The sequence below is a fragment of the Electrophorus electricus genome, chromosome 9, assembly GCF_041902795.1.
Source record: "Electrophorus electricus isolate QZ-2024a chromosome 9, ASM4190279v1, whole genome shotgun sequence".
Lineage (NCBI taxonomy): Eukaryota > Metazoa > Chordata > Actinopteri > Gymnotiformes > Gymnotidae > Electrophorus > Electrophorus electricus.
The window spans coordinates 10,737,982-10,810,070 of NC_137505.1; the positions used below are offsets into that span (position 1 = coordinate 10,737,982).

General features: G+C 41.3%; 3 long non-coding RNA genes and 1 pseudogene across 4 annotated transcripts; 3 read left to right on the forward strand and 1 right to left on the reverse strand.

Moving 5' to 3' along the window:
- Positions 1–44,271: 44,271 nt before the first annotated feature.
- On the forward strand, positions 44,272–45,470 carry LOC145659295 (uncharacterized). 2 transcript variants are annotated; one of them, XR_014125362.1, is made up of 4 exons: positions 44,272–44,609; positions 44,701–44,740; positions 44,962–45,132; positions 45,380–45,470. It is a non-coding gene; the product is annotated as an uncharacterized LOC145659295 (long non-coding RNA). The 2 variants fall into 2 exon arrangements; XR_014125361.1 differs by lacking the exon at positions 44,272–44,609 and having other exon boundaries at positions 44,641–44,740.
- Positions 45,471–45,489: 19 nt separating this feature from the next.
- Positions 45,490–46,579, forward strand: LOC145659296 (uncharacterized). Its single transcript, XR_014125363.1, has 3 exons — positions 45,490–45,511; positions 45,634–46,055; positions 46,486–46,579. It is a non-coding gene; the product is annotated as an uncharacterized LOC145659296 (long non-coding RNA).
- Positions 46,580–46,913: 334 nt separating this feature from the next.
- Positions 46,914–49,245, forward strand: LOC145659280 (uncharacterized). Its single transcript, XR_014125322.1, has 2 exons — positions 46,914–47,802; positions 48,669–49,245. It is a non-coding gene; the product is annotated as an uncharacterized LOC145659280 (long non-coding RNA).
- Positions 49,246–50,598: 1,353 nt separating this feature from the next.
- Positions 50,599–57,727, reverse strand: LOC145659172 (homeodomain-interacting protein kinase 1-like; annotated as a pseudogene).
- Between the last annotated feature and the right edge of the window lie 14,362 nt (positions 57,728–72,089).

The following is a 72,089-nucleotide window of genomic DNA, read 5'->3' on the forward strand; positions in this document are numbered from 1 at the left end:
ACGATTTTATTTTATTCATTTACTACTTTCGACTACGATTTCCAGAAAGGTTGACCGACGATCCTCACGAAAATGAATCCAAGTGCTCCAAGTTCGCCGATGACTTCGTTGTACGTGGGTGACCTTCATCCAGACGTTACCGAGGCCATGCTATACGAGAAATTCAGTCCTGCTGGCGCAATAGTCTCCGTACGGATTTGCAGGGACGCGATGACCCTCCGCTCACTTGGATACGCATACGTGAACTTTCAGCAGCAGGCAGATGCTGAGCGTGCTTTGGACACTATGAACTTTAACATCATCAAAGGCAGACCTGTGCGAATTATGTGGTCCCAGAGAGACCCCTCTCTGAGGAAGAGTGGAGTTGGCAACATCTTCATCAAGAACCTTGACAAGTCTATTGACAGCGAAGCTCTTTACGACACATTCTCTGCCTTTGGGAACATCCTTTCCAGCAAGGTGGTGTGTGACGAGAATGGCTCTAAGGGCTACGGCTTTGTACACTTTGAGACCCGTGAGGCTGCGGAGAGAGCAATTGAGAGACTTAATGGCATGTTGCTCAATGACCGCAAAGTGTTCATTGGCCACTTCAAGTCTCGCAAGGAGCGAGAGGCTGAGATGGGGGCCAGGGCCAAAAAGTTCACCAATGTGTACGTCAAGAACTTTGGAGAGGACATGGACGACGACAAGCTGAAGGAGATCTTCAGCAAGTTTGGCCAAACGCTGAGCACTCGCGTCATGACCGACGAGAGCGGCAAGTCCAAGGGCTTTGGCTTTGTGAACTTCGAGAGGCACGAGGATGCCCAGAGGGCTGTGGATGAGATAAATGGGAAGGAGCTGAATGGGAAGAAGGTGTATGTGGGTTATGCCCAGAAGAAAGGCGAGAGGCAGACAGGGCTGAAACGAAAGTTTGAGCAGATGAAGCAGGACGGTATGACTCACTACCAGGGAGACAACCTGTACGTCAAGAACCTAGACGACGGTCTGGACGACGCGCGTCTACGTAAGGAGTTCTCTCCGTTCGGGACCATCACAAGTGCCAAGGTGATGATGGAGGGCGGCCGCTCCAAAGGGTTCGGCTTCGTGTGTTTCTCCTCGCCGGAGGAGGCCGCCACGGCCATGACGGAGATGAATGGGCGCGTTGTAGGCACCAAGCCGCTGTACGTGGCTCTGGCGCAGCGCAAGGAGGAGCGGCAGGCCCACCTCTCCAACAAGTACATGAAGCGCACGGCCAGCGTGAGTGCCTTGCCCAACCTCGTGCTCAACCCCTACCAGCCTGCCCCGCCCTCCGGCTACAACATGGAAGCCATTCCACAAGCTCAGAACTGGCCTGCCTACTGCGCAAGCAGCAAGCTGGCACAACTCCTCCCCAGCCCTTGCTGGGCCATGCAGTGCGTCCACCCACAGCAAGTCCAGGATATGCCGAGTGCCATCGGTCCAGCCGCATCCTGCCCGCAGGCCTTCAGCGCCATCCGACCAACCACCGCCTGCCAGGTCCCACGCACGATGGCCTATCAGACCATGGCATCTGAGGCTCCGGGGACAGGGATGGCCAGCGCGGAAGCTGCCAACAAGGCGTCGCTGGTGAGAGCAGTACCACAGTACAAAACCACCTCAGGCGTTCACAGCCCACAGCAACACCTGGGCACACAGCCCTTAGATATAAATGTCGAACTTACCATTTATCAGTCAAATCAATTATAAAACATTTATGTTTCTCAACCCACAGCAGCACCTGGGGGCAGAGCTCCAGGTGCCCGTGCAGCTGGCTGCGGTCCATGTGCAGGGTCAGGAACCTCTCAGTGCCTCCATGCTGGCTGCTGCACCTCCACAGGAGCAGAAGCAGATACTGGGTGAGCGTCTGTTTCCCCTGATCCAGAACATGCAGCCCACCCTTGCAGGGAAGATCACGTGTATGTTCCTGGAACTGGACAACTCGAAGCTACTGCATATGCTGGAGTCTCCTGAGTCTCTGCACCCTAAGGTGGATGAGGCAGTCGCTGTGCTCCAGGACCAGTGCGCGCAGGAAGCCGCTCAAAAACTTTAACCAGTGCTGCGCTTCTGGCTGTCTAATGGAAGAATAAGCAGTAAAAAAAATTAACATTTTAACTGAAAAAAATAAACATTGAAACTGAAATGCATTGAACATTGAAATATTTTTGCCATGTCTGTAGACATCAAGCCTGTAAGGGTTGGCACCAGGCCGAGGCCCCCTCGACCAGAGGGAGGCGTCGAGTCAACCACGCCACTGATCAGGATCAACACCCAACAGCTGGGCTAGACCTTATATAAGCCCAGTGACCCGGTCATTCAGTGCTGGGTTTTTGATAAAGTTTTGAGCCAAGCTCCTAGCCGGTAACTCTGGGTATTGAGGTCTGTGAGCCCTTGTGCTATGCCTCTTTTCTGTTCTGCGAGGGTGTCAGTGTTTTTACACGTCCCCTCCCTTCTCCAGTTTTCCCCTCTCGAGTCTGTCTCTCTCCTGAGGCTTCCCTTAGCCATTCAAGTTTCTCCCCGTTTTCTGGTTTTGTTTGGGAACTTTTAGTTCGAGTTTTCCCCAGTGCATCGGGGTTGCCATTTCTTTCCGTGGCGTTCTTTGTTCTCCCCTTTTCCACGCTCACCGAGGTGTTTCGTTTTTTCCTCTTGTTTTGCTTGATCCAAGCTCTAACTGTTCTGCACACGAGCCCACCATTGTTAGAGTGTGGCTGCTTACCCAGTAAGCTATTGGTGTCCTCACCTAGCTGACCTGGATTCAAAACCACCTTACAAAGTCCAGGCCTTGGTTATTCTAAGCTTAAAATGAAAACGACAGAAAAAGGTAAAATCATTTCAAGTTTGGTTTATTTGTCGCATACATAGTCATACACAGTATAACTCACAGTGAAATGGTTGAGTGCTCTGTCCAATCTGAGGAAAAAGAAAAACAGGGGTGCATAGAGAAATATATTCTATATATATACAAAAATATATTAATAGTGCATGTACAATATATATATATATATATATATATATATATATATATATATATATATATATATATATATATATATATATATTATGTTTATATGTACAATGTATATATGGATATTTATATATGTATGTACAGAATGTACAGTCCCATCTTGCAATTGGCATATTTACAGTTATATGTTACATGGTGGTAATTGAACATATTACAGTTATATTGAACATATTACAGTTATTTCTATTACATATTACAGATTTTGACATGAACAGCTGATCATTTTTTTGTTTTTATTCCTCTTAAAGTTTGAATGTTCAGATTGTCAGTTCTTACAGGTCATAGCTGATCATTAGATAAGTGTATTGGGTTGCATTAATATAAATGTAAAGATCAAAAAAACAAAACCCCACAGTGTAGCTTAAAATAGAGAATAATTCTGTAATATTCCTTTATGTACAACACAATTTCAAATGACCTTATTAACAAACCAGTAAAGACAGGACGAGAAGCAAAGGTCACTTACACGTATTAAATCTTGAAGCAAACAAACTGCAGCTGCAAGTGCCACACTGCCATCCAGTTCCACTCTCTGGTCTGGCGACGGTCATATTACAGGAGCAATGAGAGGCTGCCAACAGTTTCTTTTAGCTTGTCTACTGAGACGGTGAAACTGGCCAACCAGGTGAAAAGCATTGTGAAGGAGAAACGACTTCGACTGCCGACGTGGGAAAGTAGCAGTCAGAGCAGGTCTATTGGAGCAGTGCGATGGACTCTGCCCAACAATGGGCTGCAAGCCCACATCTCTGCACATAGCAACAGTATGTGGTTCCTAGGTGCCCAGTCGGCTAGTTTTAAAGTTCAATTCAAATATTAAATAAAAATGCAGACTTCAGAATTGGTTAAAGAGCATAACTGTGCACGTACTTTATTGTAGGTTAACATTAACACGCATTATTGAGGCACCCTCTGGAGAATGTCTAAAAATCAGAGAACCCACATTTTCATACATTTTTCAGTAGTGGTTATGTATTCACCCCACATTCCTTTACATATTTGCGTTTGTCTTCACGTCCATTGCATCCAAACCATACATTTGTCAATATATGCAAAGTAATATAAAACACCCACACCAGTTGGAACCTGTTAACACCACATTCCAAGAGATTTCTCTTGACCTTATCCTAAAGAGATGGTCCTGAGCCTGATGGAAATAATATCTCATACTTGTAAGTGTGCTGGAGCCTATCCACCATCCTTTGCAGAAGCCTGCAGAGGCCTTTACAGAGGCCTCTGCCCTGTACACAAATCATTCTGAAAGGACACATACCATTCTGTGATTATGTTATTAATATGTCTAATTCAATGTTAAACCTCTGTTCTCTTTTTATTACCTCAAGCACCAGACCTGAGGAATTTGCACGGTCTCAAGGAGTGCGTGAAGTTTATCGCTCAGTGGAAACAAGAGGTGGAGCGTGTCTGTAAGCCTGACGAGGGCGCTGCAGCTGCATCCAGTAGCAGTAATGACTGCGGTGGAACCGTACACCCCCACACTGTTGCCAGCACATTTTTCAGTGGGCCAGCCGTCTCAAAGCTGTTGATACATTGTTCAGTCCACGTGAAGGGCAGCAGGAGAGAGGAAGTGAAGAGAGGACCTAGGCAGTGAAGGAGACCAAGCAGAGAAACACTGAATGGGCTAAAGAACTCCAGACAGTCTCAGAGCGGTGCGGCATGATGAGGGCAGAGTTGGCACAGAATTTCAGGCAGCTGGAGCTTAAGAAGAAGCTGGAACCCATGCTGCCTGTCCTGGACTTCATCGCATGGTCTCTACTCAAACATAACCAGGATGTAGTTTCACAGCTTTGGGTCCTCAGTAAACAGCGATCCTGGAGAACTTCAAAATCCATTCCAAATTCATTGTGGAACTGGATCTGCAGTGCTGTGGATGAGGTCACATTGGACCCCATGACCAAACATGCGTGGCTGCTGCTGTCTGATGACTGTAAGAGGGTTCAGGAGTACCTGACTAAGATGAAAGTTCAGTTCACCTCCCAGCGCTTTGACACTTGGCCCTGTGTGCTGGGCTGGGAGGACTTCTCTTCCAGCTGTCTTTCTATAACTCACAAATCTAGACATTTATTGGAAACGTCCGGGAGAAGCTGTAACCCCTCTTTGTACTGCTAGATGGCCGCACTCTCATGACACTGCACTCATCAAAAGCAGCACCAGAGACGCACTGAGTCATATTCCCGAACGCACCTCTCAGGCCAGCTTATTTGCACATTTTGTCGTAAAACTTAAGATGTCTGTTTTATTAAATTACCAAAAACTTTTTTTCAAAATCAAAGTATTTGTAGCTACAGAAAAACATGGCTAATCACAAAAATGAGAAATAACGTCACTGATATTTGCAACATGTGTTTCTAACATGCACAGGCTCTTGAGGAGCACCTAAACCCTCACACAGGGGTGTCTGCTTGTCATAGTACTGTAAGGAAGGGATTTGGCGAAACAGGCCACAGAAAGCAGCATATGAGAATCCACACAGGTGAAGAACCCTTTAGCTGCCCAGTATTTCAGAAGCAGTTTGTGCAGGCGGGTAATGAGCCGCATTCGTACCCATTCATATAGGATGTTGGGAGCAAAACGGTTAAAGACTTGAAAAGTATGTTAACAATCAGTTAACAATCAGATTACTGTTGTTAGGTTGTTAACAATAGAGTAATAAATGGCTAATATGCTTCTTCCCAGTTATGCCTTTGCTTGATCTATTTTGGTCTGATTTGGTGCTTGTCTGGGCAAGTGTGATAAAAAGTATTTTTTCGTTTGTTTTTCATTTAGTTCCTTTTTATATCGTGTTCTGTTCCATTTTATATGTTGTCTATTATCCCTTTAAAGTCTGTCAAATTAATCAAATGTGAAGATTTCACTCTGTTCAGATTTGATTGAAAAAGAGACCAACCACTCCCTGCATCTTTCATTTTGCATATACAGTGCATTTGCAGTTAACCGTTTCTTGTTTGTATTAATCGCGTGTGATTCTTGTGAGTGCCGTTAGTGTTCTGTGTTAAATGTTAATAAATGTACGTCCCAGACGTTGGAGTCTGTGCGTCCTGCCCCTCACCCTGCGGCACTCGGGCCACCCCTCGTTACGCTACTGTTGTAACTCAAGAGCGAAGCACCATTTTAAAGTCTGGTTTCCTTTCTCTGTCTCACTTTCTGAAATTTTTATGTCTGTGTTTTTTTAAACTTAAAAATAGAAAGGATATTAAAACTCCCTTTCACTTAATGGCCTCTCATCCAATGAGCTGTTAGAGAAAGTAATGATAGTTAGATGAATATGTTTATAGATTTCACTCCGAGAACGTTGTCTGAGGTTAATATTGTACAGTTCATGATGCCCAGGGTTGCAATCAGCATGTTTAACAGTGATGTGCCACACAGTTGTCTGTGGTGTTCTCTATGACCATCACAGAGCATCACACATAACTGGTAAAATTGTATCTCAATTAGTATATTTGTATATTATACTATTGCAGCAGCATAACTTTATGATGCAATTAAAAAACATTCCCCATCCCTCTGAATGCCAATCACATTACATATCTGGGTATTAGATTCTCTCTGCAGTTGTCAGTTATTCAAATTTAATATCATTCCAGTTTTTAAAACAATAAGTGACAAACTTCATTGATGGACAAATTTGCCCCTTATACTCTTTGGAAGAATTGCAACAATTAAAGTGATAATGCCTAAGATAAACGATTTGTTTTCAATTATTGCTATCCAGCTCCAGCAACCTGGTTTAAACCTTTGGACACCATCATAACTGGAAAAATAAATCACAAAGAATCAAACTCACAATGATACAGAACTGTAGTTGATTATTGCAAATAAACTACAATATGTAATACAATGGATTAAACCCAGTATATCAGACAGAATATGGATAGACATAGAACAAACATTATGCAGAGATATAAAAGTCAGACTTACCATCAAGCAAATCAATTCAAAACATCCATGTTTCAACTGTTTGACAGAGGCCATAACTCTAACAGCCTGGTGGAAATTCCACAAGATAACAAAGAACTATTCATTCTCGTATTTGGAACAATCAAGACTTTACCTTCAACAACAACAAAAATTATTAAACTTTACACCTTGGATAGAAAAAGGCAAACATATTCCTCATAACACTACTTTCATGTCACTTCCACAAGTATCCCAAAAGTATGATATAGTAAGCACCCAAATGACCAGCAACACTAATCTACAATGCATTCACTACAAAATAATGCATGGAGTACATTATACTACACATAAGATGTTTAAAATTGGTTTCATGGACCAGCCCCTTCATACATGAGGTCAATGGTCAAAGCCCGATCTGTACCTCGAGTACTTCGAACCTCAAGTACGGCTCGGCTTGAAATACCTTGCTTCGGGTCTCATGGACGACAAGCATCGAGACTATTTTCTGTCCTGGCTCCAAGATTGTGGAATGAACTCCCGCTTGCTGTCCGGACAGCAGAGTCCTTTGCAGTCTTCAAACCCAGACTGAAGACCCATTTATTTGCAGAATATTTAAAGGACAACTGACACTGCTCCCTTATTGACTGACCAATTTAATACTTATTGTAGGGCATTTATGCTTTTTAACAAACTCTAGCACTTATTGTTTATAGCATTTATCATTGTTTAAGACAGACCTTATGTATTTTGCACTTCTAAGTATTAGCATTTATCCCTGTATTCTACAGTATTCTTGTTCATTGGTATGTTTAATTCTAACCTACTATACTGTACTTGGACATATTCTATGAGTAAATGACAAAGCACTTTTGTAAGTCGCTCTGGATAAGAGCGTCTGCTAAATGCCGTAAATGTAAATGTAATTGTTTCACAAGCTCAGCAATCCTACTTACATACTGTCACGATACGGCCCCTGCTTCCAAACGTCTCCTTGCTTGTATGTGTGTGTGTCAGTTAGGTGAGTAAGCGACTGCAGTGTCCTGGACCTGAATGCCTTTGAGAGGCAGGTGGAGCTGGTCCTCCATGGGGATTCTCCCTTGGGGGGGCTTTCAGAGAAGCGTCGTTGTCCTATGAGGACACTCCCTCCGTGAAGTCTCGCAGCCCCAGAACTTAAAGCGCCTACGCCTAAGCCTCGTAAAGACAAGGAGGCAACGTCACCAGTGCCCACCCCTGAAACGGACAAATCAGCTGGTGCGCTTCCGGACCTGCGGGCGACAAATCGTGAGCAGCCGCCTCCACCCAAGCCATCGAGGGAAGATCCCGCCCAGCCGGTCCAACCCAGCCGAAGATAGGAAGACTGGCTGGAGCTCCTGATGATAACTTCCCTGGACTGTTTAGTAATTCTTTATGTAGTCCTGATCACATACCTATCCTGATCACCGCACCTATCCCTGTCTCAAATATTGCCCACACCTGAGTCCTATTCCCCTCTTTACCAACCCCTTTAATAAGCTTCTCCTCATCGCATACTAGTCGCGAAGTATTGCTTTCCTATACGGCGTACGAGCGTTTCCTCATCCTGTGTGGTTTCCCGGTTATTGACTCCTGCCTGCTTTCTAGACCTCGTCTCCTGCCTGACCCTCCGTCACCTCCTGAACGCCACCCCGTGTACGACCCCGGACCGACTCGACCACGCTTACCTGTCTTACTACACGTATTAGTACGGCTGCTAAAAAAAGACCTCTGCAACCGGACCTATATTTAACAGCATATCAGTAGGATAGTAGTAATACTGTAGTAATAGGTTTCTAAAAATGTATTATATGCACTATTTTTACAGCCTCTGAAAAAACATTTGAGGGTTAAGCTGAAATGTTAACACTTTCCTATTTATGTTCGCTGTATAAAATAAAATAAGTGCATGTGACTGCAGTGAACAAGGAATATGTTGTCAATATTTAGATAGATGACAGCATGTTCTTTATTTTTGCATCATATTAATTGTTAATAATTTGCTAATGATAAAAAAAGTTTCTGCGTTTTCATTACGAAATAATGTCATTTGGTCATATTTATAGTGCCTTAAGGCCATTTCAAATTTAACAGTAATGGATTTTCAGCGTAAATTTGCATTCCTGCAAAAATAAAGGTCTGTATTTTCAATGTTTAAACATATGAGCTCCGAATGGTCAAATTACGGAGCAGTAGAGTTTGTTTCCGTTCTTTTATTGGACTGGTTCATTGTCGCGAGAGCGACCGTTTAGGCGAAGTCGGTGAGTGCGCGGCCGAGCTGCTCGCGCTTGAAGATACGGTAGACTCACCGCATGCAGCACTTGTACGCTAGCAATTTAATTTCTTCAGACTGGAAATACGATAATGCTAACGTTTGTTGTCAGAAATATACTAGCTTCTCCTTTCGATCGAGGGTATATTTTTCAGTCATAGTTATAACGCCGAAAGGTGGGTTTCGTGTTAAAACTTTTCAGTTCGTTTTTTTTTCATACTGTTGTGCTGCGGTAGTTTTGTAGTATCAGTCGAGGAGGCTAAAACCCTAACGGGTTGTTTTGTTAGTTTGTTTGCCAAACAATGATTACCTGCCGTTTTTGTAGCAAAGAACTTGATGCTTTGAAGGGTTGTGTGCTGCACTGTAAAGTTCATAGAAACGAAGCCACTTGTTTTTTCAAATGTGTTAGCATTGACTGCAAGCAGACGTTTTGTACTTATGCAGCTTTTAAAGCTCATTTCTATTGTGTTCACAGTGTGCCTGCACCCTCTGTTACTGCTAGAGCCGTTGTTACAGATTTGAAATGTGCAATTTCGCTGTGAGCGTCAAATTCACACAGCGAAGAACTTGTGACTTAAAAGAACATATAGTGGAGGGACGACCTGTGGCATGTCCAGTAACTGGTTGTAAAAATACGTTCACCGTGAAATCATCATTTACTGCTCATATGTCTAGGAAACATCAAGAATGTTCGACTGCTAGCATAACCTATGTGACATGTACAAGAAAACAATTTCTCTCATTTGTACTTGAGGATGCTTCCCAGAGCTCAAATGATGCAACAACAAATGAAAGCATTCAGTTGCCACCGAATTTGAAGGAGACCTTTCTTGGGAATGTACGTCTATTCTACCTACAGTTAGAAGGGCATCACCTTCTTCCAGCTTCAACAATACAGACTGTTGTTGAAGAGATGTAAAATGTGCATAAGTAGAGACAGGAATATACTTTGGGTAAACTACATTCACTTTTAAAAAACATGTTTTGACATGTGTCTGACAGATAATGCTATTGCTAAAATCTGTGATTGTGTTAAGGATTCAGATCTGTTCTCTGTCTGTCATCCGGGACCACTAAGGACAACATATTCAAGAGCTCAAGTATTCAAAAAGATGTTCAAATACATACCTGTGTTACAAACATGAAGTAGTTTATTAGAATCAGAATTATGGACGAATTCAGTGTCTTGTGTCTTCAGTCTTGTGAAGTCCAACCAGTTCTTCATTGAAAATCCATGATGCCTGATGCTAATTCTGTACCAGAATGCTTTTGAAATTGTAAATCCCTTCAGCTCTGCTAAGAAAAAAGACAACGTTGTCGCAGTCTGTCTTTTTTTGGCAAATTTACCTGTTCGTGTACGGTCCGATATCGATCACGTCCCTTGTCTTACTGTGTGGAGAAAATGACTTAATTGGAAAATTAAATGACTTAATTGGAAAATTGGAAGTGCTAAGGTTTTCTCAGAGATGTTAGTGGATTTAAAAGATTTGGATGTAAATGGAATTATTGTAGGTGGTGAAACGATCCACGGGGCTCTTTGTTGTATTGCTGGTTATAATTTGGGATACACAGCATTGGTGGGTTTACTGAAAACTTACTTTAATTTTGCAGGTACTGTGAAATCATACGAAGTGAGTTTCAGAGTGATGATCCAAATGTACGTGGTCCCCAGGGCACCCCTGAAAGTTCTAATTATGCTGTTGGTGATCTAGACATTGAAGCTGTGGACAGTCGAGATATCAAAGGCATAAAGGTAAACTGTTTTCAATACTCTGATATCTTTTCATGTTTGTCAGCCTGGTCTCCCACCTTGTTTAGGCCTTGACATATTTGAGTGTGTGTTGTTCTATGACGTTGCACTGTACTTGAAGCATTTCATTAAGAAAAAAAAATGCCTTACATATTCATTATTGAACTGGCACATCAAGCAGTTCAAGTGCAAAGGATCTGATGCTTTTACAAAGCTATGTTCTGTTAACTCTGGGGTGTCCAAGCTTTCAGGTCAAGCTATCCAGAATTGGAATTTCCTAATGTTGCTGCCTTTATTAATTGGTGACAAAGTGCAAAATCCAGATGATGATGTGTGTAAATTAACTCTCCAGCTTAAAAATATTGTTGATATGATTTGCACACAGACGATTTCTTTGTCACAGGTGGCCTATCTTGACATTATAATCCAAGAATATCTGGAATCTGCATTTATTTCCTGAGTGTAGCGTGCGGTGGCTCGGGTGCCGCAGGACGAGAGGCAGGACGAACAAGGTGCAGGTGTGTGCAGGTGTGGTTACAAACAAAACCACCCTCCCACTGCACGTGGCGGGCCAAACCACGTGACTCGGGGGAGGCGAGCGTTCCGTGACAGTGAGAGTCCACTAAGACCAAAACATAATTTCTTGCGACACTATCCAGCACTAATTTTGAAATTTGCCCCCTTGATTAGGTTGTGGACAATGCGTTTTGAAAGTAAACGCAGCTACTTCAAAAGGTGTGCCAGGCATTTGAAAAACTTTAAAAAATATCTGCCTAAATTTATCCAAAAGACAGAAGATGTTTCAGGCATGTCTTTCAGCTGGACCTGGACGTTGTCAGCTTCTGCAAGTCAAAGTCAGTTGTACCTTCTACCCCAACCTTTACAGTGATGCAATTAAACATGCAGTTAGAGAGTTTGGCTTTTCAGAACACAATACTAGTGTTTCCATAGAGGTGCAGTGTAAGGGTGCATCATATAAAAAAGGACATTTTCTTGTGTCAAAAAATGATGAGCACATGGAGTTTGGAGAACTTCTCATTATTTTAATTCAAAATAATACATCTGTGTATTTTGTAATGGATATACATAACGCTGACGTTCATTAGGAATACCATCTGTACTTTGTGACAAAACACAGTTCAAGGCTGGAATGTCTTAACATTAACAACTTGGTAGATTTTTACCATTGTACATTGTTAATGGGCACCAAGTCCTTCCACTGAAACACAGTGTATTGTCGAGGTAAACATGATCTGTGATGGAAACCATACTAAAAATTCACACATACTATGTAAGAAACGTATCACAAAATGAAAAGTTTTTTTTTTATATATATACACATACTTGAGATCAGTGTAATGACAGTTTTTCCTTTTATTTGTACAGTAAGCAATCATCCATGATTCCAGAAATGACTGACTTGGGGCAAACATGGTTACACACCGCCATCAGTGAGGTCTTGCCTGACCTTCCAGAGATGATGAAGGATATTCTAGAAGAGACCTAACATTCCCTTGGGGTGGAGACATGATGATTTCAGCAAGTTTGGCCAAACGCTGAGCACTCGCGTCATGACCGACGAGAGCGGCAAGTCCAAGGGCTTTGGCTTTGTGAACTTCGAGAGGCACGAGGATGCCCAGAGGGCTGTGGATGAGATAAATGGGAAGGAGCTGAATGGGAAGAAGGTGTATGTGGGTTATGCCCAGAAGAAAGGCGAGAGGCAGACAGGGCTGAAACGAAAGTTTGAGCAGATGAAGCAGGACGGTATGACTCGCTACCAGGGAGACAACCTGTACGTTAAGAACCTAGACGACGGTCTGGACGACGCGCGTCTACGTAAGGAGTTCTCTCCGTTTGGGACCATCACAAGTGCCAAAGTGATGATGGAGGGCGGCCGCTCCAAAGGGTTTGGCTTCGTGTGTTTCTCCTCGCCGGAGGAGGCCGCCACGGCCATGACGGAGATGAATGGGCGCGTTGTAGGCACCAAGCCGCTGTACGTGGCTCTGGCGCAGCGCAAGGAGGAGCGGCAGGCCCATCTCTCCAACAAGTACATGAAGCGCACGGCCAGCGTGAGTGCCTTGCCCAACCTCGTGCTCAACCCCTACCAGCCTGCCCCGCCCTCCGGCTACAACATGGAAGCCATTCCACAAGCTCAGAACTGGCCTGCCTGCTACCCGAGCAGGCAACTGGCACAGCTCCACCCCAGCACCCCCTGGGCTACGCACAGCATACAACCACAGCATTTCCAATACATGCCGAGTACCATCAGGCCGGCTGCAGACCAATCTCTGGGCCAGGAACCTCTCACTGCCTCCGTGCTGGATCTGGAACCTCCGCAGGAGCAGAAGCAGATGTTGGGTGATGGATGGTCTGTTTCCCGTGATCCAGAACATGCACCCCAAACTTGCAGGGACGGGTTTGCGCCTGGACATCGACAACTCGGAGCTTCTGCATATGCTGGAGTCTCCTGAGTCTCATTGAAACACTGAAACTGAAAAAATAAAAACGCATTAAATATTTTAAATATTTTTGCCTGGTCTGTAGACTCCAGTTTCAGGCCTTGATTGCAGTAAACTAAAACAACATCTAAAAAGGCTAAATGATTGAGACGTGTACAGTCCGTCACTCCTTTCTTTTTGTTCCTCTTACTGTTCGAATGCTCAGAATGTCAGAATGTTTTTGCAGTTGACAGCTGAGCATTAGGCATGTGTATTGGATTGTATTAATAATACAATTGAGGATTCATTGCTGTTCAGGGACCCAGCAGTGGTAACTTGGCAGTGGTAGGGCTTGAACTAGCAACATTCTGATTACAAGTCAAGTAACCTCTGACTAGTATTATTATGATTAATATTATTAATATATCTTACACTGAGGTCTGCTGAAGCCTACCCAGGATCCTTTGCAGCAGCCTGCCATATGCAGAAATCATTATGAAAGGACACAGAATCTCTAAACTCCCTTATGTTTTATGTTATTAGTTTGTCTAATTCAATGTTAAAGCACTTTCCCCTGTAAACACTCTTTTTATGACCTCATTTCACCGTTTCATGACTTTATGCCACGAACCAACCAACTATTTTTTTATACAACTCTTTTCAAACACTTTAACCATTGTGGGTAACTACACTATTATACACCTATAATTCTTGTTATGCTATCTATTGTATTGCCACTGTCGATACATCGATGTTAGGAGAAATACCTCATGAATACTTTAAATGAATCCTTAAAATGACACCTATTCCATTTACTAATGCTAAGCTTGCTACAGTCTGAACTTCTAGCAAGTCAAGAGAAGTCTCATGCAGTTTCTGTATTTTCTATAATTGCATAATATATGGATGGTTTTAAACTCAATAACATACGCACTTGCAAAATACGTGAATATAAAGGAACAAAAATAAATGAACATAACCACATACCTAAACATCATCTGGTACCATCTCCCCATCAGCCCTCAATGCAGTATGAGGATGGTCAGATTGTTGTATTTACTAATAGTTACCACTAGTATTAAAATAACAGTAAGCCCAAACCGTTCGACTATGTCCTCTTAAACAAACCTATGATTTTTTTAATATTTGGACCACATCCTCCTGCAGAATAAAACAATCAGGAAATACAGTTGAGTTGGCTCATACCGCCCTCACATCAGTGTGATATCCATCAATGATGTGTTATGGCTCTGGGTAAGGAACAATGTTATATTGTTCAATAAAGTTTTCACAGGATGCAAAATTTTCATGGTTTTAGCAAAGTTTTCGCTACCTCTATACAGCAAACACCAGAATCGACAAGGTTTACATTAATTATAGTCAGTAGAATTAAAGGGAAGAGGCCATATAAAAGGCTGGGATCTACGTTTAGCGGACTCGGCACTGTGTTACTAGATATTCCCCACCTTCCAGTAATTTTATTAAGCCCTCTTTAAACAGAAAATAAAGATGCAGAATTAATTGAAGAGAGTAGTAGGTCCATTATTTATTTTGAGCTCAGCGTTACATACAAACGAGGCATAGTCCAGAATATGTCTAATAATCACACAAGGAACACACATTTTTATCCAGTTTTCACAACTGATTATGTGATTGCCACACCTTCTCTACATACTGGTGTTTGAAATCTCCACCACTGTGTTCAACCATACATTATTCAATATATGCAAATTGAGATCTATCATTGTACAAATTGAAGCTTGATCCCAGTATATCCTATTGGAAGATTTTCCTGTTTTTTTTTTTTGTTGTTGTTTTTTTTGTTTTTAACAAAGATGATCTCAACTCATACCATCAAACACCTGCAAGATGATGTTGCAGGTCAGTATCACCCTGCTCTTATGGTAAGATAATGAACCTTGCTTAGCCACAGAACTCTCGAAGAGGCTTTCACGTCTTTTAAAAGCCGGGATCTTTCCCAATACTTAGGAAGCTATTTCTCACGGGAACAGTCCAGAGTCATCTGCCGTAGACTTCCACAGAGGCCTTGAAACCACCTGCATCAGAGCCTCTGCTCTGCACTTACAGACCCACAAAGGCCTTAAGATACCCCAGAAACATTATTCCTCTTTATGCTTTCAAACACAGTCTTGCACCACTCTGCACCTGTTGCAGAGAGCTTCAAAGCCTATTATAATTAGGTCACAGATCGCCTCATGAAAATACCTTTACCCCAAAACATTTTATTACCTCAGGTGGAACAGTGTGTATAGGCCTAGACCTCTTTAGATGTAACTTAGAACCGCCGGTGACCGCTGTATGCGTTTCTTTGGTTGTACAAGCTCCACTGGAGGACTCGATGAATAGTTGATGATGGAAGAGGGGTATATCAGATTCACCCCTTCTGCCTCCATGTGACAAATTAACACACAGCATAAACTTTTAGAAATAAATCAGTCTTTTAACAAATGGTAAACATTCTCTAGAAAAGATTATCTTGTAACAATTCATTGAGTATATGAACTGTTTTTGTGTCCTTATATCTATAAATGAAAAGTAATAAAACATTATAGATGATAAATAAATTACATAAAATGTATAAAAGTTCACAAATAAGAAAGTACCTGAGTCTGCACTTTTCTCCACAGATTCAAGAAACTCGTGAAAGTTGGAAGCTATAGAAACACATAGTACAGAATTCTAGACTGACTGAGGTGTGAGCAGAAAGATCGCCATGATGTCCTTATATCTAAAGCACTCAAAGCATTGATGTTATGTAAATAAACTGTGATCCGATTGGTTCAATCTAAGTAAATAGATTCACCTACTTTGAAGTTAAAGTTTTTCTCAAAAGGTTAGAACTGGTTGACTATACTTTGCCGTGTTCTGTAATAGAAAATGTAAACATTTATATCTAAAATATTGCACGACAGAAATCAATTCAAGACTAACCTCTAATGACTGCTAGATGGGGTAAGATATTAAGTAATAAATGAGTCCAGATCCTCCTGCCCGACAATACGGTGAGACTCTGTTTTTACGTGTGATGGAAAATGATACGAAACTATGTATTATGTGATTCATATAAAATCACACTGATCCTTTTGTTCTTAAATTAATAATGCTGTTTGCACATTTGTATCCGCCTGTTGCTGATTAAGTTGAACATGTATCAGGAACTGTTAACATCAAGGTCAACTTGACACACAACCCACACTGTTTGGAGACAGTTTGGGTTGGTTTGTGGAAAAAACCAAGCTGAGAGCTGATTGGCTTATAGCCACAGCAACAAAGGAAAGAAGAGCTGCTTAAGAAAAGATGATTGGTTAAAGACAGCACAGGAGTAGTATAACTAGCCACGGTTTTGTATACTCGGGGCTCCCTACCTGAGGAGAGCCAAACATTTATTTTATTCTTTTTCTTATTAAATTACTCTCTTAATCACGTCTGACTTGCTGTTTGTTCAAAATTCCACAACATATGTCATTACTACGCCGCACAAAAAAGACCGCCATATTTGTAGTTCCATAATGTGAAAAGGCGTCATTTTCTATGCAAACGAATGAATAAACACCATGCCATGCCTTGCTGTATCCCCTCTTTGCACCGCTGGACAGACACACTCATGACACTGTACTCATCAAAAGCAGCACCAGAGACGCACTGAGTCATATCCCGCTACACACCTCTCAGGCCAGCTTGTTTGCACGTTTTGTCATAAAACTTAAAATGTCATTTGTTGCCATTATATATAAAATTACCTATTTAAAAAAACAAATAAATCAAAAAGTACTTGTGGCTAGAGAAACACGTGGCTAATCACCTACAAGAAATAATGTCAGTGATGTTTGGGGCAGGTGTTTCAAACTTGCCCAGACTCTTGAGAAGCACCTAAACGCTCACACAAGGGTGTCCGCTTCCCATAGTGCTGCAAATACTGCAGGAAGGGCTTTGGTGAAACAGGCCACATGGAGGAGCAGAAGACAATCCACACAACTGAAGAAGCCCATAGCTGCCCAGTATGTCAGAATCCACACGGGAGAAGAACCCTGTAGCTGCCCAGTATGTCAGAAGCAATTTGTGCAGCTGGGTAATAAACCATATTTGTACCCATTCGTATGTTGGGAGCAAATCAGTTGAAGACTTGAACAGTATGTTAACAATCAGTTAAAATTACAGTTGATGACAAGAAAACAATGGCTAATATGTTCCTTCACAGCTATGTCATTGGTTGATCTATTTTTGTCAGATTTAGTGCTTGTTTGGGCAAGTGTGTTAAAGTCTTCCTTTGTTTTTGGTTTTGTTCCTTTTCATATAGTTGTTTATTCCTTTTTGTCTAGTGATGTCCATTATCCATTTAAAATCTGTCAAATTAAACAAATGTGAAACGAATTCCATAGTATTCAGATTTGATTGCAAAAGAGACCAACCACTCCCCGTATTTTGAATTTTGCATATACAGTATATGTGCAGTTCCAGCCTAGTCCACTGATCCAAAATCTGGCCCAGATGTATCTGTTGACTGCAAATTTGAATGATTTCTGTGCTCTGCAGCAAAGGAGCGTTTGGTTACTATCTGATGGATTAAAATAGGCTTGTTGGTAGCAAAGACATCACTAAAGTGTACAGAGCAAAGGTACTCCAGGACCAGGATGGGTAAGTAGCAGCTTGATCAGTGGAATCTTCTGTGAGACGTAACAGGACTTCGGTCTTAAATGTAATGTTAGATCAAATGAAAAACTTTAGTGGATTGAAATACAGATAAATAAATCCACTAAAAGTGCATCTGCATCATTGGTTAAAAAGTTGTTCTGCTAGTTGTCTGATTTTGTTCCAGTAATCTAATGTTTCCTGGCACTAGGTGGTTCAAGATTATATTGGTGTTTGCTTTATTTCTGTGATTTTTTTAACCATAGTCTGCTTGTTTATACTGTCTACCAAATGCAATACTGAGTAGTGAAACACTGACACAATCCCTTTTGGCGTCAGACATTTGTAATAATTTCAATAATCTACAGTTGTAAGTCAAGAGGGCAGCACCATTTTAAAGTCTAGTTTCCTTTCTCTGTCTCACTTTCTGGAATTTTTCCGTCTGTGTTTTTATTAAAGTTAAAAATGGAAAGGGTATTAAAACTCCCTTTCACTGACGTCTCTTCCACTGAACTTGTAGAGAAAGTGATGATATGAAGATGATTATGTTTATCACATTCACTCAGAGATCATTGTCTGAGGGTCATGTTGTACAGTTCACGATGCCCCGGGTTGCAATCAGGAGGTTTAACAGTGATGTGCCAAACAGTTGTCTGTGGTGTTCTATATGATCTAAAAGTCAGACTTACCATTTATCAGTCAAATCAATTAAAGAACATTCATGATCAACAATTTGTGGGTGGCCATGATACTAACAGCGTGGTGGAAATTCCACCAGATATCAAACTCCACACTAACATAAACATAACACTGCTTTCATGTCACTTCCACAAGTAGCCCAAACATAAGATATAGAAAGCAAGTAAGAGCGGAGCAGTCAATGTGCCTAATATGACTGCAAAAGCCTGGCAGGACAGGAGGTATTCCTGCTTCTGCTAATCAGCAAAAGGAAGCTCCTGGCAAAGTGACGTGGACTGCAAAAAAATCACCAGGAATGTCAAGCTACAAATGCCAGAGAGGAGCAGGGAGCACCAAAAGTTCCATAGCATCCTGCGGAAAGAGTACCACATAAGCATGGAAAAAGTACAGCAACCCATGGTATGAGCATGGACAGATGAGGAAGAGTTGCTAGAACAGTACGTCCCCAATAAGCAGGCAGGATGTGGATCCGTCTCACTATTTCATCGGCAGAAATGCAGGAGCAGGTGATAATACTCCTGGGCCCAGCACTCTTCAACCTGGGTACTTTAAGGAGAACACGGCAGCCTCCCAAAAGTGATACAAAGTCCCAAAATGGCTATTACCTGTGCTGAATAACAGTATGAAGGACAAATCTACCCCTGTCCAAAGTTTAATTGATTTAACTGAATGCCAACTATACTACCACCATCAATCTGTGTAAGGTGTACTTGCAAGTGCCTTTAGCACCAAAAGCAAAAGAACTCAGTGTTTTCAACACATTTCATCCAAGCATCATCATGTGAAATGTTGTTCTTTTCGGAAATTCTTCATCTAAATATGGTTGTGTTGCTAATGAGATCATATTATTTGTTACTCTTTAAACCTTATTATTCCTTTAAGATTCAAAGTCTACTGTGTTAGGAAACCTATGTGAGAATATAAAATCAGCAGTTTCTGCATGCTTGTGTGATGAATACAGAAAGTGATCTCTTGTACCTGCGGAATTAAGGCTTCAAATGTCTTGGTGTTCAGACGATATGGAGAGGCTCTGGGAATCTGGAAGGATAAACGTTTGTTTCATTTTCAGGGACTGTTGATCATTTATTTGTCCATTCATTTATTACACTATTAAGGGATTATTAATGTGCACTGGGAGAACAGTATAAAGTTATCAGTCTTCTTCATCAGTCTTCTAACTAAATAGCCTGGTCTTGTAAGGTAACCACATCCACACCTTTCCCTCAGTGATGGCAAGGAGTGGTTTAAACTCACCATGTCATCTGTGATTCTGAGTCTGAGTGCTTCTGCATTTTTGTACACAAAGCCTGCTGAGTTGGCAGTGAAGGCAGAGATGCCCATATACAGCATGTTGCTTTCATCAGGTGGCAGTGAAAATGGTGTCGGGGCAAAAGCGGGTTTCTTGTGCACTCCAATGTTGTAAAACTCCCCCTATATAGAGAGCAATGCAGAGATGAACTTATTCTTTTACAGCTCCTGGGTCTTGATTCTTCGTTCAGATTAAACTGTTTTATCAGTGTAACTTTTGTGTAACCTTTTTTTCCTACAAAAGCCCAACAGTGCTTTCTGGATACACTTAGGCACAGTTTTGCAAGTGCTCCTGTTATTCCCTGTTAATTCAGATCTTTGGCTCAGAAAGGCTTTCTTATGATCATTATGGTCATTATTCTTATGCTTTGACAACTTGTGCCTTTTTTAACTTGTGCCTGAAAACCCCTTTACCTATGCCAATGATAAAACACTGATGAACTCCTGCAAACAAGTTGTAGTTTATTAATTAGTGCATTAATCTTAGTTTGGGATCTTTAATGACCATCTTAATCTGTGTATATTATTTGATTGTTGATTCTTTCCTAGCTGAATGTAACTTCCTCTCACAGTAGTGTACAACTTCCAAGCTTATCAAAGGATAGTGTTGTAGTCAGGACCATTAAAAAATCATTCAAGCAAAGACCAAGATTTTGTAGTGTTTGAATCTGAGACAAGAATGAGACTTATTTAACAATGATTTTACTTTAATTATACCACTCACTGATAATGTATTGTAAATTGTCATAAATTGTCATAAATAATTGTCATTATAAAGGCAGTTGAATATAAACAAATATAAAGCAAAAAGGTTCATATGGTCATTTTTATTATTAAATTAAAACATAGTAATACTTAAATAATTGCTATCTGCCCTTGGGTCAATCATGGAAAGGATTAACTAGATGTGTTCTGTAATGTGTTAAATCCTCTTGATAAATGCATAGCTTTAGCTATATCATAAAATATATGATGAGTCTTTTTCTCATTATTACTTGTGTACAACAAAAGTTTGTGTGACAAGCAGCAACATGTATATTTACCAATTTATGAAAACGGGAGTATGCGCAGTGGGAGAGTAAATATCTTTTAAAATGACTCAATTAATGGCAATGCATTTACAATAAGTCTCTTATGCACCAGTACTTGTGAATGTACACACACAAACCTCACCGTTTGGGTCTTCCCCAAGTCCCCTGTCCTGTTCGCACTACTAGCTAAGAGCAACCAGCTAACTTGATAGCAGTGTGACTCAATAATAATAAAAATAATAAAAATAATAATAATAGTAATAATAATAATAATAATAATAATAATAATAGTAATAACAATAATAGTAATAATAATAATAGTAATAATAATAATATGGCGCTTCCATGCACATCAGCAAGCAAATAGGAACACTAGCACTTGCATGAAATTAAGCATATTAGCATTTCAGAAGGCAGATTATTTAGCCTGCTAAAATAGCAGGTCTGGCAGCAAATGTCTGTTCAAAACACTATGTCACAGGTATGAGTATCATGTATTTGCTATAGTATGATTGTTCATGTTTGTAAATTTAAAGCTTACAAATGCTGTATTTACAGTGTATTGCAGGTTATTAAAATGTGGCAGTAATTATTAGGATATAGAGAATTGTAGTGTTTAAACAAATCATTATGTCAGAAGTATGTTTAGGGGAGAATACACCCTGACCCACCCAGAGTTAACACACACTTACCTTACATTATTGATCATAAACTTGAATAGCTACAATACTGTCTGCTAATCATGCAGTTTGAAGTTTGCAAAGTGTGTACCCAGACAAAAACTTTCCTTTAACACTGAGTCATACATGAGTCAGACATGATTCTGAATAAATGAATGAATGAAAAAATGAAAAGCCTTATTTCATTTCAAACTGCACTTCAGGAACACTGAGCTCAAGTTCTGAGGAAACTTCCCTGCATATTTTCAGGGGTTTTCTGCCTCACCATGCCTGAATCACCTCATAAGGAGCTTGATAATGAGGAGACAGGGTGATTGAGGCAGTGAACACTCCTCACTGAGCATACTGGCTTCCAAGAGCTGGAGCTGGGAAGACCTATAGGTCTGTGACACACACTCCCACCCAGTCCTGATACTAAGAAGGTGGAACCTACAGGCTAATATGCAGCTGCCTGTGCATCAATAGGCGTCTGGGGTGTCCATCACTCAGGGAGGCGTGGCTGAAGGCGTGGCCTTGCAGACTCTGAGAGCTGGCTGAGATAATCTGTAAAGGAGAGAGTAGTCACCAATAATCATGGAAATGTAGCCACAACTGTACAGTATATTTCACAGCCATGTATATTACATATCACAGACCAGGCTTACCAGAATAAATATTCCACACATACAGCTCATATATATCTGTGTGTGTGTGTGTGTGTGTGTGTGTGTGTGTGTGTGTGTGTGTGTGTGTGTGTGTGTGTGTGTGTGTGTGTGTGTGTGTGTGTGTGTGTGTGTAAAAACATGCTCCTGTTCTAGTCTCAACACAGACAGATATACATGTAGGAGTAGCAAACTGAAGTAAGAGCTCACCTTCACCAGTACATAGTCTCCAGCTTTAACAGTGACAGGTACGAATTGATGTGCGTAGACAACTACACAGGGTGGCCGGAAGCGTGGCCAACAAAACGGGAAGACAGTGCTTCAGTGGTAAAGTTCCTGGTGAACCAGTACATTCCTTACCATGGGTTTCAGAGAAAGGTGAGATCAGATAATGGCACTCATTTTACAGCGCGCAATTTGCAGGAGTTAGAGAAAATGCTGGGTCTGAAACATTCATTTGGGGCAGTGTATCATCCTCAGTCTCAAGGTAAGGTGGAAAGGATGAATCTAAATGTGAAAAACAAAGTGGCCAAAATCTGTGCACAGACAAAATTAAATTGGGTTGATGCCTTACCTTTGGCATTAATGCAAATTAGATGTTCAGTAAATGCAACAACTGGTTTTACCCCTTTTGAATTGCAGACAGGTTGAGGATTTCCAGGACCCCAGGGACCCTTAACAATAAATGAGAAAAGAAAAACATCTCACACACACATCATACTTTAATGAATTGCAAAGTATCGTTTCAGCTTTCTCCACGCAGGAGGGGGACCGGACGGGGAGCAGACAATCCCAGACGATACCCGTTACGGACTGGGGGCTGCTGAGAGTCATCAAGAGAAAATGGAGTGAGCCGAGGTGGACAGGTCCATTCCAGGTGACAGAAAGAACCAGCCACGCCGTACGCCTGAAGGGTAAAGGGGAAACGTGGTTTCATCTGAGCCAGTGCGCCGCCGCAGAGTCACCGCAGAGGAGTCTGCAAGAGACAGCGAGGGACCTTGCTGAAACATCACCTAACTCACCTGACCCGGAAGGGGCAGAATAATCCCCGGGAGCAAAAGGGTCAAGGTAGTCCACCCTTAGACCCTGAAGTAAGAAGAACAGAACACCAGTGATGACTTCTGGACAATTGTGTTGTTTGATTATTTGTTGGTGTATTGTGTTGTGTGTTTCCATTTACAGTTTGGTCACGCTTGGGTTAAATAATAGCATGGCAGTAGGAAAGGATTAAAACATTAACAACAAGACGGTGAAGAAGAATGGGGGTAGAGATTGGTGGATGTGTAGCATGTGCAGCCGCAAGACCCAGACTTATAACCACCCCGGCACCCCTATTCCCACAAAAAGACCCCAAGGGTTATGCGTGCATGATTGGCCTGACTAAGGAAAGAAACCCTAAGAATTGTGACACTTTGAGCGTTATTTTCCCCCCCATCAGTAACAGAACCTATTTTCACCCGAAAAGGGGGAGGGGAACTACACGTGCTTCGTTAGAAGTTCAAGCACACCTCAAGTACGCTTGGGGCACATCCCGGCGGAATGGTGTAACCGCACGGTCACTGGGAACGAGTCTGTGGGTTCATGGGCACGAGCAGGATTGTATGATTATTGTGGAAGGATGACTTTGGTTGTTAACATGCCAGAGAACTCGGAGGGGACATGCGCCATGGTCAGGTTAGCAGCTCCTTTATTACTGATAGGCAAAAAACTACACAGGGACCCGGTAACTGATGCAGCAAGACAGTAGCGAGAGGCATACCATTTTGATTTAACAAGGAATACCCCCACATACATAGATGCAATAGGAATACCTCGCGGAGTTCCGGACAGATATAAGTTAGCAGACCAGATAGCAGGGGGATTTGAGAATATTCCGATACTTTCTGCATTATTCCCCATTACTCCAAATAAAAATGTGGATCGGATTAACTATGTACATTATAATGTCCTCAGGCTAGCCAACCTGACTAGGGATGCAGTGGAAGGACTTAGAGATCAGCTGGGACCAACCTCACTGATGGCGGTGCAAAATCGTATGGCATTAGACATGTTGTTGGCGGAAAAGGGGGGTGTCTGCGCTATGCTTGAGGATGTGTGTTGTACATTCATTCCTAATAATACCGCTCCGGATGGGTCAGTTAGTAGAGCATTGGATGGTTTGAAGACCCTATCAGAGGAAATGCATGAGAATTCAGGCATAAACAACCAGTTGGAATCCTGGATGGTGAGGCGGTTCGGTCAGTGGAAAGACTTAATTGTGTCATTGATGGTTTCATTAGCCACATTCACGGGAATTGCTGTGACATGCGGGTGCTGCTGTATTCCATGTATTAGGGCGTTAATGGTTAGACTAATTTCAGCTATGATAGAAAGGAAAGATGTGCATGAGGGTACCACGATGATGCCACTGATACAGGGGGAAAGGGACGTAGAGACAGGAGATGCCAGAATAAAGGAGTGTGATTGGTGATCTCTTTGTAGAGATCAAAAGGGGGAATTGTGGAGTTTCAGAAATTAAATGAATGCTAAACTTACACTAGTAGAGAATAATGTGCAGAATGGAATAGGACTAATGCTTGAATAAATAAAATAATTACTGTATGTCCAGACATAACAGGAAATGCCCTAGATGTGCATATGTGTGATTATGCAAGAAGACATGTGTACGAGACGGTCAAACAGAGGTGACGGCTGAGATGGAAAAACACAAAAGCAGAAGTGGCACAAGGCGAGAGAAATATGTCTGTCTGTTGCAAAGTTATGCTTTAGATCTCACTCGCACTGTGTTGTGAAGTGACATCTCCAGAGCTCTGCATTAATAAAAGGCCACAGGGTAACACACTGTTTCCTGTCTCTTCTTTCCTGCATCAACGGACACGACACTAACTAATGATATAACAGAATCTGGCCCTTAGCTATTTTATTAGCTTTTTATCAGGGCACGCTTAGTAAAACGTCACATCTCTACATCAACTTTTTAGAAAAATTAACAGGCAATCAAATTATTTTGGCTATACTAAAACCTGTCCTGGAGCAATGCCTAGCTAGCTGGATAGCTAACACTAACATGCAAGACTGGGTTTGTTTTGCAGAAGTAGCAGATGCGAAATAGCTGCCTTGTAAAAGAGGTTTGCATTGGGGACTGTTTGTATTTGATGTATGCACTTTAGGTATTATTGCATAACGCTATTTGTGATGTATTTTTGTTTTTCAATCCGTCACATTCCGAGCCAAACTTCTCTTAGGTATCTTGTATCAGTGGAGAACTACTTTTGAAGGCATTGTTACTAGCTAACTGTTAGCTAGCAAGGTAACAAGGTAACTCTTTTTAAACAACAAAAAGAAAAAACACTTTACTGTGATTAACAACTATGAATTTACTAAGTTGTGATTGTTTCATAGAAGGTCTGATTAGCTAGCCTAGCTAAAGCTATGTTTGATACGTTTTGATATGTCTAACGACACTAGCATTTTTGGACAAGAGTAGCTTTATAGTTGCTTAGCTAATGTCACATAATTAAAAGTAGAATCAGAGGGAAATGTTGAATATTGTGTCATTGCACCAGCCATGAGGCATTAAAGTGTCTGGACAAGAACATAGCTAGCTAGCTAACTGGCTTAGATCACTACTGCAGCTCTCACACCTCGGTTTATTACATCATAATAGGTAATGTGGAATTTTTAAGGACCATTGTTGCGTCTGATAACCCGTTCAGAAAAGGTGTTCTTCAGCTGAATGAACAGATACTGAAACGAACACTAAAGAGATCATCCAACATTCAAGATATTTCAGTAGACACACTAGTGGAAGAGCTGCTGAGGTTCCTGAGCCATGAATGTCCAGCCTCCAGCATCTACTCTGGACAGGTATGTCACCGCCTTGCACCAGGACGCAGAGATCCATGAGCATGACTGAGATGTAATTATAACTATATACACCTCATTAGTCTGATGCTAATGAGCACACATGCACACCTGCCGTCCAGTTCTTTAACATCCATATCCGTCACCTTGATTTATCTTAGTAAGTTGCTGCTGAAGCTCTGTCTCTCTTTCCCCATGCCTCCTTCCCTTCCTGTAGGAGTGTGGATACACCACTGGCGTTGTTGCCTGATGCACCTCCTTTGGAAGAGGACATGGTCCACTGTCAGAACTGGCAGGAGACAGTGGAGCCGCACACACTCGCCTCTCTCGGCTCCCGGGAGATCGAACGGCAGGCTGTCATATATGGTAAAACAGCAAATGTGGTGCACAGCAACTGACTATAAAAGACAACTCCCAGTACACAGTTAACATGTAAAATGAAAAAAATTATTTACTGATCTAACTTAAACTAAATAGCTACTAAATCTTTTGAACATACAGTATTCTATTTATTATGCACATATGATAATTCTATCCTGACTCATGAAAATGTGGAATTCTGAATTGTGTAACGTTTGTAAGAAATTGTAGTGACTTTGCTATATCCTCTTCCTCAGAGCTGTTCACAACGGAAGCATCTCACTTGCGGACTCTCAGGGTTCTCGATCAGGTGTTCTTCCAGAAGATGAGGAACCTTTTGACCGTCGAAGAACTTTCCTGTATCTTCCCCAACCTGCCCCAGGTCTACAGTCTTCATGGTCAGTCTCTCTGTGTGCGAGGTTTTCAAACCTAAATTTCTGAAGCCTACTTGGTGTCTAAATCATAATCAAGATTAAAGAAGTGTAAAACCCACCCAAACTGAGAATTTAATGACAGAACAATATCAGCTATCGGCACCATGCCATTACTGTGAGCAGGTATGGACTGGAGGCTGTACATGTTGTTTCTGCGGTGGCCTTCATGACACAAGTAGAGTTCTGTTGCCCACTTACACAACTTTCTAACAAACCACATATACACTGGCTCGCTTAAACAGATTCTGTTTTGTGGTGTTGCATTTGTGTTTCAGCGAATCTGTGTGAGTCCATGAAGAGGCTGAGGGACTCTTCTATAGTTCAAGGCATCGGAGACATCATGGTGTCTAGAGTGAGAGCTGGCTAGTGTTACTCCCTTTCTAGTTCACATCATCTTTTGGTGCTGTCTAAAATGAAGGGGTTGTTCTGTGTAGTGTGGGATATACTTGTTGCTTTACTTGATATGTCAGTAGCTCATGTGTTTGTGTGTGTGCGTGATAGTTTGAAGACGCTGCAGGAGAGGAGTTCCAGGAGCAGGTGTCTCACCTGTGCAGTCAGCAGAGTCAGGCACTGGAGCTCATTAAAAATAAATGCAAAGACCCGCGTTTCGCGCACCTTATACAGGTAACACTTTTTAGAGGTATAAAGCCTTTGGACAAACCTACAAACACTAGAGCTTCTGCGATATTTGTTAGTGGGCTGGGTTGTGAATTGGTTGAGCCATACTTTGAATTGGAGACTATCCAGTCTTTTATATTTGACTTTTATTGCAGCACATAACTTCTAGTGATGCTGTTTTAGGTATAAATTGGTGTTGCAGTCAACAGAATCCACATTTGGACTTAGATGTCCTTGGCTCATTTGTGTGAGTGTGTGTGTGTGTGTGTGTGTGTTAGGAATGTGAAGCCAGCCCTCACTGCCGCCGACTACAATTAAAGGACCTTCTAGTGTCTGAGATGCAGAGACTCACCAAATACCCCTTGCTGCTGGATAACATCATCAGACACACAGAAGGCATGTATAGAAACACTCACACACAATGTATTGAACCATGAAAACACTTCAGTATACACACACATACCAGTTTACCAAGGAGGCAAGCACACACACCCTTTCTCCTGGATTAACACTAGTATGTGCCCCCACAACAGCTGGTTCTCCAGACCTGCAGACATTGGTGAGGGCACAGGCGTGCTGCCGTGGGATACTACGAGCTGTCAATGAGGTCGTCAGGGAGACGGAGCACCGGCGACTGCTCAGCCGTTATCAGCGCAGGCTAGACTTGTCCCCTCTGGAGAGGCAGGCCAGTCCTGTCGCTGCTCAGTTCAAGGTACGGTCTTACTATGTATCCACCATCTGCCTTCCAAACAGCTTCTCTGGTCTTGGAGCACCTGATCCAGAGTATGAATTATTAACTATATTCTTTTTCTATGTAGAATCTGGACCTGACCACTAAGAAAATGATCCACGAAGGACCGTTGACTTGGAAAGTTAGTAAAGATAAAGCTATAGGTAAGAGATCATCACAGCTGAACAAATCACTGTTCACTCTGGGGAATGCAGCTATTGAGAGCATGGTGCTATGCTGACTTGGAGTTATTTGGTTCCCTGCTACCTCACACATGACATGGTCTGAATAACTGTGTGTGTGTGTGTGTGTGTGTGTGTGTGTGCACCTGCATCTGCCTGTATGCTCATACGTGTGTATGCACATGTTTCAAGGACTTTTAATGTGAATGGATGCTTTCAGTGATCTGTGTGCAAGCTTGCATACATTTTTGTTTTTCCTCTTGCAAATGATTACTTGACAGGTCCATTCTCACTCTGTGTGTGTGTGTGTGTTCCAGACATTCATGCTCTGCTTCTCTCAGACCTGTTGGTGCTACTCCAAAGGGGTCCAGGTGACCGTTTGATCTTGCGATGTCCAGCGCGCTCACTGGGTGGGGTTTGGGGTGGGAACACGCACCTCAAAACCACCTTTTGCCCCGTTGTTCGCTTGGATTCATCTCTTGTCAGATCTGTGGCTACAGGTATATTTGTAGTTATTCTTACAGCTATGAATAGCCAGAATAGATGAATGGGTCTGGAATAACTATGTCTTTATTTTATTTTTAAAAAATTAAGAAGCCAGTTAGAAATTGCATGTGGGTTACTTTGAATACATTGTTTGACAACCTGCTCTTCTCTATCAGATAACAAGGCCTTGTATGTGATCAGTACATCAGAGAGACAGATATACGAGCTGGTGGCTGGGACTTCCTCTGAGAAAAACACGTGAGTTTGTTTTTTTTCCTCTCTCTGACCCACCATCTTGTCATCAAGGTCAACCAGTCAGCACTGCTGTGTCTGTATTGTGATTACATTTATGGTGTCGGGCCATTTATGGTTTAAATGACAAACCAGGCACCCAGAAGTATAGAAACCAAGCCTTAAGTGAAGTAGATATTGTGCATGAATGGATAACCATTTGAATTTCCCGCAAAATCAGCTCAGAAATATGGCAAGTATTTCTTTGAATACTATGCCCATATGTTCAGATGATTTTAACAACATTGTGCTGTTGTAGAAATTGGGACCTGATGGCTTTAGCGATGTTTCCACAGATGGAAGAACCTGTTAGAAAAGACCATCTCCTCGGCCTCTGGAGGCATTGAAGCCACCGAGCAAGGATCAACAGCTCCGTAAGTACTCAGGATTTTGAAAGTTTTCTAATGCTGCTGTAATGCTGTTAAGAGAAGGCAGAATTTCAAAGATGCACTTACAATGATTGGACTCCTGACATCTCCTCTAGGTCTGCGGTTCTACGGTTGCACGGTAATCAAGTCGGTCGTCTAGGTAAGCCCATGTTTGTTTTTGTTTGTATACAATGTCATAGGATTTGCTCTCTGTGGTACTTATGGCTGATGCCTTTGGTCCCTAGATGGCTCCCTATCAGAAGAGTCTGGTTCGATAGAGAGAGATTCACAGAGTGATGATGAAAATGTTCTCACACCTACTATCCCAACTGACCAATCAGAAGCCTACATGCATACTGGTGGGCAGGGTTATGTGGGAGGACAAGCTAAAGTGGCTGATGCTGCTCTTCAAGATGGTAAGAATTTGTTACACTCCGTTACACAGTCATTGTTGCACTATGATAGTTAAACAGTATATTTCTGGTGGTGGTGGTGGTGTTTTTATAAATAGAATTTTAGCAGGCTCAGATATTTACCAACTTTTTTGCACCCTTTGTGTTCTGCCAGTCAGGACACTAAGACTGTTGATCCTTGGATCCTTGGATCCTTTAGAGGCTGCCATTCAGAAGCAGAAAGTGACATCATTGTCCTCACAGCAAGAAGGGCAGGAGATGCCTTGCCAGTCACCAAAAGGCCGTTCACACCTGGAGATGCTGAGGCATGAAACAAGGCCCTGCCAATCACGAGCAAGCATACGGCAGCGCATGATAAAAAATGTGGATGGAATCTTTCAAAGAATGGAGGGACTGATGAAAAACCTGCATCAGCTTAGGGTAAAGTGGATATATTACTCACTCTCTCTCAAACACACACACACACACATACACACACACACACACACACACACACACACACACACACACTATCATTGCAGCTAACTAGCACTTTCATGTTATGTTTTAAAAGAATGGCTTTGTGCACTTGTGAGATCCTGGTTAACTCCTTGTTTTCATTTTCTTAGGAGATTGAAGCACTGTAGACTGCTTACAATGGTGAGAAAAAAGTTACCTGTCAGTCAGTTCAGATGACACCATCCATGGGTCTTCCTCCATTATCAGGACACCATCTATTTATCTTGGGTCGAGCAATGGTAAGTGTGTCAAAGAAGCAATTTTTAAATACTGGGCCTAAATCTGTTTAATGCTGTACCACAATTCTTTTTGATTGTACCAAAAAAAAAAGATCTAGTCTGGAATCACTGGGATAATTTGGGTTGAGTTTAAATGGAGCCCACTGTTATCACTCATAATCCGGTTTCAGTTGTGAACTGTCTTTTGTGATGTTTCTTAAACCCAGTCCCCCACTGCGAGTAAGCCTGAAAGGCTGGGCCAGGCCAGCACTGAAAGCATGCCTAGACTGCTCATGCAGTCCTCCACCAACGAGCTGCTCACATGCCTGGGTGTGTTCTTGTGCCGGCGTTGCTGCCTGCTGAAGGACCTGACTGCTGACGAGCCTGTGCAGTGGCTGCGCATTGTGGACCGCTACGTGACACTGACAGAATGGCAGGAGAAAAGCTTCCTCATTCCAAGCACCGTGGTCTTTCTCTACATGCTGTGCCGCGACATCATTTCAGCTGAGGTGGCCACCAAGGAGGAGCTGCAGGCCGTGCTGCTCACATGCTTGTATGTGTCTTGCTCCTACATGTGTGAGGAGATCAGCTACCCAGCCAAAGCTTTCTTGGTGGAGGAAAACAAAGGGGCCTTCTGGGCCCGATCCCTGGACATTGCCAACCGCATGAGTGGCAAGATGCTGCAGATTAACAATGACCCGCAGTATTTTTGGCAGGTCTTCACTGACCTGAAGAACAAGATGGTTCATTAAAGGATTAAACAATAAAATATTTTATTAATTAAACATTTTGTTAAAAAGTTCAAGTTCAAGAGGTTTTATTGTCATTTCAGCTATATACAAGTACACAAAAAAAACAAGACAATGTTCCTCCAGGACCATGGTGCAACATAAAAACAACAGTGCAACAGACAACATGCTACACAAGTGCAAACAGTCCAATATACTGCAAAATGTCATTAAATAAACATTAAATAAACAATAATAAATACAGGACAGGACAAATACAAAATACAAAATGAGTAGACAGTGCAATTTAGTACAGTACACAGTACTGGGCATATGTAAAGCGAGTTGTGCATAGCAATCAGTGATATGCTACCCTGAACATAGCAGTCACCGGTAGCAGCCAGAACAGTTCAGAGTACAGTGCTGGTTTAGTACAGTACTCTAGCAGCAAGTAGGATAATGTGCAAGACTGCAACAGGAGTGCATAGTTTATTTGTGTGATGTTTGACTTCAGCACTAGTCCGATGCAAAACAATGTGTGAGTGTGTGTATAGATATGTATGTACGTATGTATGTGTGTGTGTGTGTGTGTGTGTGTGTGTGTGTGTGTGTGTGTGTGTGTGTGTGTGTGTGTGTGTGTGTGTGTGTGTGTGTGTGTGTGTGTGACTGTCTATAAGCATGTATAAAAGTGCCCATTTTGGAATCTGAATTGGAATTGGAGTTAGCCAGAGTTCAGGAGTCTAATGGCTTTAGGAACGACACTAGCGTTGATTTTGATTCTAGCCACAGTTCTAGTAATAAGCAGAGTTACAACTCTGCATGCAAAGTCACTGAACGTTTGACTGTTAATTCTGTAGCAAGCATAATTGAAAAAATTACATGTCCTAAATGCATGTGTGGTAAATACATTGACATTAGTATTTTTAATTAATTTCTAACATTCAGAGACATTCAGAGGTGTTTCTATTAGGCCCAGAGTTAGCTAGGTCCCCACTGTCTAATTACTCAATGAACCTCAATGGTCTCCCAATCACATCTTATCTAACGGTTAAAGATCTTGGAGTTATGGATCCCACTCTCTCGTTCAAAGCTCATGTAAATAAATAATGTTTCTAGGACCGCCTTTCTCCATTTTTAAATTGACTTTATTAAGAAAATTCAATTCAATTCAATACAAACACTCCATCACAAAAACCTCACAAACAATATCTACCAGAGGACACAGACTACCTTCACTCTATACATTAATAATTAACAATACAATTTACATCTGTAAATTAGGTATACATCCATTTATATGTCCAAAAGAGTCCAGGGAATTTTTCCTCTCATATCAAACGTCTTCAACCTTTTTAACTCACACACAATCTGTTTAAAAACTATTTCTGCAGGTATTATACATTGCTCAATAATCATCTTACATCGTGTTTTCCAAATCTTCGAATTTGGCACACAAACAATCATCCAACAAAGGTCCTTCACATTCTCAGTCAAATTCTCATTAAACACTCCATACATAATACTTTTCCTGTTACGATCCCATTTAAACCCAATACCTTTCATTTTCTCCCAAATTTCAATAGTCCTTGTGCACTGCAGTAATATATGTTCTATCATTTCATCGGCTATGCAATTTTACATCGTACAGGCAATCTTCCAACAGATATAAGCCATGCAGTATCTCGAACATTTTCCGAGATACTTTTAGACTGCACATCTTTAACACAGGTTTCACATTCTGTCACTGTCAGACCCTTATAATTGACATTCCCCCAAAATCACAGTCTTGTATTGTTTTATCTATCATTTTATTTGGGGACTTATTCCAATCAATATTAAGCTGCCCATATTTAAACAAAAAATCTCCATATAGTAATTTAAAATAAGGAGCATGTTTCCTTGACTTGCCTCTTTTCTTTCCACTGATTTACATCTCCTACCCAAATTTCTTTCCGAAATATAGCTTTCGTTACATTTTTGCAAAAGGCATTTTCTAATTTCTGAGCTAACTCAACTCCCCCTAATCCGCCTTTATTTTTTGACTTGTACATAATTTCCCTTTTTGTCACTTCTGTTATTTCCCCAAATAAAACGAACACACATTTTATTCAGCCTCTTAATACATTTCTCATCCGGAGGGAAAACCATAGCCAAAAACAACAATTTCGAAAAAATAAAGGTCTTAACCTCCTGTATTCTAGTCTTATAGTTTGACACCCTCCATTTTCCCAATTCTAATTTCACACTCCTTTTTCTCCCAATTCCGTTCGCTACATCTACCATTTACTACCATCAAACCTAATATTTTTATTTCAGTTTTTATTTCTACATCTATTGGTACAGGTTGCCCATCTCCTATCCATACCCCTTCACTTTTACTTTCATTTAATTTTGCTCCAGCCACAACTTCATACATTTCAAAGTGCCTCTTAACTATATGAAACTCATTTTGATTCTTGACATAAGCCGTCACATCATCTGCGTACGCAGATATTTTCCATCTTTCCATACCTAACATGTGAACACCTTGTAATTGCTGATCATTTTTAATTTTATATAATAGTGGGCTAATAGTGATGACATATAATGCAGCACTCAATGGGCATCCTTGTTTAACCCCTCTATGTATTTCAAAATCTTCAGTTAACACACCATTAACATTAATTTGGACTTTTGATTTACTATACAATAATTTAATCATATTTACAAACCTCTCTGGAAATCCATAATGTTCCAATGTACACCATAAGTAGTCTCTAGAAATATAATCAAAGGCCTTTTTCTGATCCAGTCCTATTATATAAAAATCCCTCTCAGACCCTTCAATAACCAAACTCCTTATTACCCCTAAACTATCCCACATGTATCTTACTCTTATCACACATATCTGTTCCAACTCTATGATATCATTCAATATTTCTGACATCCTATTAACAATTATTTTTGCACAAATTTTGTACTCCAAGTTTAATAGGCTGAGCTGTCTCCAATTATCCAACTTACAAGGATCTCCTTTTTTTATATATTAATGATATCACACTATGATAAAATGAATCATGCAATTGCCCCCATCTAATGCTTCATTAAAAACATCAGCTAGAAGATCAGCAATTTCACTAACGCACACCTTATGAAATTCAGCAGGTAAACCATCGGCTCTAGGATTCTTGCGTGGGTTTCATTCCTCTATTGCTCTGATAACTTATTTTTCCTAATTCATTCTTCCAACTCCTGCAGCTCCTCCCCTTGAATTCTAAAATAATCACTTGGAATGTAAACCTAGCCGAGGTCCACAACGAGGTGCAATTTGTAAAAGGACTTTTTTATTTCTCTCAGAGATAGAAATCTGGAGAAATAAATATATAAATGTATTACCCCCCCATCAGAGGACCATTAGAGCTTTATTGGATTTTATCAAAGGTGTCCAGTCTAGATTATTGGTTCTGTTATTGATTAATTCTGAGAATTATTCTATAGATATATAGTCTATCAATAGATTTTTCTATTGGGTGACACTAACATTATTTTTTGTTTTCCAGTTCATGAGTATGTTTTTTTTTGTTTGCTGTTTTTTTGCAATAATATTTTTATTATATCAATATAATAATGTTATACATAGTATCCTGTCATATTGGTTGATGATATGTCTCCTAGGAGACATAAAGATGGTGTTGGATGGATATGGTTATTTAAAGCATGGTATATGTTGGTGATGACGACTTGCCAAAATTGCTTGATTGTTGTGCTCTGCCATTGTGCGTGAATGTAATCGTCAGCTGTGTTTTGAGTAAAGTATGTATAGATTGCTGAGCTTGTGAAACCAATTTTAAACATCCAATGTGTAGTATAATGTACTCTGTATTATTTTGTACTGAATGCATTGTAGGTTAGTGTTGCTGTCACGTGGTAATTATTATTACACATTTTAATCCAAACTGCAGCGTCGGGGGCTGGTAATAAATCTTCTTCCCATTGTCTCGATGGGAGGGTAACTGTGAGATTTGATTTCACTATTATTTTGTATATCTTAGATAATAGGTTTTTTGTATTACGAATGTTTGTTTATAAATTCTGATATGGATGTAGGTATCGGAATTGATTTTTGAACACATAGGTGATTTTAGCTGATGGTATTGTAGGAACTGGGTGCTTTCTATTCCGTATTTTGGGGCTAGTTGTGGGCGTGACATGAAAGAAGTCTTATGATAAATATGTTTAAGGTGTGTAATGCCCTTTTCTATCCAAGATGTAAAGTTTAATATTTTTGTTCATGGTAAAGTCTGGATTGTTCCAAATGGGAGAATTACTAGTTTGTGTGAGTGTGGAGTTTGATATCTTGTGGAATTTCCACCAGACTGTTAGTTTCATGGCCACCTTCAAACTGTCGAAACATGGAAATTTTTTAATATGAGTCTGGGCACATTTGAAAAACCTGCCGCAAACATTACTGACATTATATCTTGTTTATGTGATTGACTGTGTTCGTCTAGCCACAAGTACTTTTTGATTTAATTATTTTTTAATTTGGTAATTTTATATATAACAGCAACAACTGACATCTTAAGTTTTATGACAAAATGTGCAAACAAGCTGGCCTGAGAGGTTTGTAGTGGGATATGACTCAGTGCATCTCTGGTGCTGCTTTTGATGAGTACAGTGTCATAAGTGTGTCTGTCCAGCAGTGCAAAGAGGGGATACAGCTTCTTCTCCCAGAGGTTTCCGATAAATATGTAGATATGTTAGTATGTAATAGAAAGACAGCTGCCCAGCCTCATAGTCTAGGTACATGCCCGCATTCCTGGGCAATTGTGTCAGGGGCAGAGGGGTCTCAGGCTTGGTGCAGGTGTACAACTTCGGGGTGTTCCTCCAGAGCACCCAGAAACCCTCACAGTGGCTTTCGCAACTTGCTCAGACTCAAATCTGAATATCGGCGTCCGAAAGGTCTTAGAGAAGAACAAAAAACACAATACATTTGATTAAATCGTTCCAGTATAAATATGGTTATCAAACATGCTTTTAAAAATATACTTCCATGGAGATGGTGCCCTACAGGGTGGTGTTGGAACAGTGTGTACAGGCTTAGTGTCATGTTGTGGCCCCGCCCCCTCCTCAAACATATTGGTGTGTGTGTGTTCGTCTGTGTTGCCACACCCTCTCGTGTCGTTCGCCTGTTCTCTGTTATGTGTAATCGGCTTGGGTGTATATATGTCTCGTGTGTCATAGTACGTGTGTTGGTGTTTGAGATGTGCATAGTGTTTGAGCTTTGTTGTATGTTTTGCATGTTTGCAAAAATAAAAGTGCGTTTCATCGTGCCTCGTCCCCGCATCCTGCTTATCCTTGCAACGTCACAACTAGACCACTTTAGATGTAACTTAGAACCTCCAGTGACCTCTGTATGTGTTTCTTTAGTTGTATGAGCTCCACTGGAGGACTCTGAATAGTTGACAATGGAAGAGGGCTATATCAGATTCACCCCTTCTGCCTCGGTGTGACAAATTAACACACTGCATTAACGTTTAGAAATACAAAACATATGATAAACACAGTTTAGAAAATATTACCTTGTAACAATTCATTCAGTATATGAACTGTTTTCTGTGTCCTTATGTCTATAAATTAAAAGTAATAAAAAATTTAAATGATAAATAAATTACAATAAATGTATAAATGTTCACAAATAAGAAACTACATTGGTCTGCACTTTTCTCCACAGATTCAAGGAACTAATGAAAGTTGGAAGCTATAGAAACACATAATACAGAATTATAGACTGACTGATGTGTGAGCAGAAAGATCACTGTGATGTTCTCATATCTAAAGCACTCAAAGCATTGATGTTATGTAAATGAACTGTGATCTGATTGGTTTAAGGAAATAGATTCACCTACTTTGAAGTTCAAGTTTTTATCAAAAGGTTAGAACTGGTTGACTATACTTTGTCTGTTCTGCAACAGGAAATTTAAACATTTATATCCAAAGTATTACGCGATAGAAATCAATTAAGACTACCCGTTATTGACCGCTAGATGGGGGAAGATACGAAGAAATAATTGAGTCCAGATGCTCCTGCCTGACTTTACGGTGAGACTCTGCTTTTACGTCATTAAAACGTTAAAGAAAAAAGGCCGCCATATTTGTAGTTCCACAACGTGAAAAGGCGTCATTTTGTATGCCAAAGAATGAATAAACACCATGCCATGCCTTGAAGACGACGAAATTGCAATCTATTTAGCTAGCCATAAGAATAAGAATAGCTGTTTGATTTACATAATCACAAATATATTGCATGTACATACATCTACATTTCAGCCGATCAAAATGTTTCACGTACTTATAACCGCAACTTTATGTTACAGCGGTCATATCAGAGATTTACCAATATAAAACGCAACAGGTGTTGTGTTCTGTAATAGAACATTTTAACATTCATATCCATATTACACTGCAGAAATCAATTCAAGACTGTAGAGTCGTCGTACCAAATGACGTAAACTCAATATAAACTGCTGACTTAATTTAATGAACAGTATTAAGATAATGAGTGAGTACAGCGAGTCTTGTCTTACTGATGCCTGTTCTAACTGAACATAGGCAGACTCCTGCATGCTGACTGGTCTAGTCACCAAACACCTGCAGCTATGGCAGCTCGTAGCAGGCAGTTACCCCTGCCATAGAATTAAAAAGATTCAATTTCAGCAAATGTTAGCGCATTTGACAATGGGACAGAGACAGAGCAGGACGAAAATCCACCCTCTGTCGACTGAACATGTGCGGCGGAGGATGAGCAATGACTGGCCCATTAGACCAATCTTGAAGCGTATCGAATTCTGCATAGAAAGTGACCAAAGCTGGAGGTTCTCTGCACGAAGATCAGGCACTAGCAGGCAAACCGAGCATTGCAAAGGCCATATTTGAAATTCCCACAATGCTTTTCTCACCGGGCGTATGTCGGGGCAATAACATTGTCAGTTGGTCCTAGCAGACAATTATCAGCATGACAAGAGTCTTTCATATCAATAAATTCTGACAAAACTTTGAAAGCGATAAGCAGTGGTTAGCTCGAAAGTTATTCATAAACAAGCATGTTGAAAATTACGAAGCAAGAGACTTAGATCAGCTGTTGTCTCTATCGATGGTCTGAGTGAACCATGTGTTCTTAGCATGCAGGTAGGGTCTAACGCCTTCTGTGCTGAGTTGCTGTTTCCAGATTTTAAAAATAGAACTCATTGTTAAACGGCATCTGTAATAGTTAAAGAAAGTGCGTTATAAGTATAAAGTGTTACAGTAAGTGTTTTGGCCCCTGACTGCCATTAGGACAAGCCAAGACAACCGCTCACTACGTTAGCTTATCTACTTGTTAAATCAGCCTGAAATTAAGATACAGCTAAAAGTGTTGATTTTTATACTAACATTTTAACAACTTCAGCCAAAGTATTCAGAATGTAAATGTTTGGTCTAGCAGGTATGGCCCACAACTGATGCAGAGAGTGCATGACATGGCAGAGGGGATTCATGTTGGCAAAATGCCCTCCTACGAATTAGTCCCAAATACTGAAGCAAAAAAGAGGCCGAATTCATCTGATGGAAGTAAGTCTAAAAGGGCTTCTTGATGATGTTACCCTGGTGACTTGCATTCTTTCCAGATGCTCAACAACCACTAAAAGTAGTGCATTGCTAAAAACTACTACTTGTGCTGGAGGTGTTGAAAATATGGTTTCCTTGTCATTGTCAGTTTGATTTTATAAGGTTCTACGTGGGTATCGATAGGAGCTGAAACTGTGCATGTGTTGCCCCTCTGAGGAGATGAGCCAATGAGGAAGATGCCCGTGTTCAAATTTGGCTCTAGACTTTGAGCTGGTGCACTTTGTCAGCGGTTGAAGTTGCAGCAGCATTGGCGGAGTGGGACGCAATGGGGAGAAGGAGAGTGAGAAGGATCTCAGGAGTGAGAAGCTGAACAGCGGCAAGCAGCGGGAGGCTGGAGACAAAGCCTCTCCTCTCCCTTCTCTGACACAAACACAGTCACGTGTTATATACTCACATAATCCAAAATCCAGCATCTTTTATTTGCTGTTAGCTGGCGAAGAGTAATCAGTATAGTCAGATTCCTTTAATGTAAACACTTGGGAAAATTCCTGCCATGATACCACTTTGGACACAGGGAAGATTTGATAGTAAATATTCTGGCAGGGACAGGCCATGACGACTAAGGAAAGTTTATAATGAAGGTTAATTACACCATTCCATAAAATATAGATTCAGTTAAAATGATCAAACTTTTAAGTCATTCACTTTTATTTTTATGTAGCTAACCCTTTCTTACCGACTTAGTACAATGACAGGAGTTAATCAGAAACGCTCTCATTGGCATTTCTGCTTGAATTGGCTTGACTTGGAAATGGTTGGCTGGAAAATTCCTGCCATGAGATCACTTTGGACACAGGGAAGATCTGATAGTACATATTATGACAGGGTGAGGTCATGACTGCTTAGAAAAGTTTATAATGAAGGTCATGAAAGGTCAGTTTTGACTAATTGCAAAAAACACCATGTAAACATTAGAATGGGAAAGTCAAGCGGTCTGAGCGAAGCCAACTGCGAACGAGGCATGGAACAGACTAGCCAGGACCAATATTTTGAAAGTGATCAGAAGAGGATGACATCAAGAATCATTCTGATGATCAAGTGGTGCACGGTCAAGCAAATTGCAGCCAGATACAATGCTGTTGCTCCAACTAACATGTCTGAAGGCACACCATGGGTCCTCTGAAATCAGTAGATGTTTGAACAGAAGGGCTTACCTATGTATTGTGACCAAGTGCATCCCTTCATGTAGCTGCTTAAACTATGGCAGAAGGACACTTTCAACAAGACAAGAAACCCTGCCGCAAGGGTTGTATAATCACGGATTTGTTCCAGTATCAAGACAGCAAATTTTCAATGTTTCCCTGGCCTTCACAGTCCCCAGATCTTAATCCTATAGAACATCCCTGGGTAAAGGTATAACAGGCAGTTTAGAACATGTCAGTCCCTCCATGTAATTTGAGAGAAAATATCCTAGGAAGATTGGACCAAAAGGAAAAGCACATTTGGTAAATATGGGAAAAAGAAAAACGAAAAGACAAGATCCCTACCAGAATATTCACGCAGCTTGTGCTATTGTTCACTTGCTGCTGTCGGAAGGGTGTTAAGAGAAGGAACACGACCTCAGAGGATGACTTCTTTAAGGGTAAGTTCTGACCACAGCCACCACTTGGATGAACTGTGTGTGTGTGTGTGTCTGAGAGAGAGAGATCTACGTAGAAGTGTTCTAAGTATCTATACAACGCTAATAAGACATTTTCTGTTACTTTTTAAACAGATACTAGAAGAAAGGATTTAATGAAGAATTACTTGACTACTGAGGGAACTGAATCAGCCATAGTAAGTAAAGTAGAACCAAGACAAATGATTTAAAGCCAAACTGAGGCAGGGGACAAAAGCCACAAAAAATGGAAAAACGGCTATGGTGAACAGTGATGCTAATTTAATGCTTGTACTTAAGTACACTGAATGTCTCTGAATATAAATTACAAATGCATTTCAACAAATGTTCGAGAAATTAATTAAAAACACTAATGTAAATGTATTTAGAATATATTTAGGACACATACATTTAGCATATGCAATCTTTGTCAGTTACAGGAAAAAAAAATACTGTTGGTGGGTTTTTTGTTTGTTTGTTTTACATTCTCCTTACTATAGAATTAACAGTCAACTGTTCGGTGACTTTGCATGCTGAGTTGTAACACTGATTATTAGTATAATTGTGGCGAGAATCAAAATCAACACTAGCTAAAATGACTGAGCGCATTGGAATTTATTATTCCAATAGCACAATTTGAATGGGTCTACGGTACCTTAGTGTGTCAGGTCCTGTTATTTCTGTTGAACATTTGATGTTTGGGGGCACATTTTTACATCATTAGGCCTGCAGGCTATGTGATAACGGCTATGCGATAAAAATTGTATTTGTTTCCTTTCCAGTCCAATACAAATTATAAATTACAAATGTATCAAAATGTAATTAAAGTCATATTTCAATTAAATGTATTTAAATACTGTTCAACAATATTTCTACTCATATCTACAGGTGGAACCTAAAGATATGAATTTCAATGAGAGGGATAAATGTATTGAGGACATTTGTTTGCTAAAGTGAGAAAGTCTGCAGTGGAGCAGAGCAATCCTAACGCTTTCAAAAGGTACTCAGAGCTGAAATGCCTGAGAAAGGCAATTTAAGTGGGTGTGCTAAACCTCTATAGGCTGAATAGGCAGAGATAGGTAAATAAAGTGTTCTTGTGACATTAGAAATACAAATTTCAAAAGGGGCATTTTTGGCAGCTTAACTGACATAGTTAAGAATTTTAACATTTAAAATATATATATTAAAAGGAGAATGTTACTTATTTCACTCTGACTGTAAAACAGTGCATATTGTGTTAAATGGGATTTCCATCCCATGTTTTTAAGGCTGCCTTATGTATAAATAAATATGCAAGAATGCAGAGCATGAATAGGTCGGTCTTCCATTCTGTATCACATACCTACCCTTGATAACACCGTGGTAACTGGAAAAAAAACCAACCCTTTTTACTCAGTTGTCACTACTTCCAATAGACTTCACGCTAATCTCATAGAAGTCCACCCCTTTCCGTGTCCTCCGGAAACAGCACTTCCGTTGTGTTGTGACAGGATTTGTTCCTGAAGTTGTATGCGTTTTCTAAATTTGCACCGCATTTCTAAAGTGTGTTACCACTTTGATGAATATGCTTTGTGTATTTGCAGCACGATGGGTTTTCCAGGACACCGTAATTTATGCATGTTTAATTCCATCTTTTATTCACGTACTAAGCCCAACTCTATAGGCTAATATTTATAAAACCGAGATAACCATAGAAACGTCTTCATCTGTGCTTGATACTTTCACGGAAAAACGGAACTGCTGCTTGTCAAGCTTGTTTCATCAGGTTTTATATCATCGTCATGACGTGTTTGAATTGATCCCAGGCATATGCAGTCCTCATCAAAATCCATTCAAGTCCTAGGCTGTGAGTAAGCTATGTTCTCTCTCTGGTCACAGTTGGCAAATAAATTGTGCATATAGATTGTGGGGAAAACACTTTAGCACGTGTTCTCCAAAGAAGTGTCTTAATATGAGCTATCTAGCTAGTTCCAATGTCAACTGTAATCATAACACTGGGTTTCTCTCTGTGCTCAGGTGTCTTATTCGCATGCCAGTAACATGTTAGCGATATTGCAGTAGTGTGAATTTTTATGTTGCCCGTGATGAAAGGTGACAGCGAATAAAAATCCAAACATTTTTTTTGTTCAGGTCTTTTTAACGGTCATAACCCACACATATTTATCTAACAAAAAAATCAGGTTCCCTAAACTATCCCACATGTCATACTGAAGAAAAAAAAATCACTTGTTGCTAAGAGATAGTAGAAGCACAGTAATCCGCTACCTGTAAAAATAACTGAACGTTACAACTCTGGCTTTGAATACATTCTTATGGATTCTATTTACAGTGTGGTTATACAATAAAATAAGTTGTACATTAAAATAATTGTAATTATTTACAGGTGCACACGTTTGCCAGAGCGCAAGACTAATTGCGTCTTAAAGTAACAATGCTTATAGATGTATGTCTAGAGAAATTAGGGCGCAAATGTAAATTTGTAGCCAGTTATCTATGATAAAACGTAACCTGTCATATTTGGAACATTTCTCCTTACCACAGGGCGAGACAGTGAGGATTTTAGGAAAAAACATTACGCTACCTGAATTTACCAAACTATACTGCGGAAGTTAAAGAATCTTAACGTTTGAAACGCTTACACACACACACACGTAAATAATATTTATTTTCAAGAGGGTGACAACGTATGAGAACTGAGAACTTGCATCAGTAATGACGAAATAATACATATTCATAACATCTAAGAGTCAAAACTCCGTTTTAAAACAAAACAATGAGGTGCGCTGTATCGCGAATATCAGTTAAAGGACCTGTAAAAACCATATTTGATATTTTACTTAATTCTCTAATCGAGTAGATCACAGATTCGAACAGGATGGGCTGTGTTTGCTCGTGTATGAAGGTATGTATGTTTTTTCCTACACTTTGGCAACGTTTTTAAATACGATAATCTGAAAAGGATTAAGATTTATTATGCATGTCACGGAACGCTTCCACTGGTCACGTGGTATGGCCCGCCGCGTGCACTGGGAGTTCTTCGTTGACTGTCTCGTGCGTAACCTTGCCTATGTTGTTCAGCACACACCTGCATCGGTTTACTCTTGTCATGTTTGTATGTATTTAAACCCTTGTTAGTGTGTGCCTTATTGTCAGTCGTTGATCATGCTCGTGTTCACGGTCACAGTTTGTGTTATACGTGAGTGCCGGTGTCTGTATCGTATGTTAATAATCGTTAATAAACGTCTCCGTGGAGCGAGTCTGTACGTCCTGTTCCTTGAGCAGCGGCACTGGGGCCGTTACAGTGCGTAACTAATTAGCATTTTCCTGTTAAAAAAAACTAGCGCAAATGCAGATGATTAAAAAGTTTTGTTTTGTTTTTTTTAAATCAAAATGAGATTATTGTAAGAATACCGAGATATCGCTAAGTCGCGATAATACTGCATATACAAATCAATACGTTTCTACAATGCTTTTCTACAGAAAAAGAAGAAGGAGAAAACGAATAGAAGTTGGTGGAGACACATAATCTCATCCTCCAAAGTGTCTGACTCCTGCGTGGCATTAGACGGTCACGCCGCGAATGTGACCACCTCCACTTCTTGCCCCTCTTCCTCTGAGGGGTCCCTGATCTTCAGTACTGCTTCTTCCTTTTCACCTGTGGACATATCCCACAATGCCTCTTCTACCCAGTCGTGCCTTCCTGGTCAAGCCTCCTCCTCCTCCTCATATGAGTCGCTCAGGACTACAGCAGTGATTGTTCCTGGTTAGAGCTCAGCAGATTTGATCATGTTGTTCAAATGCATAGTCTGTTTTTGGTTAAGGACATTTACTCCAAGTTTCTGTTCTCTATACAGAGGCTGCAGATAAAGATGTGGACTCCGTGCGCATTGAGAGGTGGGTACATTATCAAAATTCATCTTCGTGGCAGAGAAAAGTGTGGCATGGTGGTTACCCAATGGCACTGCCATTGTAACTTCCTTATGGCATAAAACGAGAAAAAACATCATTGTATTTTTCATTCTTCACACCTTTATCTGTCTAAGGGTTGTTATGTGAACATTTTGTGCATAACTGGCCACTCTGTATTCATCTCTCCCTTCTTTTCTGTCTCTCAGGTTTCCGGCTGTTCTGATGCAGGCAGACACTCGTGTTCAGCCGCGGAATTTATTGCGACAGCTGCTGCACGTCCTCAGGAGTAAAAGGATGCGTCAGATTGGTCAGGGTGAGGGCCAAGGCCACACCCCCATCCATTCCGCTGTCGAACACCTCAACATTCGGCAGCTCGGGTAAAGACGAGAATACACACCGCGTTTTACTACACAGCCTATTAAGAGTAGATGATTTTACAGTTTACACAGGTGAAGCTCAGTCTTTTTCTCCTATACAAATACAAACATATTGTAATTAAATGAACAGTAAGTCATTTAGCAGTTCTTCTTCACATTATGAAACAGCCATTATACTGACATGTAGTGGCCTGGATGTTTCAGAGCTTCTGCACTAAATCTATTTTTAACATGGATGACCTGTTAGGTTTCCCAACATTGGGAACAGCTGCTATATGAACGCCACTCTGCAGTGCCTACTGAGTATCTCCTGCTTCTGGAGACCCATCAGAGCTCAGTCATCCTGCTTGACGGAACCTTCTAGTTGCCAGATGCTCAGGTACCCGTTCAGAACCAGAGGCTTCACATGGGTCTAAATGAACTGTTTAATCATGAGTGCTTAAGGAGGTGCTGTGATGCTCAGAGATATAAACCACTTGGTCTCCCTGTTGCTGTGTGTAGATGTTTTTCAGATCTGCAGCAGGCCCAACTCACCACTCGCAGCACAAAGCAGAAGGTGCAGCTCCTGGGAGCCCTGCTTGAGTGTGTTTCAGCCCGCTGCCCTGCATTCGAAGAGGACTATGAACAGGTCCAGCTAAATGGCCCCCTCAGCCATTCAGAACACATCAGAACCTCACGCAGTACCCTGCAGGAACTGCACACGGCCACCTTTGTTTTCTCACCGTGCTGCTGTTGAAGTCCAGGAGCAAATCCTCCTCTGATGTTCTCCTGTGCTGTCCTCCACAGGATGCTCATGAGTTCCTGATGCTCTGCTTACTGCAGCTGAAAGAGGAGGGAGAGAGACTCAGGGCCTCTTTCTTCTCTTACATCTGCCCTGTGGCAAACTTTGAGTTTCATATCAAGTCTGTGCTCACATGTACCAGGTAATTAGGTATCACTGTTGCATATCTCCTTTGTGTTAATGGACTGGTCTTAACCAGTCTTAACATGTTTGTTTAAAGTACATTTTCTCACCGAGAGTAGGCGCTTTCTCCGGACATCTCTGTTTAAAGTATTCATGAAAGTTTCATAACATACATAACTTAAATATGAACATTTAAAATGCTCACAAGTTCAGCTTGTATTCATCACATAGCTTTCAAATCTCAGAGTGTGTGTGAGTTTGGGAAAACATAACAGACATGGACTGAGCATTCGAAATGTTTTCTGCTCTGATGCTTCACATTAGATAAGATGTTATCTACTTGTAAAACTGAGCAAATTAGCATGTGATAACTCACACACTGTATAAGGGATGCAGGAGATTATTTCTGTGCAAATGTTGTAACATTTCTGTTCTCCATTTTGTGAAAGCTGTGGAAAGCAGAGCTGCAGAGTGGATGTCTACAACCACCTCTCTGTAAATCTGAGCCCTGCTACGACCGACAGCCTACACACTTACTTTAAGGTTGGTCACCTCACACACCCTCTTTGGATAAGGCTTCATTACTGTGTTGTAAAGGAGAGAATACAGTTATGACATGCTACCATTTTGATTTTATCACTCTCAATGAAAGGGTCTCTTTCTTTTTTCAGCCAACACTACTGGAGCGTTTTTGTGAGTGTGAAGCAGGCTGCGAGGCAACTGAAGAGGTGGAGTTTTTCACACTGCCACGGTGAGTCTCGTCTGACGTAGATGACCTTAAAGAATGAGTTTTAAACCAGTCCAACACACACACCCTCCTCCACTCACACACACTTCCAGTCCTTAAGTCACTTTTCCTCTTGGAACAGTATTTTCGTCCTCCACCTTAAGCGGTTTGACATGCTGGGCCAAAAGCTCTCAGACGTGATGGACGTCCCGTCCGAGCTGGATCTCTCTGCCCTTCCTGGGGTGGCTTCTCTCAGGCAGCAGTCGAGGTGAGCTCGTACCATCAACCCGTGCCCACATACTTCTCTGTCCACCCATTCCCATTTAGCTACAAAATGCCGACTGAATGGCTTTGTGGTTTGTCCTCAGTGGAGCAGCGGGAACCCAGGACAAACCGCAAGAAATGCAAAATGATAAACTGGGGGAAAACTCCAGTCCCCAGCCAGGTAGAGTTGTGCCATTTTCTTACAGTGGAGTGATAATACGGCTGTGTATAAGTATCTGCCATAATGACTAAGTTCTTTTAACCCATCAGTAGTAAATGAGAGAGGAGAAGGACAGGGAGCTAGAGGACAGCAAGTAAGCCTACCGGTGAGGAGAGAGAGAGACCAAAAAGAAGAGAGATACAGGCTGAGAGAGACACAGAGACAGAATGAGAGAGAATGAAAGAGGCCTGTTAATACAGAGATGGCGTTCGATCCGTGATGCGTTTTCAGTTAATCGTATGAAAAAAAAGATGTATTTGTTTGTTGCAGGAATGTGCACCCACTGGCACCTACAGACTCCAGGCGGTGGTTTCTCATTTAGGTGACAGCATGGACCATGGTGAGTAATCTGACATTATTTATACACGTGCAGTAGAAACTATTAAATGACTAAGGACCACCGACTACTCCGACAGGCCACTATATCAGTGACACAGCTGAGGGAGAAGGACAGAGCTGGTTGTCATTCAATGACTTAAAAGTATCAAGAAGCACTGAGCCAGCCATCCTGAAGAGCAGGACAAAAACAGCCTACCTGATTTTCTACGTGCACAGGTAGAATCTCACCTTTCAGACTTGGGAATGTAGGTACCTCAGTCTAGGAGCACTCTAACAGAAACAAGTTTTACAAGCTTATATATGTAGGGAGTAAATTAGCCTTTACTGTGCCCTGGGACTGCAGGTCTCTTGTGCATGACAGGTGAGTGAGGCCTACTCCCAGCACCGGTTGGCAGGTGCTAACCTTCTTTCTCAGTCCTTTCACCCTTCCCTCTCTGTAAAAGAATTAAAAAAAATTTAACCCATTAAAATGAGCCATTTTTTATTCTCCACAAAATAGTAAATGCCCCCTCTGGCGTTCTTGTTAAAACACTTTTTCCATATTTTTATGCCATAGATTTATAACATGAATAATACTATACTTGTCAAGTCAACATATTTAGATGAGGTGTCCTAGTGTCAGTTATTGTCTTCTAATCGCTATTGGAGATGTACAAGTCCCCATTCTTTATCCCCAACATTGTTCATACTAAAAGATTAATTTCTTTTCCAAGTAGCACATGGCAGGGATTAAACACCTATTTACATGGACGTCACTTCCATCGCCACATATGAGAACACTACCAGGGTGCTTCACTGACAGAGGAAGAGCTTCAGTCCTTTTTGAGAAATAACCAACTTGTATTTTAATTTGCAGATGTTAGGAGTGAACCAGCATCTGTCTATAGTTCTTTTAATTGTGAGCACACATATTTAAACCCTTGTTTTGTTGTTGCTTGTCAGTGTTTGACCCCATGTATGCTGCTTTGCTGTGTTTTAAGACTGCCTGTTATGTTCTAAGTAGTGTTAATGCTTAATGTTCTTCGTGTTTGGTTTTGTCTTGTTCTGTATGATAATAAACGTCTGTGGCATCTGAACCGCAGCTCATCTTTGCATCCGGCTTCACGTCACAGGAACACCGACCGTTGAAGGTTGCCTCAAGCCAAGGGAAAGAAGAAAAAGGGGAAGAAGCAGTGTAGCTGCTTCTACCCAACCCATGCAGGAGAATCCTCCATGCTTGTGGGATGCACCTGTCATCACATCGGGGGAGAGTATCTCTGGAGGATTTTGGGGGGGCCCTGGTGGTGGTCCAGGATCAGATGCTGCAGAGTCCTGCCTACCTTCACTGGATTACCGGGACCCGTACGATTACGACTACCAATATCCAGGGTCTGACTCTGCAGGGTCCTACTCTCCCCCCACGGACTACCAGGAGGACTATGAGGATTACAGCAGGAGTGAGGAGTATGTTGACGTCGGCCTCAGGTCGAACACCGAATCCGACCGCTCTGAGGATCCATCAGTGGAGGTGGAGGAGGCCCGCCATGAGGATCCTTCCTGTGGTTTATAGACCGGGTCAGAGGACTCTGAAAGCAACGAGCCTCCGATGTTAGTGCTTAATGTTCTTCGTGTTTGGTTTCATTTTGTTTTGTGTGTTAATAAACATCTGTCTCATGTGAACCACGGCTCGTCTTTGCATCCTGCCTTGTCTCCCACGTCACAGAACAGCAATTCATCTACACTTCTCACAGATAAAACTATTGCTAACGGCGAAGAATAAACATGTTGCAAAAAAGCAGTAAGAGCTAGTATGCAGAAACAGTGGTGTTAGCGTGAAACAGTTTCAAAAACAGGAGTCTCCTTATGAAGGAAGGAGGTCCTTATGAACCTCTGTATTTTGACAGCAAGTATTGACCATGTGCCATTAAAACCATGCCAGGTATGGTATTAATCCACAAAATAGCACATCAAATCTAATTATTTGGCTAGTACAGGGTTATGCAATATTCCCTCAACTCAGCAAAATGCAACAGCTTGAATTACTTAACTGATTAATAATAATAAAAAATCTTTCCTGACTATAAAAATATAGCTGACCCATTAGAAAGATTAAACATCCAGTGACTGTGTATCCTGGCATGTTAAGGTAAAAGGCATCTCCGACTGGAATACATTTAAGCGGTTTCGGGCGCCATCTGGTGGCGACTTGTTGTCCTTATCACGCTCTCATTTCTTTTGTATGGCGGGACAAGTGTTTTGTTATCCTACCTATCGAACAGTTCTACCTAGATTTAATGCACTTATGTACATTAGCATTAGTCCAGGCTTCTGGTGTTTATTTTGGATGCATATATTATAATTAGGCTACTGTGGACATTTGTATTTTGTATAGCTACAGCACCTGTACTTCACACACGTGTAGTAATCGGATCTAGAAAGTTGCCAGCCCTATTAAAATATTAGATTTATAGTATAATAGTTTCATTAAACAGACAACGCGTTAATCACAATAATTTGCATGATGATTAATCTTGAACCAAAAATCTCGCCGGGAGCTGTAGTTCTCTTTCCAGACACACACCCAATAAAACTGTGCTTGATCATTTCTTATTGATAGCCACTGACTATAGGATCAATAGAATAGTACAACCAAATAACCTTTAAATGTTTTGCTTTACTGTAATACAATTTAGAATTGCGATGTTACCCTTTTAAGAAGAACTGAACACATTGTGACAAGAGCAACTAGATGAAGCTTTATTGACATGCTGGTCAAGGACTCACATCCAATATGTTTAAAATACATTAATTGAGGCCAAGTGCAGCATAAAAAAATATTTTAACTTCACACAGAACCAAAACCATCAACATCAAAATATAAATGTATAAAAATATGGGTATTGTTAAAAAAAATGTTAAAAATGGGGCCTCCCACAGAAAGGCATGGCACAGTCAGCGACTTCAATTCAAAGTTTTTTATTCAAAGTAAAAAAAAACAAAAACAAAAAAACACTTGGGCAGGTTGGTGGCGCTCTACACGAACTTGGGCAGACGCTTGGGGCTGAGCGGGATGTATGTGGACATGTCGGAGTGCTGCGCCGTCACCCAGCTCATGACGTTCGCCCGCCGCAGCTGGGAGTTGGGGCCAAGGAAGGGAAGGAAGGGTTAAACAACAAGATGAGTGACAGCAAGGAAAGTGTTAGGAAGGATTTCATAATGGCTTTAAAAAGACGAGGCGAGGGCACCTGGTGGGCTGGACTTTGGTGTCATCTTCGTCCTCCGAGTCGCTGGAGATGATGATGACGCTCATAGCTGGGCTGGGCGTGTCAGAGATGATAATGGGCTCCGATGCGTCGCCCATGCCATGCACGGGGGAGGACACAGGTCTGGCACAGGGTCAGAGGAGCACGTCAACACTCTCAACACACACTGCACACTCGAGTGAACACACACAACCTATCACCAAAGTGTGATGCCACAGAGCCATCCAGCACTTGTTACAACAGTTGTACCCACAATGCAGACCCACACACTAGACCAGTAGGTCTCGAGTCCTGTTCTAGGGTTCCCTTGCACTGAATTAGTGTGGAGTTTTAGCGTTAATGCCAGCCATTATAAAGTGCAATAAGAAGCAGGGAGTACCTAGCCCGGCTCTCTGCTTGGCGATCTTTTGACCTCTTGAACCCGCCCTGCTGTGCCGGTTGTCCCACCTGGCTGTGCTGGGCGAGCCAGCTGCTGAAGGTGTCATTGAGGTTGGCAGCTGTGCTGGCCCCGCCCCCCGCCCCACCCCCACTGCCAAACAGGCTCTTGCTGCCATCACACCCTGTGCACTGCCGATTGCAGATCTCCATTTTCTGGAAGCAAGATTTCACACTGCAGCGAGAGAGAGAGAGAGAGAGAGAGACACGGGCGGGGGGCAAGTTACAGTACTACCATTTGGATTTGTAAATTAAGATGGTGTTCCTTAATTTTTTTTAAAAACTGTGACATGTAGATTGGAAGGCCTGGAACAACTCACTGGGCACTTTGAGGGAACTGGAGGAGGTGGCTCATGGTGACAAACGGGTGCTTCAGGGCCTTCATCGGCGTGATCCGTTTGTCAGCGTCCAGCGTGAGCATCTTGTTCAGCAGGTCGATGAACTCCCGCCGGTCTGCCTTCTCCGCCGAGACGTCTGCGCCTTCCAGACTGGTCGCATTGACCTGCGTGAGAGACCCAGGGGTGAGTCATATTAAACACCAGCAGAGGGCACCGATCCACCTAAGACGCAGCAAGTTCTGCAGCAAGTTACTATGCATTGCTCTGCCTTTCGTAGATGCCGTTCTCCAGAGCGATTCATGTGCGTTCCTCATTATAACGGCACGAACGCTCGACCTTTGAGCTAGCACCTTGCTCAACCTGCTCTACAACGTGAGCCGTGGAAGCTGTTTCTCACGTTCTTCAAATTCACATCACAACAGTAAAGCAATGCGTACAGTTATGTGCACAAAAGCCAAAATAACCTGCATCATGTCGTCAAGACAGGTGAAAATGTACTTCCGTGTCTCTTTGGACTTGATGCCATGCTCTGCCTCATGCTCTGAAGGCGTCTGGAGAAAGGAAAGAAAAAAAATCAACCATTCAGCTCCACCATAAAGTTACATGACATCATTAAGTTACATCCCTTATGAAACAAACACATGGTATTTGGCATTTAAAGACTGGCAAACCTTGAGTCTCCACAGGGGGCAGCTGGAGTCAGGGCTCCTGTGGAAATAATAGTTGCTCTTGGTCCCTGCGCTCAGCAGGTACTCTGCTGGTAGGCCCTGCGTCTGGGAGATGTAACGGATCTGCAGAGACACCACACGGCAAGAGGATTACGACTTTATTTTGTGTTCATCCTTCCATTTTCAAAATGCATGTATAAAAAAAAAAAGAAAAGAAAAACAGGCCATAGAAACTCTTATTTATATTATTCCTAAAAATAAGCTAGCCAAAGCAGTAGCTAAAAGCTCAAACCATACATTCACTCTCTTCCTTGCTAGCCATTATGGACTCCCTAACAAACTGCATAGTTAGAAGAACGGCCATTTCCATTAGCAACACTACGCCACTCTTTTCACAAACAAGATTTACGTCTTCATCACACAGTGAGAAAAGTGTGAAAAGAAAGTGAAAGAACCGACCCCAAATCAGCGAAATTCTACAGAGCTCCGTGAATCCAAGCCCAAGATGCGTGAAAAAGACTAGGCACAGCTCAAAGGCCCGTGTGCTTACCTGATCATATTCAGAGGCTCCCGGATACAGGGGGGAGCCCAGAAACAGCTCGGCGATGACACAGCCCAGCGACCACATATCCACGGCCTCGCAGAAAGGGAGACCCAGGATGATCTCAGGTGACCTAGACCAAAAACACAGATATCGCCATCATGAAATAAGTCTCGGCTGATTCCGTAGTTTGTGGTGATTCGGCGGCAATTGCTTTAACACAAACGGTGCTGAATTCATTCATGAAAATGTAAAAGGTTTAAATAGTATTTTGTTGATGAGTCCAGGTTTTTTTTTCCCCCCTACACACCACTTTACATTACACACCCACTATTCTAACATGGAACTATATGCAAAAATGCACTGACACTACAATGATGTTCTGTTTTCCATTAAGTAAATACAGAGTATCAATGCAGTTAAACACTGTTACTCGGTAAACAACACGGTTAATTAACGGTATAGCTACAATGCAACAGCAGTTTTGTACAGACATGACCAATACTAATATTACCAAAGCCTGCAACTCGGAGCATCTTAACTAATCTCAGACATTGAAGAGGGTTCATCAGGTATTTTGCTAAATAACAGCACTCACATGAATCACTAAAATTAAACCACTTATAAATCAAATATGAATCAGTCGTGCTCCAGTTAACTGTAATGCTTATCACGATTTTAATGTGTAGCAGGGTCATCGCAACTGCCAAAATGTGCAGCTCTACTCTAAAGCACACTCGAGTGCAACAAGTGCACACTTATTTCTAACACGCCTCAGCACGTGTCCCTCACCGGTAGTATCTGGTCTGCAGGTAGCTGGAGCACACGGCCTCGGAGACGTGGCTAGCCGAGCCGAAGTCGATGACTTTGACCCTGTACGGCTGCCTGACGGGGTCCACCAGCATGATGTTTTCGGGCTTGAGGTCGGTGTGGATCAGGCCCAGGCTCTTCAGCTTCATGAGCGCTTTGGCGACCTGCTGCAGCACGGGCCGGACGCACTTCAACAGAAGCGGGCTGAACATGCTGTCCTTCAGGAAGTCGTAGAGGCTTCTTGTGCTTCTTGTGCTGGAAGCACTCATACGCACGCACGAAGTTGAACTCGTCTGCGTTCTCCCTGCTCAGCCGTCTCAGGATGCTCACCTGAGGAAGAGCAAATGAGGAAAGACAGATTTAATTTTTCTGCACTTTTTTTTTTAATACACATCCAAACAGGTATGGCTTATGCAATTGTAGCTAAGCCTTCTTTTTATAGTAAGCTTCAAGCTGTCGATGTGTTATCTGAACTAGTTCCTACTGATGCTTTGAAAATTAGAACTAGTGTGCTGATACCAAACACAAGTGTTTTTGTGCTACTCTGGCTGTATACAGATTCCACAGTGTGAGTTAGCACATCTGATACCAACAAACAGAATCGGGGCTACAGCTGATTCCATATCAAAAGCTCCAAAAAAGCAGGCAAAACTTTCCCACCTCGATCTGACCCTGTCGAGCAAAGAATGGATGGTTTTTCAGGATCTTGATGGCAACCATTTCATTGGTGTCCTTCTTGGAGCATTTGGCCACCTGGCCAAAACTTCCACAACCAAGGTAGTGCAGAACCTCGTAGCTGTTGGAGGCAGAGCAGAGGATTTCATTCTGCACCAGCTGGTATTCGCAATCACTTATCGATTTGCTGCTATCTGCGGTACAACCGGAGTACGCAATGGACTGGGTGGAAGAGGTGGTTGTTCCGCTCCTGGCCACGCGCTTGGACAACGAAGGAGTGTAGAGATCCTCCAGGATCTGTACGCTGTCGCTGCTGTGTTCCCCTTCTCTCTTCCTCTTCAGGCTGCACCGCTTCTGACGGGCGTCTTCTCCCCGCTGGCTGGACGACGACGCAGCCTTGTCTGAGGCTCCAGAGGGGGAAAAGACCAGGGCAGGTAAGCCATCGGTTGAACTGAACCCTGGATCCGAGGGCCAGGGCGTCCCCGGCCGAATCCGAGGACCAGGACTCCGCAGGTAGTAATTGCTCTCGAATTTTACTTTCTTGGCGATCCCACTGGAGGAATCTGAAGGGGAAGAGAATATTCCTTTAGGGAAAGATGAAAACAGGGCCACTAACCAAAGGAATGCTATGCAGATCTAGTTAGGGGCTATATTCAAAATTAAAACTAAAACAGCAGATTAAAAAACAACAACAACAACAACAACAACAACAAAACACGATCTATGATTTAGCTAACGCTAGCTAGCTAACGCTAAAGCTAACCGCTAGTTAACTTCATAACTTACCCTCAGTGTTGATTATTTTCCCACCTTTAACCTTACGGAAAGAAGGCTCAAGAAAACCGAACGGATATAATTCATGATCATCCATGTTGTTCTGTGGTTCTTAATTTAAAGAATTGAAATTATTAGCACGCTATATCGACCGGAGTGAGAAGATTTCCACCAAATATCAATTCGCTACTCTACGGACTCTTCGTTCCATGGCAACAAGGTGACATGGACAGGTGTAACGTCATAAAATGGAATTTCAAGTGCACGTATTGAACCTCGCCAGTGGACAAGATAAAAGCTCACATTTATTTTACTCTTTGTCCAGACATAATCAAAACTGTAGTGTCTGCTTGTCCGCCTGCTGCACCTACAGGCCCAAACTGGCAGACTCATATAAATCACTTGATAGCATCGAATATTAAGTACTACATTTATCAACATAACATTTCTTAGAACTAATACATGTACCTGCTTACCGATTTCAGCCGTCTACATGCATCCGTTCTCCAGAATCCCACGCTAAATATTTCGTGCTTTGCTGGTAAATTTCCACAACAATCGTGCCTGTCATTTTAAATGGCATTTTAAAACATGCTTCCAGTATAAGATAACTTCAGATTTTGTCAAAGAAAATTCAATTACATAAAAAGTGGGGTGGGTGACTATTATTTACTTCATATGTTTCCTGGGCAAGTGGCGTGATTGGCAGGTGTTTCAACAAATGGAGGAGGTTTAGATGAAAACGTAGACCCTTCACTTGTCTTATTTAGTTCTCCTTTTAACCGTTTAAAGGTCCGCGTGCTGTCAATCAGCTTCCCATTTATTATAAGAATGATTTGAACGCCAATACGTTTGGACATCATGGAAAGGAAGAGGCTTATTTGAGCTGAAGTTTATGTGGAGTTGTTTGGGAGCTTCTAGCATGGACTAGCTACAATGTATAAAGTATACTATTTCTTTACAGTATTATGGTATAGATTCTGTGAATTCCATATATACATTAAATGTAAAATGTTGCCCAGTTATGTCAGAAATAGCAAAGCAAAAACCATATGCTCCAAGTTATTGAAAGAGAAGTATTCAATGAGGTCCTGGTAGAGCATACATGCAGGTTTGTCAGACATGTTCATGAGGAGTTTAACTGAAGCAAAATCCTCATCACACACCCAAGGAGTCAAAGCCTGCAAAATCCCCAAGTAGCAAGACTGCATCCAGGTAGCACTTGCTGATGGAAAGCAAAAAATAGTGCTGTATCCTGCTCTGTGCCTCATCCACTGTACCAGTCTCTTAGTATTGGACTTAGTGTGGTTAATCAATCTTTGACTGTGCTGATTACATTTATGTCATTTAGCTGACACTTTTATTCAAAGCGACAATTATGACTGAGTACGATTTGAGCAATTGAGGGTTAAGGGTTTTGCGCGGGGGCCCAACAGTGGCAACGTGGCAGTGAACCAGCAATCTTCCGAGAACAAGTCAAGTACCTTAACCGTTGAACTACCACTGCCTGTGTTTATATATTGTACTATTTAAAGATTTTGCAGTTACTTGGATTTTGTCAATATAGCAACATGCCCTCAGTCCAGCAGAACAGGAAATCTGAAACCTGATAAATTACCTGTTTCAATTTTTGTTTTCTATTTTAAACACACACAATCCCAAAAAGATTTCTCTGTAGTAATACAGTTCACTACTATAGTTATAGAATTAGCTCCAATTAGCCCACAATATCCCTTTAAATTAAGCCAAAATTCAAAGTCTGAGGTGAAGATCCTATAAAGGTTACATAAGAGCTTGATGTTACATGTGTTTTGAACAAATACTGCCACTAAGTGCCAAAGAACTATTTTTTATAGTTACACCTCCCATGGAATTCAAAATACAACAATCAACTTGTTAAACACATTAATCACACATTGCATTTGAGATACATTTAATACAGTTTGTTAGTCTGTTTGTAAAAAACACTATTTTTTAAAAAAAATGAAGGCATTAAAACAAACAATAAGCCCAGAAACTACAATAATCAAGTTCAATAATCGAGCTGATGTTCAATGTCCGAATCCCTCATGTCTCTCCGTGTTCCTCTTCCTCTCACAGGTAAGGATACAGGCTTTCCTCTGGCCGAGCGAGTAGGCCACGGGCCAATGGTAGGGCTGGTCAGGGAGCTGGTGACGAAGGAAGCTGCTTCCTGATCTATCGTGGGATGACATCACAGACTGCTGGACCTGTAGGAGGAGCCAAAAAAAAAAAAGGGCACCAAGATATCGATAGGTATGTCAATATTCCCAGGCCCCAGCTAAACTACTGCCCAACATTGGAAACCTATTATAGCGTGTAATTATTATGAACCTATTATAGCGTCTAGATTCCACTATTACTGCCTCGTAGTAGCAGGGCTCTGCTGTACTATAAATGTGTTTCTGTCTTCTACTAAAAGTCTCTTTTGGCAGTGTAATTTATTTTGGTCAAATGGCTGCATGACCGTTTTCAAAACAAATTTATAGGGGTGTTGGTGAGGTGATCCTTCCTGAGTTCCCCGGCCAGCAGAGCATGAATGACCTGAGTGGGCGAGCAGCTCTGCACCATGGCACCGAGCGCAAGGTCCTTGTCCTCCCTGATGAAGAGGTTGCCTTCGCCCGCCTTGTGCGGCAGCATGCAGGCAACCAACTCCGCCTTGGCGTCCATGGCCCTCCACAGGTCGGTGGACATGTGCGCCAGTGTTGTCATGGAAGCACGCGACACCATGGAGCTCAGATTCTTCAACTGAGACAGTGGACATGGGGCTCAGGTGTTCAGGCACTCCATGGGGATGTGCCTGTTTAAACACGCCGATCGGACTCATCCGATATGTGGCAGATTTACTTGGTGTGTCAGAGAAGGAAAAGCATCAGTTTGTACTACCTACCATGTTTAAGGACAAGATATTCCTCGCTAGAACATTCCAAATTGACTCTTCATCAGGTTAGAACCATTTTGGTCACAAAACAGAGCAATTCCAGCTCGGACAGCAAAATGCGAAGCTCCTTTTTGGGCCATTGTTTATATGATTTGATTAGAGAATCTTTTGTCCCTGAGAGGGCCCCTCTGGACCACAGTCAGGCACACATCGTGGAGCTTGGGAAGCAGGATGTCGGTGTGGTTCTGGGCCAGAGACTGCACCAGAGTCAAGCTCCCCTTCTTCTTCTCCCTAAAACAGCGTTAGAACACGGTGTACATACCTGGTGTTATGATATCGGTAATGCTAAACAGGTTTCATTAATAAAATCAACTTTTAAAAACACAGAAACAAATGTATTCGCTGTCAGGGTGACCCTCACTAATTTTTATATTTATTTTTCCAAAGCATGCCATTTGTGTATTTTTAGGTATGCTCTGTAATTATAGCTCTTTGCCACCTGCCTGAAGTGGGGCCGCTCTTCTCTGACAGCAGCCTGTGGGCCGCGGATCCTTCGCTCTCTCTGGGGCTCATCCAGTGGTGGGAAATGGCTCACAGAGGAAGCATCTGCCTCAGAGTGGGAGCTACTCTGGCTTTTCCTCAGGGGATCAAATCAAAAATCAAAATCAAAAGTTATTTATATAGCGCTTTTTAGAACAGATGTCACAAAGCACCTTTACAAATGTCCAAGTCCAAGCCACCAGTGAGCAAGCCAAGGCTGACAGTGGCAAGAAAAAACCCCACTAGAGCATGAGGAAGAAACCTTGAGAGGAACTAAAACTAAACGGTGGGCCCATCCTCCTCTGGCCGACAACAGTCACCACAATAATAACAATTTAAAGAGAAAAATATAATTATAAAATGAAAAAACAAGTAAAGTGTCTTGGTACAAGTAAAGAACCTGCACCTTTCGATCTAAGCAGACATGGTGGTTTATAATGAACTAAGAGTTCTCTAAGGAACTGTGGGGCAAGACCATTCAATGCTTTGTAGGTAATTAGAAGTATTTTATAACCAATATGAAATTTTATTGGGAGCCAATGTAAAGTATCTTAGATAGCCGTGATGGATTCAGATTTTGTCGTTCTAGTGAGCACTCTGCCTGCTGCATTTTGAACTAGCTGGAGCTTGTTTAACCACTTAGTAGTACAGCCTAATAGTAGGGCATTACAATAGTCCAATCTTGAAGTAATAAATGCATGGACTAGCTTTTCTGCATCATGTGAGGAGAGCATGTTTCTAATCTTAGAAATGTTCCTAAGGTGGAGAAAGGCCTTCCTAGAAATATTATTTACATGAGCTTCGAACGAGAGACTGGGATCCATGATACCTCCAAGATCTTTATCTGTTAGGGAAGATGTGACTGTGATTTCACTGAGGTTCATTGAGTAATTAGAGGATCTAGCTGTCTCTGTGTCTAATAGAAGCACCTCTGTTTTGTCAGGATTAAGTGAGAGAAAGTTTCTCAACATCCTTTATGCATTCGGTTCTGATTCAGATATGCGCTTAGCTGCTGAACTACAGCTTTTTCTAGGATCTTGGAAATAAATGGTAGGTTTGAGATCGGTCTGTAGTTTGACAGCTGACATGGGTTGAGGTTAGATTTTTTGAGAAGTGGTCTGATTACTTCAAATTTGAATGATTTAGTAACGTAGCCAATATTTAAGGATTAGTTTATTAAATTTAGTAAAGGTTCAATTACTTCAGGTAGAATTTCTTTAAGAAAGTGTGTGGGCAGTGAATCTAGTAAGCACTGGAGGACTTTGAGCGCGACATCAGATATGCAATTTCTGGCTCTTGGATAGGTGTAAAGGATTCAAAAGTCATTTTTGGCTTGGTTGTTCGTGGTTGTACCTAAGTAGTTGCCCGATGTCATATTAATGCTCTTAACGTTATCTGTAATGTGCTTTATTTTCTCATTGTAGAAATTCATGAACTCCTTACTACTATGGTGGTGATGTAATCTGAGCATTGGTGTCAATCTTATTCTTAGTTAGATGGGCAATTGTACTAAAAAGAAATCTAGGATTATTTTTTTCTTTTTCTATTAGGTTTGAGAGATAAGCTGTTCGAGCGGTAATAAGTGCTTTTCTAAGCTTGAGAAGGTTCTCCTTCCATGCAAGCCGGAAGACTACAAGCTGTGTGGCGCCATTTACGTTCAATTTTTTATTTAAAATGTGAAAGTGTTTTGATTTAAATTGCAAATGTGGTCATTATACCAAGGTACCAATTTTTTGTCCCTAATGTTTTTATTCTTAAGTGGGGCAACATCATTAAGTGTGCAGCAGAATACTGATTCTAAGCATTCAGTTATTTGACCAAGTTCTGTAGGGTCTGAGGGCATCCTAGTCGCAAATGATATGTCTGGTAGATTGCCAATAAAACCAGGTGCAGTGGCTGATGTGATTGTGCGTACATAGTTCATATGAAATTAAGGAATGGTCTGAGATGGAGTAGTATAACTACATCTACAACATAGCTCAGTACTAAGTCAGGCGTATGTCCACCAGAGTGTATGGGTTCTGTTATACATTGGGTAAAACGAACTGATTCTAATATAGAACTAAAGGCCCATCAGAGGGTCTTGACCACTATCAAAGTGAATATTGTTGAAATCACCAACAAAAATGTAAAGGAAATCTGCAAATTCCTTAATAAATTCTGAGTAGCGTCCTGGTGGCCTGTAGATGCCAATTACTGGAAGAGGCTGGGTGGGCTTTTTATCGCTGGCTACATGATTTATGCTAGTAAAAATAATTTCAAAGGCTTTCTGGTTTATGCTTAATGTGTCAATAGAAATAACTGCAATGTCACCTCCACGGCTAGTTAGACGAGGGTGGTGTACATAGCTGTAGCCAGAAGGACACGCTGCATTTAAAGCTATGTACTCGTTTGGCTTGATCCAGGTTTCTGTTAGGAAAAGTACATTACATCTATGATCTGTTAGTATTTCAGTTATCATGAGCATTTTAGACGCTGATGATCTAACATTTAGTAAACCCAGCTTTAGATAAAAGGAGTTTTCTGTGAATCAGTTACTTTAATACTAATTATGTTATTAAGCGCATACTACAGCATCGGACATCGCCTTCGCTAATTGACACACCTCTTCAATATTATTTTCAGTAATCTCTGACTGACGAAGGCGTATATCGTTAGCTCCTACGTGAATAACTATCTTAGAAAACCCATGCTTGCCTAAAACCTTAACACTACCTGCAACATCCGGCGCCCTGGCACCTGCTATACAGCTAACTGTTGCTGCTGGTCTCCCTAAAGGCCTGCTAATTTCACGTGTCGCAAAATAAAGTCCCCTATAACCAGAGCACTTCTAGCGCTTGAGTCTTCTCCGTCAGACTAGCAATTCAACTACACTTCTCACAGATAAAACTATCGCTAGCGACGAAGAACAAACATGTTGCAAAAAGCAAAATGTTAACGTTACTTACGTTTCTGGTAGTTCCTTAGATGTAGTTTGTGATGATAAAGTAGTTTTCGATGGAAGTTGCCACCATACCTGGTATGGTATTATTCCACAAAATAGCACATCAAATCGAATTATTTGGCCAGTACAGGGTTATGCAATATTCCCTCACCTCAGAAAAATGCAACAGCTTGAATTCCTTAACTGATTAATAATTAAAAAAATATTTTATAACTATAAAAATATAGCTTACCCATTAGAAAGATTAAACATCCAGTGTGTGTACCCTGGCATGTTAATGTAAAAGGCAGCTCCGACTGGAATACGTTTAAGCGGTCTCGGGCGCCATCTGGTGGCGACTTGGAGTCCTTATCACGCTCTCATTTCTTTTATATGGCGGGACAAGTGTTTTGTTATCCTACCTATCGAGCAGTCCTACCTAGATTTAATGCACTTATGTACATTAGTATTCGTCCAGGCTTCTGGTGTTTATTTTGGATGTATATATTATAATTAGGCTACTGTGGACATTTTCTATTTTGTAAAGCTACAGCACCTGTACTTCACACACGTGTAATAATCGGATCTAGAAAGTTGCCAGCCCTGTTAAAATATTAGGTTTATAGTATAATAGTTTAATTAAACAGACAAAGCGTTAATCACAATCATTTGCATGATGATTAATCTTGAACCAAAAATCTCACCGGGAACTGTAGTTCTCTTTCCAGACACACACCCAATAAAACTGTGCTTGATCATTTCTTGTTGATAGCCACTGACTATAGGATCAATAGAATAGTACAACCAAATAATCTTTAATCTTTGGTTTACTGTAATACAATTTAGAATTGCGATGTTACCCTTTCAAGAAGAACTGAACACACTGTAATAAGAGCAACTGGATGTAGCTTTATTGACATGCTGGTCAAGGACTCACATCTAATATGTTTAAAATACATTAATTGAGGCCAAATGCAGCATAAAAACTTTTTTAATTTATACAGAACCAAAACAATCAACATTAAAATATATAAAATATATAATGTATAAAAATATGGGTATTGTTAAAAAAAAAAAAAAAAAAAAAAACTACCCTAACCAAACCCTAATCCTAACCCTAAACCAGTAGCACAGACGTGTGTCCCAATTTGTCTGGGACAGCAAGAGAGAGGGAGAATGATAGATAGATAGATAGATAGATAGATAGATAGATAGATAGATAGATAGATAGATAGATAGATAGATAGATAGATAGATAGATAGATAGATAGATAGAGAGAGAGATAGAGAGATAGAGAGAGAGATAGAGAGATAGAGAGAGAGAGAGCTACTTGAAAAGAAATGTGAGCTATGTCCTATTTTCCTTTCTTTACTGCAACACTGTCATGGGACCCAATGTTAATGCCTTTCTTTTGTTCCACTTTCCCACTGTTCACTTTACTATGTTATGAGATGCTATGAAAGGAAAAATTAAACATGCCACAACTACTGTACGCATAATAAAGCACAAATAGAACATGAAAGTCCAAGCTATTGTGATCTTTGGCGTCCAAGAGCTCGTCTGCGACTGCCTCTTGCCGTAGTTGTGACAAGTCACCACAAGAGGTCTCTGTTAAAGCAAACACACAAAAAAGACAGGTCTTATGTGACCCACGGCATTAATTCTGCTTACTCCAGATACAAAAACAAGTATACAATTTTGCAAAAGGTGCAGTCTTGTATGTGAGATTTGTTTATAGATCTGGGAAATGTCAAAGTATATGTATCCATACCCTGCCTGTTCAGACACAGAACAAATGTGTAAATATAATAGATACATGCATTTATTATAATAATTTTAACAGAATTCAATACATATATTTTGCATAATTGATGAGAGAAACATTATCAAATAAAACCAAGACAAACAGCTGGAAAAGAATCGCGAGGATCCCTTTTTTAAGTGCACACTGTTCAAGTTCAAGTTTGGTTTATTCGTCACATACATAGTCATACACAGTATAACTGTTTGCACAGACAGCAGTGCGAGCCACTGCTAACCAGACTGGATCTGCTTCTCCAGAAAGTTGGTTATTTCATTGATCAGTAACATATCATTTTCTAATTTAAGGCATATGTTTTGAACAGTTTGCATACTTTTAGGGCACGCACACTTTGAAAATTACGTGAACTGGCTTTGATGTGGTATGAATGAACAAACAGAAATAAAATGGATCATTAACAATGGATTGGTCAAGGAATGTGCAGTCATGCAACCCGCAGTCCCTCGCTCGCCCTTGGCCAAAACTAGTCGAGGAATAGCAAACCCATTCCTGATACGGTAGGCTTGAACAAAACTCCAGTTGTTTCTGCACAGTCCGAGTTCGCTACGTCTCAGCGCCACCGAACCAGAGACAGTAAATCCCCTGGCACTGCAGGTACACGGGCATCTCGTCGTTCACGGAAAAAGCAGGATGTGGTTACTTTACAAGTTTTATCACACTAGGTTCTTGTCCGTTATCACACTTTGGGCCCTTAACACTTTTCAGTGCATTCCACATCTGAGAGTGGTGTTGGGGAGGGGTGGATTGTAATTTACAGCTTTTATCTGAAAACCATTTCTTTTTTTCCCACCTACACTTCTTTCTTAAAGCCGTGTTTTACGGTACTTCACTCCTTTAGTTCACAGTCGTAATTGTAAGCGATACATCTAAAAACTTTTGTGAACACCTCTGAATGAACATGGACATGGCTCATCCGTTTTGAACAGGTAAGCAATTCAGTAATGCTTAACTAATTCATGCTATACTTTATATTAGTATAAGTTACTAAAAAGGCTAAAGTGTATCTAGTTATTTATTTAGCTAATGGTTGAAATAATTTATCATGCACTGTATGATTTAACTCGGTAGGGCTTAGCGTCATAATTAATTTTTAGGTCTAGATAAAACATACATCTTAACAAACGATCATTACATATTATGTACATTATGTACGTATCTATTCTTTTTGCGAGCTAGGAAAGGATATTATCTTTATTCTGATTATTTTTGATCAATATCAAATATGACCATTGTGTTTTAGAGTACGTGAAACATTTTGATTGACTGAAACTCGATGGCTATTCTTATTCTCATGGCTAGCTATACAGAAAAACTTGAACTTCGAAGTAGGTAATTCTATTTACTTAAATGAATCATTAAATGATGTAACATCTATTTGTTCTGGTAAAGAAGATACCATCATGATGATCTTTTTATGCTCACGGTTTATAATTCTATTTTATGTATCTCCGTAGGTTCACACGATCACGAGTTCCTTGTTCCTGATAACATTGTATGGTGTTATACATGTTGGCAACCTCTGTATGATGAGCTGATGAACAAAATAAACCCGAGTTACAATTTTTTTCAGTTTTAAAGGCCACTAAAGTCTTTTGCAGCTCCTCTTCATAAAAGATCCCATCTATATTTTCCCCATCAAAATCCCGTAATTTGTATACAGGAGGGTCTCTCCTTAGACATTCAGAAACGGTAAAATATTCATCCATAAAGTGATTCATCCTGCTCGTACCCTTTCTCAAAATGTCTTTTTAATCGTGACATTCTGATGGTATCACCGACTTTAAACTTCAATCTTAGTTTTTCCACCTTTTTCGGTTGAAACAACCCATACAAGGTTTTAAACACCGTGAAGGAATTTCCTTCGTTCACTTCAACGGGTTTCATTTGAATTCTTCTGTGAAAGCTGTTGTTATAAGCATGAACCAAGTCTTGTACCACATCGATGTATTTTCTCGTATTGATGGCTGTGAAGTATCTCCACATTCTGGTTTTCAACATCCTGTTGAACCGTTCACACACTGATGCTTTTTGTCCCGTCCCAGTAGCAAATTGATTGACGTTGTTTTTTTCATTAATGTTTTGAAACCTTTATTAAAAAATTCTTTCCCTTCATCAGTCTGAAGTTTTTTAGGAACTCTGCCTTCTTTTAGAATTGAAACAAAGGCTTTGGTAACCTGTCTTGTTTTTCATCATGCATACCCAAGCATACTTGGAAAGTATATCTATACACGTTAGCATAAATTTCATGTTCCCGTTATGTTGGTCATGTCCACGAAATCGGCCTGCCATTGTTCATCTGTGTTTTTTTACAATGACTCTGTTTCTTTTAAATTTCACAGAGATTGGTTTATGTAGCATGTATGCATCCTGAGCTGCTAACCAGTTTTTGATTTCCTTATCATCAATCCGTTTACCGATTTCATCCACCACGGACCTTTGCATACTCTTGACCCCTCCATAGGATCCTGGGTTTGAAGGAGTGTAGTAAATATTTTTCAGCAGACGTTCAGTCATGGCGAAATGATTGAAACACCATGAAAAGAGTGCTAGATTGGATTATGGTTTTATTAGCATCTTTTTGGCAAAAGAGGTTATGTTTACGTTACATTCAATTAAAAATGAAAGCATGCAATCAAAGGTTTTATATACATCAACCTTTTCATCGTTACTTAGTTTCAAAACACATACATCTATTACATATGTGAATATATATATAATATATGCCCGTTTTTACATTCATCGGGTTTTCAAACATATGTGAAATAACATGACATATATATATATACATATACATATGTGTAAAGGATAACATGTATTATTGGCTTCCGATACTAGAGAACTCCACTGACTAGACTCACATACTACACACATCAGCTTTTCCAAATTATATGCGGATTTGATATTATCGGTTTACGGTTCTGACTCTATTTTCAAGGGTTTTACAGAACAGCGTGATCAACTTCGTCCTCAGCACTCTTTTTTTTTTCTCGGTTAAAGGACCAGCGCTGGTGTCCATGCAGATTCCCATTTGGCTCAAGCACCAGGGTTCAGGCTTTTGTGCAGCTTCCAGTAGTACTCGACATCGCCGTGTACCTGCTCCCCGCACGCTATCGTTTTCATTGTTCAGGTTTTCATGCAGCTTCCAGTAGTCCATGACGTCGTCATGTACCTGCTCCATGCACATGCTATCGTTTTTTTCATTCAGGTTTTCGTGCAGCTTCTAATAGTCCACAACGGCGTCTTGTACCTGCTCCCCGCAAACGCTATTGTTTTTTACTATGAACTCTTTGAGAGTGGATTTGATATTCTGTTCTTCCTGCAGGTCGGTTACCACTACCTCAGCGATTGCCTGAATCTTGCTAGAGGATGGAGGTATCTGAATACCGCACAGCTTCAAAGCTCTGGCTAGAGTATGTATGAGCCACGGCTTGAACAGTTTATTGTATCAGCTTAGGTGCGTTGAGGCTGAAATAGGATTCATCCGGAACGTACAGGCATGTGTGCTGACGCTGACTAGGATGGCCAATAGCACACTTTGGGCCCTTAACACTTTTCAGTGCATTCCACATCTGAGAGTGGTGTTGGGGAGGGGTGGATTGTAATTTACAGCTTTTCTTTTTTCCAACTACACTTCTTCCTTAAAGCTGTGTTTTACGGTATTTCACTACTTTAGTTCACAGTCGTAATTGTACTGAGTAGTGTCCTCGTTGCCTGTAGATTGGCAATTAGTGGAAGAGGCTGGGTGGACTACATTATGCTAGTAAAAATAATTTCAAAGGACTCGAAAATCATAACCAGCTTTCTGGTTTTCCTTAGTCACTTAATGGTTTCTACTGCACATGTATGAATAATATCAGATTACTCTCCATGGTCAAGGCTGTCACCTAAATGAGAAACCACAGCCAGGAGTCTGTGGGTGCCGGTGGGTGCACATTCCTGCAACCAACAACTACATCTGTTTTTTTCATACGATTAACTGAAAATGCATCATGGATCGTTGAAACCCCATCTCTGTATTAACAGGCCTCTTTCATTGTCTCTCATTCTGTCTCTGTGTCTCTCTCAGCCTGTATCTCTCTTCTTTTTGGTCTCTCTCTCCTCACCGGTGGGCTTACGTGCTGTCCTCTAGCTCCCTGTCCTTCTCCTCTCTCATTTACTACTGATGGGTTAAAAGAACTTAGTCATTATGGCAGATACTTATACACAGCTGTATTATCACTCCACTGAAAGAAAATGGCACAACTCTACCTGGCTGGGGACTGGAGTTTTCCCCCAGTTTATCGTTTTGCTTTTCTTTTCATTCAGTCAGCATTTTGTAGCTAAAGGGGAATGGGTGGACAGAGAAGTATGTGGGCACGGGTTGATGGTACGAGCTCACCTCGACTGCTGCCTGAGAGAAGCCACCCCAGGAAGGGCAGAGAGATCCAGCTCGGACGGGACGTCCATCACGTCTGAGAGCTTTTGGCCCAGCATGTCAAACCGCTTAATGTGGAGGATGTGAATACTGTTCCAAGAGGAAAAGTGACTTAAGGACTGGAAGTGTGTTTGAGTGGAGGAGGGTGTGTGTGTTGGACTGGTTTAAAACTCATTCTTTAAGGTCATCTACGTCAGACGAGACTCACTGTGGCAGTGTGAAAAACTCCACCTCTTCAGTTGCCTTGCAGCCTACTTCACACACAAAAACGCTCAAGTAGTGTTGGCTGAAAAAAGAAAGAGACCCTTTCATTGAGAGTGATAAAATCAAAATGGCAGCATGTCATAACTGTATTCTCTCCTTTACAACACAGTAATGAAGCGTTATCCAAAGAGGGTGTGTGACGTGACAGACCTTAAAGTAAGTGTGTAGACTGTCGGTCATAGTAGGGCTCAGATTAACAGAGAGGTAGTTGTAGACATCCACTCTGCAGCTCTGCTGTCCACAGCTTTCACAAAATGGAGAACAGAAATATTAAAACATTTGCACAGAAATAACTTGCTGCATCCCTTATACAGTGTGTGAGTTATCACATGCTAATATGCTTGTGTATGTTTTACTAGTAGATAACAGCTTATCTAATGTGGAGCATCAAAACAGTAAACATGTACACTAATGCAAAGCCAGCAGAGCACGTAGAATGCTCAGTCCATGTCAGTTATGTTTTCCCAAACTCACACACTCTGGGATTTGAAAGTTATGTGATGAATAGAAGCTGAACTGGTGAGCATTTTAAATGTTCACATTTAAGTTATGTATGTTATGAAACTTTCATGAACACTTTAAACAGATGTCCGGAGAAAGCGCCTGCTCTCGGTGAGAAAATGTACACTTTAAACAAACACGTTAAGACTGGTTAAGACCAGTCCATTAACACAAATGAGATATGGAACAGTGATACATAATTACCTGGTGCATGTGAGCACAGACTTGATATGAAACTCAAAAGTTTTCCGCAGGGCAGATGTAAGAGAAGAAAGAGGCCCCGAGCCTCTCTTCCTCCTCTTTCAGCTGCAGTAACTCAGGAACTCATGGGCATCCTTTGGAGGACAGCACAGGAGAACATCAGAGGAGGCTTTGCTCCTGGACTTCAACAGCAGTGAAAAAACAAAGGTGCCCGTGTTCAGTTCCTGCAGGGTACTGCGTGAGGTTCTGAGGTGTTCTGAATGGCTGAGGGGGCCGTTTAACTGGACATGATCATAATCTTCTTCAAATGCAGGGCAGCGGGCTGAAACACACTCAAGCAGGGCTCCCAGGAGCTGAACCTTCTGCTTTGTGCTCCGACTGGTGAGGCGGGCCTGCTGCAGATCTGCAAAACATCTACACCCAGCAACAGGGAGACCAAGTGGTTTATATCTCTGAGCTTCACAGCACCTCCTTAAGCACTCATGATTAAACTGTTCATTTAGACCCATGTGAAGCCTCTGGTTCTGAACGGACATGTGTGCTGGTGTGTGTAGACATGCCTGGAAGAGCAGGATGTTCAAATATATGGCACAGAAATCCAACCGGAGGGCTCTCGATTGGAAGAATGTGGTTGGACCAAATCCATATAAGAGTCTGAAAGTGTGTGAGTAAAGCGCACTTTTGCGGCAATTAAAGTGTGTAAGGCTCACTCTAGCAATGATGAAAGTGTGTAAAGTGCACTCTAGTGACGATGGTGCGCTTTAGCAGGCCCGTCCAGAGCGCTCTGTATTTGTCCATGACGTCTGCAGTGTGGATCAGCGCTCAAGGAACAGCTCACATCACACCTAACCTCAGCAGAAAACACCAGACTCCACATGCTGATTGCCTTGCGAAAGCACAGACTGCCTGCATGATCCCAGCAATGTTCCTCTTTAGGACTTTGGGAGCAAGTCCCTCCTACCACACAGTAAGTCCAGTGCTCCCAAATTATATAATCATTTCTGCATTAACCTTTGAGTTTTAATTGGGTTTTTCAGCAAAACATATTTACTGAGCTTTTGCTGAAATTTAGGATATTCTATTAGTCATATAATGCTAATGTTCTTCTTGCTGTCCTGGGTGCCATGCTGGTTGCCATGCTGGTTGCTCTTCTTGTTGCCATGCTGTTGGCCGTTCTTGTTGCCATGCTGGTTGCTTTTCTTGTTGCCATGCTTGGCGCTGTTCTTGTTGCTGTGCTGGTTGATGTGCTGGTTGCCATTCCTGTTGCCGTGCTGGTTGCCATTGTTGTTGCTGTCCTGGTTGGAGTGCTGGTTGCCGTGCTGGTTGTGGTTCTGCAGAACTGAGTCTTTCCTCCTCCATTTCCTGTACCATGTAGGTATGCTCAGAGATTGCCCTGTATGCACTCTCAACATCATTTGGTCTTTGCAGCCTTACAGCTACTTCCAATTCATTCCTCATGATTGGTGTTGTGTATTTTGAATACGCTATGTCTGCTTTTTCCCTGGCAATTTTCTTCATTTCCTGCAACAAAATGCTGTTGGTTGTCTCAGAGAGGAGTGTATCGTAGTGCTGCTTGTAGCTGTTCCATTCACAATTGCATTTAAAGCAAACCTAAAGGCAAAATGAGTCGTGAGTAACACCACAGCTGCTTAAGAGGTACCATAGAAACAATCCACCAGCCATGAGGATCAAGCCATACGTCTACATTTTCTCTTTCATGAGCATCATTTCTTTCTCTGTTTATAAACAGTATAATTACAGGAGGTAAAAGCAGATACAGTACTCCATTTACATGTACACCAGGTTTGCAGGAGCAATGAAATTCCATTTCAAAGATGCTCTGGAGGATGTAGAAACTATGAAGATGAGAAAAGCGTTGGCAGCCGTTGAGAGGAGGCTGAATAGTTTCTGTGGTACATGAGGTTACTTCACTCAATTCACTCAGTTCAACTTCAGATGAAGAAAAATTGTGAGAATAAGTTGATGTCCAGCTGCCCAAAAGCCCTGCATCCCGTCTTTAACTTGTGTGATCGGTTTAGAGGTGTCAGCAGTCCAAACAGAGTCTGATTCCAAAGGCGAATCCCTCGGAATGCTTCAATTATGGAATGTATCATGAGGAGGACATTGGGTATCCACAGGTTCCTCTTGGAAATATTTCCAACCACATTAGCAAGTTTCAGTATAAGTAACATATGTTAGAGACTTATTGTTAATTTCATATTGATGTGTAAAATTTCTTTTTGTTTTCAGTACCTATGAAAGATTTTGTCTGTTTTCTTGCTTTTTTTTTACCAAGTTTATTTTTTTGTATGTCATGTTGTTATTAATTCCATTCTTTTCTAGGCTTATTTACATTTCCATTCACGATATTTAGCAGATTTTTTTTATCCAGAGTGACTTACAAAAGTGCTTTATCATTTACTCAAGGAATGAATACATCCTAGCCAGTGCAGTAAGTTAGAGTCCAAGATACCATTGAACTAGAATACTGTTGAAATACAGGGATCAGTGCTGATGCCTAGAAGTGCAAAATACTCTATAACAGATATCGATAAGTTCGGAAAACAATACTCTAGAATAAGTACCAGAGGTTCAGTTACTCAACATAGGTGTAGGATCAGTGCTCATTTAAATATTCCACAAATAGATGGGTCTTCAGTCTGCATTTGAAGACCACAAGGGACTCTGCTGTCCAGACAGTAAGCAGACATTTGTTCCACCATCTAGGATCCAAGATAGAGAATACTCTCGATACTTGTCTTCCATGAGACTTGAAGCATGGTGTTTCAAGCCAAGCCATACTTGAGGTTCGACGTACTCAAGGTACAGATCGGGCTTTTACCATTGACATCAAATATTGAGGGACATTTTTGGCTTTGTAGGCAAACATTCAGGTTTTAATCTGATGTGTGCAGCTATTGGAAGCCAATAAAGGGAAACCAGTCGAGACCAGTCTTGCTGATGTGTTTTGGACAAATTGTAGAGGTCTGATGTCTCGGAGGAAGACCAGCAAGTAGCGAGTTGCATTAGTCTAGCCTTGAGATTACAAGAGACTGCACAAGCACCTGGGTAGCTTCCTGTGAGAGAACGGGCCGAATCCTTCGTATGTTACAAAGGAGAAATCTGCAAGACCGTGTTAGATTAGAGAAGAATGTCAAAGGCTGCTGAAAGGACTAGAAGAATCAAAACACATGACAGTTTGGCAGCTTTAGCAGCAAGTTTTTCCGTCACATGCTATGAGGGCCATTTCTGTAGAATGTGCCGGTTTGTAGCCAGACCGATTGATCACTTTATGCAAGTGCATGTACAACCAATGTTTCAGGAACTGCTTAAATATTAGGTTTCATACCTCAAATGTTAATCAAAATGAAGATTTTGAGGAAAATAAGTTTAATATGTAACTTTTCTCTGAAATATACCACCACTTTACTGGATAATATTGTTACTGACTTGTT